This window comes from Lactuca sativa, chromosome 5, assembly GCF_002870075.4.
Source record: "Lactuca sativa cultivar Salinas chromosome 5, Lsat_Salinas_v11, whole genome shotgun sequence".
NCBI classification, from domain to species: domain Eukaryota; kingdom Viridiplantae; phylum Streptophyta; class Magnoliopsida; order Asterales; family Asteraceae; genus Lactuca; species Lactuca sativa.
In genome coordinates, this window is record NC_056627.2 from 362,182,182 (window position 1) to 362,254,270 (window position 72,089).

At 37.7% G+C, this 72,089-nt stretch overlaps 2 protein-coding genes across 3 annotated transcripts in view; one reads left to right on the plus strand and one right to left on the minus strand.

Annotated features, from left to right (window-relative positions):
* Positions 1 to 26,660: 26,660 nt before the first annotated feature.
* Positions 26,661 to 32,665, minus strand: LOC111915112 (protein ENHANCED DOWNY MILDEW 2). The gene is made up of 17 exons (XM_023910800.3): positions 32,512 to 32,665; positions 31,399 to 31,858; positions 31,216 to 31,312; positions 31,098 to 31,145; positions 30,858 to 31,012; positions 30,671 to 30,773; positions 30,492 to 30,590; positions 30,165 to 30,412; positions 29,511 to 30,089; positions 29,190 to 29,439; positions 29,016 to 29,108; positions 28,883 to 28,924; positions 28,663 to 28,776; positions 28,514 to 28,585; positions 28,329 to 28,447; positions 28,131 to 28,200; positions 26,661 to 28,043 (listed from the first exon to the last, which is right to left on the minus strand). The coding sequence occupies exons 2-17, from the start codon at positions 31,809 to 31,811 to the stop codon at positions 26,814 to 26,816; spliced, it is 3,732 nt and encodes a 1,243-aa protein (XP_023766568.1). The 5' UTR covers positions 31,812 to 31,858; positions 32,512 to 32,665; the 3' UTR covers positions 26,661 to 26,813.
* A 39,338-nt stretch (positions 32,666 to 72,003) lies between these two features.
* Positions 72,004 to 72,089, plus strand: part of LOC111915113 (probable histone H2A variant 3) — a 1,456-nt gene continuing 1,370 nt past the window's right edge. Inside the window, exon 1 of one of the 2 annotated variants that reach the window (XM_023910802.3) lies at positions 72,004 to 72,089. This exon is cut by the window's right edge and continues 108 nt beyond it. The gene's annotated coding sequence lies outside the window, so the exon portion shown is untranslated. The other variant, XM_023910801.3, reaches the window with a different exon arrangement.

Sequence of the window (72,089 nt, forward strand, 5' to 3'; positions counted from 1 at the left end):
TTCAGGAAGGTATGGGACCATCCTGGGAAACCTTGTACATAACCAGGTCTAACAAAATACATCTTTCACATCGAAAACCAACATACAAGAAAGCATGGGGCATTCCTGGGTAACGTATACATAACCAGAAAAGTGTAACCAACTGAATAACATTACATCTTTTACAATAACTAACATTCAGGAAAGTATGGGACTTTCCTGGGAATACACTGGTACATAAATGGAATAGAACAACGAATTGGATAATCAAACTATACTTTACTTTTGTGAAACAACCAACTTCTAAGAAAATGTGGGATTTTCTTGGCATGTGTTACATTTTCAGAAACAGAAAGGAAACATAAACATTTTCACAAAACAAAACTACTTATGAACTCACCAGCGTTATGCTGATTTTCAAACCGCTTGTGTTCTCAGGTCAACGATAGTACAGGTACCCGAAGACTTACTTGATCCAGGACGGTGTGCGTGAAAGGCTCGTTCGTTTTGTTCATATCTATACTATGTATCACAATTGTATAAACAATGTCTTTTGAAACAAATTGTAAAACTTTTAATATGTAATGTAATGTTTGTTTTACTTTACTTACTATGTACATTGGATTTGATACTCAACATGGAGTCAACCCCTGAAATGTTTCCGCCTTCGGTTTTCGGGGTGTGACAATTATAGCATTTGCAATCGATCCTATACCCGAAACATATGGGACACGATGCATAATATCTTACATAAAGATATGATACTTTACCAATCTTTTGCCATAATATTTTTTGTGTCATGTTCTCATAATTCGAACTATGAAGAGGGATGCCGTAATCATAATCCAAATTTGAGAACACACAATGTATCCTTTGACTAAAAAATATCAAAAATTCTCAATCTAAGCTTTACATTTTGAAACGAAGTATAATATTCTCTCCCTTAATTATAGCAAACAACTTTTCAACCCATGCAACTTTGCAAATTGAATCTTTGTTTTTCTATAATTAATATTGCTAACTTGTAATACTTGCCATAATAATCATACAAGCATAACACTTATGCTCTCACTATCATGATGATTATTATCATATAAGCATAACACTTATGCTCCCACTAGCTTTGACATGTATTTAGGAAACAAATGAACTTTCAGAAAACAATGCCTATTGAATTTCTAAAACTCATATTTCTAATACCAGATGCTTCGATAAGCCTTTATCTAAGCTTCTTAACCTTATACACATTTGCCTTAGATATCTCATATGTGTGTTTAAACAATTCAGAACTTATGTTACTAAGTTCCAAATGTTGAAACTAATTGCCAAATCTCATAATTCGAACTATGGAAAGGGATGCCGTAACCATAATCGAATTTGATAATACAATTTTCACAATCGCTATCTTCTTAAAATCTCTCTTAGTGAAGGCATTTCCTCACAGTCATTTTCATGAAGGAGGGAATCTTATGACACTTAGATTTTATGGTGTATGAGTTCCTATCCATGTGAATTTTCCAAAACCAAAGTATGTGACAAATCCAAACTCATATGGACTGAACTTTCTTAATCTTGATTTCTTGCCTTATGGTAACACGAGTGCCCACCATGTCTTCCAAGTAGTTTAGCAACTTATCCTTACAAATCAATGTACTTTCCATTGATCAAGGTGCTTTGTCTTTATGCATTCAAACGAGAACTCATAGAACTCACATGCATAATTAACTCAATTGGAATGACACAGAAACAAAATAATGTCAACACGATAGGTTGCAAACCTTTTCAAAAACATTAAAACTCCCACTGACTCCTTGACATATTAGATTCTCTTATCAAGAAACATTTCTTGATAAACAAATATGCAAGAGTTAGTGTAGCATTTATCAAGACAAAACACTTCACAAATTGGTCCTAGTTGGTCTTTTTCTTATCCAAGACATCACAACTTACCAATTTCTAATGTGCAAGAATAAGAAAACTTTTTCAAATTCCACATTTGTTAAGTGTTATAAACCTACTAAAGACTTTTTCACTCAAGTCACAATCTTGACTCTAAGACTTGATATTAGAACGAAGTATGATTGACTTCTTGATTTAACCATTTATACAATTCTTGTTCCTCTTCTTAGACATGCAAATGCACTAAGACTCACTTAGAGGATCAATTGAGACATGGTTCTTAATCATTAAGACCTATCATAAACACAATAAAAGGTACTCTCCCTTCTTCTTAGAATAGAGAAACTTTTATCTTTCTGCCTACTTGATTGTTCTTATTCGTTCTGCTATTCATTGAAACATTTTTCAATCAACTCAGAATTACACTAAATCTTATAAGTACAATCATATTTACTAAACTTTAGTAAATCATGACGAATATCTTTGTCACTCTTGTGGTGGACTTGATCAACGCACAACCTAGTGTACTTGATCTCCTAGTCCTTCAATTGACACTTTGTCAAAGAATTAGTCTAAATTTCCCAAATGTGAAAGTTTTTCATTCACCATACAATACACGTTGCATGATTCCAAGTTTCTGTCCAATTGAAACTTGGGCGATGAGAAATTCTCCCTATTTGGTAAACTTTTGATATTTTCACAAATAATACAATTAAGAATCAAATCGATTATTGCTAATAATAGAAACCTTCAAACATCAATTTTTCATACATACCATTGCAAGGATAAATAAATAAGATAGAATCAAATTTCATTTTATTGCGGAAAAATTTTGTCCTTACAATGCAATTCAATTGAAAAACTATGTTATTACATATTTCATAACAATCTATTCTAACTCCAATTAGTAGCTCAAGAATCCAATCTTCAAGTAATGCGATCAAAATCCATTTCTTCACGATCAGATTTAGCTCACTTGTTCCCTTAAGCTTCCTCTCTTTTCTTCGATTCTACAATACATCAAAATGTAATCTTATCACATCATGTATTAAGAATCTAGAATAGGAACTTAAAAGAGTTAGATAATGGATTTTACCTGAAGTAGAGCCATACGTCTTGACTCTCCCATCTCTTAGATCTCTCAGGTAAATAGGGCGCTTCATCTCCAATGCCCCTTCTCTTGGCAATAAAAGCAAATGGACTCCTTTGGCACAGCACATCGGACAATCACAGACTTAGTTCTTTATGGACTTCCAATGTTGCTAGTGTCCATTGAAGTTTGGGAGCTTGATTCACCAGACAAATTTGCTTGACTAGCACGCCAAATCATTGCTGATTCAGCAGCTATAAGCAAATAGGTGAGATCAATAAGGGTCACGTCGTGGTCCATCATATAGTACTCTCTAACGAACTCACTATATGATTCAGGAAGTGACTGAAGAACCCAGTCAACAGCCAACTCACTTGAAATCTTCACACCCAACATCTTTAACCTATCAATGCGTGACTTCATCTCTAAGACGTGTGCACACATAGGATTCCCATCTTCATGTTTACTTGCCAAAAGGGCTTGAGTGAGCTTGAACTTTTCAAGCCTTTGAACTTGTGGGTCAGGGATAACAATTGGAGGAGGTGGAGGAAGTGAAGCATGACTCTCATTTCCTTGATTGTATTTCGAAACGTCATCTTCATTCGGAAAGCTTGTTCCAAAGGATTTGGGAAGACCATTTGTAAGATTCAAACATCTACAAAACGGGAGAAAATTCAAGTTAAGTTGATTGAGTCCTTAATAAAATACCCAAATGAGTTATTAAGGCTAGGATCCAACACAATATTCTACAACCTAGAAGAGGGATGTCGTAATCTAGTTGCAGAATATTTGAAGGTAGGTAAATGACGATTTACCAATTTCCACCATGAAAAACGAAAATGAAGTTTAAGTTTTAAATGAATTGAAACTCCTAGATCTTTTGAGACTCATTGAACTTTTCAATGGCATGTTTAATCTCGATTATGCCCTTCTATTTGTGACTGGGATGCCGAGGATCACAAATGAGGTGTGAATAACCATATGAATCACGTGGTGCACCCAATGCTACAATCACCTAATAAATGTGCCGGTTAGCCACACACGCTCCATTGATCTATGATAAACATTGAGTCACCCTTCGTTACCAATGTCATCGCCAAATTAGTGTGTCGGTTAACCACACACGTTCCACTAACGTTTAACAAGGGTACGAAGTGTAATTCTATGGATTAGCATACAATTTCACATTTTTCCTAAAGTAACTATGATTTGGGAATTTGAAAAAGCATTTAGTTACTTTGTACTTCATTATACTTATAATGGAAGGTTTATGTCCTATCCTACCCGTTCGGCTAACGACCCTCCACTAGTCAAGAGTGCGGTGGGTAAGAGTGGATACCCATTTAATCGCCATTTTATAGGCAATTTCCTTAAACACCCCTTATAGACCAGCTTCGTGAATAAGGCCTACTAACGGTAAGACTGACTGTTTACTCATACATATATAATATTAGACTTTTAATGTTATATATAGTATAGGGTGTATTTTACACTTTTAAAATACTAGGTGGTTTAACTTAGTAAATTATACTTTTAATTTAATTAAATGTAAACCAAAACTTTATGGATTTATTAAATCACTTTTAATTATACACTTTAATTAATTAATAAAACCATAAGGGTGTGATTTGAACTTTTCAAATTACTAGGGTTTTAGAATTCAACATTTAAAAATTAAACTTTTAATCAACTTTTAAATTCTAAAACTTGAGGGCAAGTTTTGAAACATTTCAAAAACATTAGGGTTCAGAATTTAAATGTTTCAAAATTAAACCTTTTAATCAAAATTTAAATTCCAAAACTTGAGGGCAAGTTTTGAAACTTTTCAAAACATAAGGGATCAAATAACAAATAATTCAAATTAACCAATTAATTTCATAATTATCTATATTTGACCTAATCTTATTTTAGTCACTAGATAATTACCAAATAATTTAAAATAATCCATATTTATCATATAAACAACCAATATTCAAAATATTTGAAATTATCTATTGTTTTGGCAAGGATAATCATTAATTTAAGATAAAAATCGGATTTTAACTTCAAAAAACAAATTAGGCATTAAATCCAAGTCAAAACAGCAGCTAAATCCCGAAATACCCTCTGTCTGACGCTCGAACTCGCCGAGTCAGCTCTGAACTCGCCGAGTAGGGGCCAACTCGCCGAGTCCAGATACTGACTCGCCGAGTTGAGTCGGGCAAAGGCCAAAAAATTGATTTTTAGCAAACAAAATAGTTAAGCATCACATACAACTGAAACCAATCAAGGCTCTGATACCACTGATGGGTTTTATGCATAAGAACAATCATATGTGCTCATACAAACCCTAATGCTTGGATCTAGGTTTCTCTATTGTACATGCAATGAATCCAAGACTAATAAACCCTAGATCTAACATATAATAAACTGAATTAGGGTTTAGAGAATTAACTTTGATTGTTATATAGCAATAACAGTCAATTCCTTGCTTGAATTGGCTTCAAAAGCTTAGTGCCTCAAGTGTTGCACCTCTAATGGAGTCACAAACACCATATACAACTTGGATGATGAGGAGAAGAAAGGAGGCTGCCCAAAACGACTAGAAACCCTAGAGAATCAGTTGTCCACGTTTGGGGCCTAAGGGGTCCTTTATATACTTGTGTGGGTTGCTAGGGTTTCAGTCAAAACCCTAATGGACAGCTTAAACTCTAAGCAGCCCATGGAACCTTCTGGATAAGGCCATGGACGAAAATATGATGGGTTCCCATCATAATTTCGTTCACCCCTTGTTCCTTTAGCATTCCTTAGCCCAATAACTCAATTATCCAATAATTGCAGTCCAGTCCCCTAAATTTAATTAATCTCTTTTAGCCACAAAATTAATTCTTAATTAACTCTTGACTAATATTAATTAAACAATATGATTTCTCCTTTAATATATTATTCTCATAATATATTAATAAATCATATTTAAACCTTTCTCTCCTTAATTCATCCTACATATTGCCACGGTGAAGGCAACCCAAAAGGACCATGCTCATAATTGGGGCAAGTACATACCAAAATAGTTATGGACTTAGACACTAATCCAACAATTTTGACGTTATGCATGGGGTTTTGACCCTATTTCTTCCCCTTTTTACCTAGTTTTTTGGGAAGGACATGTACCGGGCATGCATGTCCATCAAGAAAGGATTTTTATGTTGCATTTTGGTGTAAGGAAGCCTTTTGAAAAGTATGAATGAGTAGCTTGAAGGATTAAGAGCTTAATGCATTAAGCTGTCCTGAGTAGTTTCCACGACATTGTGGGTTAGTCACCATGATGTGGTGTCGAGTAGTCTTTATGACTGTTTTGTTGTGAAGTTGCCACGACGTCGCTAATGGGTGGCTATGACGTGGGGGTCAGATGGGGCTAACTTTGACCATTGTCTTTTAACTAGTTTGACTTTTGATCAAACTTTGGTAGAATTTAGTATTTAGCTAAGGGATAGTCATGGTTTGGATTTAGGTAGCCTATGTAGGTTGTAGTTGAGGTTGTTGTTGAGCTGATAGTGTTTAGTTCAGGTGAGTCTTTCTTACTATATTACCTATGACATAGTGGTGTGCATGCTAGACTAGCTGAGTCTTATATGTTGATTGTTGTTATGTGTATTATTGGGTTGTTGATAACCCATAGGATTGTTTTGAGCCCATATGACTAGTGATAGTCCTTAGGACTGTTGATAGTCCCAGGGTTGCTTATAACCCTTAGTCGTTTATATTGTTGTGTTGTGTGTGATATTTATGACGGTTGATAGTCCTCAGGATTGAATATAGTCACAAGGTTGTTGATAACCTATAGTTGATTATTATGTTGTGTTGTATATGATATTTTAGGGAACTCACTAAGCTTTTTGTTTACAGTTGTGGATTAAATTTTTTAGGTACTTATCAGATTGTGAAGGCGATATTGTACATATGATTCGAGATTCTCTAATCTCATCTTTATAACTCTAATTTTGAATTATGGTTTATGAACAATTGGTTTGACTTGAATTTAACTTTAATAAAAATGAGTGTTTGTTCTATTTTAAAAGTGAAAATTATATTCTAGAATTTGGGACGTTACAAGTTGGTATTAGATCCCTAATTTGAGGGATTTGGATTAACACTTGTGTGATTCCAAACTCAAACTAAGGATCTGAGGATTTTCACAAGTCTTTTGAAAAGAATAATTTAAAAAGAAGAAAAGAAGATGCAATGTGTACAATCAGTCGGAGCTCGATTAAGTGACTCCTAAAATATACGTACATGTTGGATATGATACTGATGTTATAAGTATGAATTGCATGCCAGAAGTAGCCAAAGGATCTGCTTAGGGTTGCATGCTAGAGTGTCTGCTTAAGAGAGATGCGTTTTTGTGTGTGATATGTGAACTGTTAAAGATGTTTGATAGTGTGTATGCCAAGCATCATTAGGAATTGTGTGTTAGGATTGCCTGATCTTTATGATGCCATATTGCATGTGATGAGTTATTAATTAACTCTTTGATCGATTAGATCTTTGTAACAAGTATGCGATGAACGTAAAAACAGTAAACAAAACACAAGTATGAATCAAGATGTGTCGAATGATTAGATTACTCGATCCTCAGCAGAGCTCGAATAAGAACTTCCGTTGTAGAGGATTCTAGGGTTACAAAACAAGAACGATAAATTTGCTGAACAATAAATCTCTAATCGTTACTTATCGTCTTTTTTTAAGATGCATGCAAGCACCTATTTATACTAAACCCTACAAAACTCATGGATGGACAGGCCCATACCGGAGATACATATTGGACTAGCTAACGAGCCCAATAGACGCAACACAAAATACGACCCAACAATATCCCCCTTTGCGTCCAATTGGAGCGAGACTATCGTTTCTTCTTGCTTGGACCAGCAGCGGGAGCCTTCTTTACTGTATCGAACAGACGTATGATAAGTGCAAGGATTGTCTGTCTGAAGCGAATATACCATTGAATCATATCATCAAAGTACTTGATATCATCCGCTGTGTTCTGCTTGCATCGATGGATGATCCCTAAAACGTGTTCCAAACATGCAGTGGTGTAGAGATGTTTGTCTGCCAAGGCGAAAAGACATTTCTGTCCTTCGTTCCTAGTAAACATGACAGAGTTTCTCTTTGGGTCAATTTTTCCCATCTGCATCATATTGAGATCACTGGAAGAGCCAACAGGAGATATGGTAGGTTTCTTCTTGAACACGCTCGCAATCTCCTGATCCATCAAAGCAACTTCCATGATATAGCATACAAGCATCCTCTTAAAATGGTCGATGATCGGACCATATTCAACTTCGTTTGTAAGAAGGATGTTGTGTAAGATAATCCAATCATGGGGATTAAGGTTGGGAAGATCTGCAAGTGAGATGGCATGTTCGGTCTTGGCAGATCCCCGTAGTACCTTGAACCGAACGTTGGTGAAGTTGCCTTCCCTGTACGGCTTCAGGACCCGAACATTGACGATTTTCTAAGCGCTCCAAGTCTGGTATTGGGGTTGAGCTGCCTTCAGATAAAATTCAATTAAGTCCCGATCAACCTTTGGATGAGGATGAGGGAACTCTGCAATGTTGGAAAAGGCATGAAAAATAAACGCCTTTCGGGTCAGTGGCATATCGAACTGAGAGTCAACAGTGTTAGAACAATCTAAAGAGATCACAAGTTCTAGCCACAAGATACTTGGTGTTTCGATGGCTTCTTTAATCAGCCTCTCAAGAGTCCACGGAGGAAAAAGAGTTTTCCTGCTCTCAAGAAGGTTGTGGGCTTCTTTCTGTCTTCTTTCGGCTTCTTCAACCTCTCTAGCCACACGAGCACTGATGTCGGCCTCTTTATCTCGACCCTGTCGCTTCAAAAGGTCGACAATTATCTCCTTATCATCATCGTCACTCTCCTCAGCAATATTCTTGCCATTGTCTTTCAAACCGGAACCTGAGGCTTGGCCTACTAGAGGAGGTTCGGTTGTGTGAGTTGCTGAAGTAGGAGGTGGTTGAGACACTTGTTCTTTTTCTCCCCCTTGTTTCGGAATGGACACGAAATCAAGTAGCCCCTCAATTTTGCTGAGTAGAGAAAGGGCAGGAGCGAGCTTCTCTGCAAGGTCACGCCTGACAGAATAGTTAAGGATTGGATCATGTGCTTCAAGGATGTTTGAGATAGCAGAGTGGACATCCGCAACACACGATTTAACCACCTATCTTTCATATCGAAGAGACTCAATCTCCTATTGAGACTTGGAGAGTTGAATACTTTTAACCTTCAGAGCGGTAGTTTTCCTTGTGAGAGCATCCATTAGAGTGTTCTCGGCAGCTAAGTCTTCTTGAAGCTTGGAGAGACGTTCCTCAATGGTTGTTCTGAAAGCTGAGTTGTCGTCAGAGATGGTTTGACGAAGCGAAGCGAACGACTTCAGCTCTGATGTGACTGAGTTAGCCAGCTGGTTAACAATTGGTTCCAGCTTTGTCGAGGTGGCTTCAGTGGTTTCCTGTAAAGATTTCAACAAGGAAGAAGCATCAGTGAATAGTTTATCGACTTTTTCGGTCGCTGCCTCACAAGCTTTGGTTGAGGCGTCTATAGCTGCAGTGGCGGAATCGATAGAAGCTTGATGAGCTTTGGAGAAAGCCTCAACAATTTTCTGAATGGCAGCTTCATATATGGAGAACTGAGATGTGGAAGACGAAGCGATGAGCGAATCGATTTTTTCATGTAGCTCATTGAGATGCCTCTTTGTGACAGGAGCATCATCATCGTCATCACTTTGAACTTGAAACGGACTGTAATAGATCGAATCAAAAGTCATATTCTCCCCGCCAAGGAGTGGTTCTTCTTCCTCTGAAGCATGAGCAGGAGAAGATGGTGGTGGTGAAACTGGAGACTCGGTAGTAGTAGTAGTTTCGGGTTGGGTGGTGTGTTCGGTTGTTGGTGTGGGTTCGGGTGCTGAGGTGGATTTTGGTGCATCAGTATGAACCCCCGTATCAGATACGTTGGTTCTAACATCTGCAGTGGTGGTGGTTGTTGCTTCGGTAAAGATAGGTGGTGGTACTGGGATGGAGGTGGATGGTATTTGAGTGGTGGAGGTTATGGGGGGAATGGAAAATGGAATTGTAACTGGTGGAGAGGAAATTGGAGAAGTAAAGATGTGAATCTCCGGTGTAGGCGAACGTGGTGGAGTGTTACCACGTTGAGATCCATCTGAATCAGAACCCTCGTCCTCAAAATTGCTTGAGGAGGAAGCGATAACCAGTTTACGTCTCGGTTGGGTTTTTCTCCTCTTCTGCGGTGGAGACTGAGCAGCCTTAGTGGTTTTCTGTTTCTTGGGAGATGGGCCTTTTTCTCCCTTTGCCACCTGTTTTCCCTTATCAGCCTTTTTTCCTCTAGGAGCAGGCTGGTCAGCGTCATGAATCGATTTCAGCATCTCTGGAGTAAGATCCCTCGGACCAAAACGTTTGAACTCCTTGTACGTTCTGATAATCCGGCTGTCAGCAGGAACATCTCCATACATCGTTTCAGGGATAGACCCGTTGAAGGGAAATTTTGAAGCATCCGACACAATAATCTTCGTGGTATGGAAAGTACCAATCAAAGACATTGGAGCACCAGCGACAATGGGGACGTGGTACTTGTCCATCACCCATTTAGTGACAATAGACCAGAACCTGGCATAAGAAATCTCTGAGTGTCGAGAAGTAGAAGAGAGACTCTGAATGAGTTGTTGCCATAGGACCGACCCGTAGTCCATGTTGATGCCATTGTAGATCCCGTACATGATTGAGAGAAACAAACGACTTGCCCCATCGGATCCATCACTTCGTTCAGATAAGCCCTTGAAAAGAACAGTGAACATCCCATTCCACTAAGGGGGCAGGCACGACTTTTTGAATTTCGTGACTGTAGTGAGCACCTCAATGTACCCCATGTTGTAGAACATGTTGAACAGATCACCCATTGGAATGGTTTCAGGATTAACCCTCGAAGAATCAGGTTCAAACCCTAACAGCGTACAAAACCTTTGCTTAGAAATCGACGCCTTGTGCTCAAAGACATCAAAGAAAATCCTGCCGACGACCTTGTCGTAGTGAGCTGTAGCAAAAATTTGTGACAGGAACTCCAATGGAACAGCTTCAGCCCTGGTAAGAGCAGGAGCGATTGGCGAGAACTTCAGGCATTCAATGATGGGAAACATAAAAGCGTCATATGCCTGAGGAGTAAGATCAATGATCAAACTCTGTTGGGGACGAATGGGCAAGATGTGAGAAGTTACGTGAATAGATGAAGAATCCGCCATTGTTGAGATGAAAGTGGGAGAGATGATGAACAGTAGAGGTTTAGAGGATTTTCTTGCTCTCTGGGAATATAGGTGCAGTAAAGAGGTAAACGGTGGATCACATTGCCTTTTATACTGTGGGTAAAGGAGAGAGAAAAATCTTTCCCAAATCTTCGATTGAAAAACGAAGGGTTTTTGGAAGGTGACTGACGCGTGACAGTTGGGTGTGCCGATGATCACGCAGGAGAGAGAGTGTCAGTCCCTAATCACACGCCTTCCCATCAGGCGCCGTTTGGAGATGAAACGGTTCCTATTCGCACGCTTTTCCCTGTTGTGCCGTTTGAAATCAAATCGATTGGACTCCCGCCTGAGTCATCATTTCGTCATCTTATCCCTTTAGAGATTAACGGCATCTTTAAAGTAAAATTCCCACGTGGATCAATATTAACCACAACCTTTTATAACAACCAATCCAATTAAAATTCCTTGGAATTAATGAAACCAGAATTTTGGAAAATCAAAAAGATTTTCGTGCTGAGTGTGTAAAAGAAAAAGAAATAAAGCAACACTTTTGAGGGATTATGTGATGTCAATAAAGACACGAAACAATGGATCCCGGGCACGAATCTCTTCCTTCAAAGTCAAGAGAGACTTTAAAGTGTTTGTGTGGTTTCCCGTTGAATAACGATCAGACACTTATTAAGAAGTGTTGAAAGGCTTCTTTTATTTAGTCTATGGGGTGGCTTTCGCTTTGATTCATAATTCCTGATCTTGATATAAGATAGAAATCGAACGAAGTACTTGTGAGACCAGTGTAGTCTGTTGAACAAGTAGGTTGGAGATAATTTAAGTAGCAAGTTAAACTAATATATGTGAAATCTCAAAAAAATTAAAACTGGATCCCAAGGAAAGAAATGTTATTGGATTTAACAATTTCATAGGAATCACACAAAAGAAAAATAGAGATTTCATGTTGTACCCCCATGGATAAGTTCGTCAATTCATTAGTGAAAGCTAGAGCAAGTTGATTGTTCACCGTCAATGCATAGTAGGTATTGAATTTTGGGTTTCACTAAGCACGTAGTGACACGAAGCTAAGATCATGAACACAGAAATTGTGTAACCATAAACCTCAGTGGTAATGTCTGAGAGTCTCAAGGGTTACGTTTGTGAAGCGAATGTGATGGAGAAAAGTAATGTAGGTGGTGTAAAGAAACCAAAGTACCTCTACTATAAAAATAAGGACTAAGCAGAAAACTCTTATTTCATGTGAGAAGAGAGTTAGGTAGCTCATGATTAGAATAAATATGAGAGCCTAATTGGGAAGACAAGGTTTGTTTGTACCAAGTCAGTAAGGCTTTTATTCAGAATCAGATGAGGCTTTGGTCACATACAGCAGCATGCTTCTAGGGACACTTAGCTAGTGAAATAAGTTACCCACAATGAAATAAAAAATAAAAGCCAATATAAAATAAATAAAAAAATATATTTTTGGAGTTTTTGAATTTACGAAAAAAAAATTGGAATTTTTGATCGAAACAAATAAGACATAAAAAAATTTATACAAAAAAAATGTTGGAACCAAACCCGAGCGTTCGGTTTATTTCGGTTGAGAAAACTTTGGAACCGAACCCGAGCGTTTGGTCTATTTCGGGTGAGAAAAATTTTGTAACCGAACCCGAGCGTTCGGTCTATTTCGGTTGCCAAAAAAAATAAGATTGAAAAAGAAAAGAACTTTGACAATAAGAAAAATGAATTTGGAAAAAATAATACAAAAGATTTACAACCAAGGAAACTACCTTTGAGTGATAAACGAAGATCAGATGATGCAACCGAACCCGAGCGTTCGGTCTATTTCAGTACACTAGAGCAAGACCCGAACCCGAGCGTTTGGTCCATTTCGGCATACAAGAGACCCGAACCCAAACGTTCGGTCTATTTCGCTTCTTACTTTTGATCTTGAGAGGTAACTTTTGGTGCTGACTCCGATTCCATCATTCCAAGCCCTTGTAGAATTTTGTTGAAAGAAGCTTCAGGAAGAGCTTTGGTGAAGATGTCAGCCAGTTGATCAGTGGTTCGAACAAAATGAATTTCGACGTTCCCATCTTCCACATGATCCTTAATAAAGTGATACCTCAGTGTTATGTGCTTAGTCTTGGAGTGTTGCACTGGGTTATGACAGATCCTAATTGCACTCTTGGAGTCGCAATATAGTGGGATCTTTTTCATATTGAGTCCATAGTCCCGGAGCTGGCTTTGGATCCAAATCACTTGAGATGTACAGGAGGCAGTTGCGATGTATTCTGCTTCAGCTGTAGACAGAGATACACAAGTCTGTTTCTTTGATTGCCAGCTAACCAACTTCCCGTCAAGGAATTGGCAGCCTCTAGTGGTGCTTTTCCTATCTAGTCCACAACCTCCAAGGTCTGCATCTGAGTAGGCTTGAACGAAGAAACCTGAGTTTGATGGATACCATAAGCCGAGAGAGGTAGTTCGTTTTAGATACCGGAGTATGTTCTTCACAGCAAGCATATGAGGTTCACGAGGATTTGCCTGAAATCTAGCACAGTAACCTTTGAGTTATTAATTAACTCTTTGATCGATTAGATCTTTGTAACATGTATGCGATGAACGTAAAAACAGTAAACAAAACACAAGTATGAATCAAGATGTGTCGAATGATTAGATTACTCGATCCTCAGCAGAGCTCGACTAAGAACTTCCGCTGTAGAGGATTCTAGGGTTACAAAACAAGAACGATAAATTTGCTGAACAATAAATCTCTAATCGTTACTTATCGTCTTTTTTTTAAAGATGCATGCAAGCACCTATTTATACTAAACCCTACAAAACTCACGGATGGACAAGCCCATACCGGAGATACATATTGGACTAGCTAACGAGCCCAATAGACGCAACACAAAATACGACCCAACAGCATGTTTTTTTTTCTACTCGAATGTTGCTTGCTTTGTGCTATGTGAAACTTATTTAGATGTTAGCTAACTATTAAGCGAATATGTTAAGTTTCATGCCACAAATATTAAATAGTTTTAGAATGTTTGATTTGTCCCTATTTCACAGCTCTTGTCTAAGTCCAACCGTTGTAGTACAGGATCTTTCAGTTAAAGGACTGGTTAATCCTCCACTACTAGAAAACGGTCCTTTAATGATACGCAAACAATGAAACACACTAATTTACGATACGTATTTTTCGTGTGTCCTAAAAATAATGTCATTTTTGCAAAATTTGAAGGATAGAGAGCACGCATTTTTGCGTGACCTAATATTAGTGTCAAAAAAAAGAAAAAAAAATGCGGAGGGCGCCTATCTTAAAATGTGTGTCATTTAAGTGTGTCGCTTTATAATTTTTTAATGAAATGCGCGTTGTAATGGGCAGGAGGGAAATGAAATCCCAAAAAATTAAACTCTCACTTTTTCGATCACATAAATTAAAACCCTAATTAGTGTCCACATAAGACGCTTTATCTTCATCTCTCTTCTATTGATGCACAAACCCTTATTCTCCAGCAATTTTAGGTAATCCCCCCTTTTTCTTTCTCAATCTTATTCCTTCCGTTTCTTCTCCCTTTCTACTTACTGTAATATATGTTTCTTCTCCTCCCGCAAGTAGGTGTTTGGACATTTTTTAAAGTCGGTGTGACTTCCACGGTTCCCCATTACACCGTTTCCTCATTTTCATGCCTGAGATACCACAAAATAGCAACAAAATTTTCTTTCTTTTCTTCTACATCGAGATGGATAGAAAAATCCACCACCTCATATGTGGATTGAATCACCCACCACCAAAGGTATGCAAGAGTCCCACATACAACTTTTCTTATCCTCGCTAAAGAACGATTAGCATGTTGGATTTTGTTTACATTACCAGTTAGTTTTTTGAACGAAAAAGGTTGATTTTTGTTGATAAGTGTGACTCGATAGAGCAATGTTGACATTAACAGTTAGGTTTGTGATGTAATATGGCATTGACAAAAATAACCTTACATGGAATGGCGTGCGACTCCAGATTTCTCGCTATCTACATTGTCAAGTTGTGAGCATATTCATCAAAATTATCCAATAGTGCTTCGTATACTTCCATGGCTACCATATTTATGCTAGGGACAAGAAGATTGACAGCCTAAAGTATGTTTCAATTTGATTTTTGTATAACCATCTGTATTTTGAATTTTCTAATATTATGACTTTTTTTCATTTCGTTACATAGAAGAAAAAATCTGAATTTATGGGAGCATATACATAGCAGGTCTTATTAATTTTGACAATGTTAAAGGCACATGCAAAATGTTCGATGAAATGTCTTAACAGATAAAAACACTTGTCACAAATTTCTTTATGTTGTTATTTTTCTAATCTATCCACCATGTCATGAAAATTCACTATAACATGATAAAAGGGTGGGATAGACTTTTATGTAACTGAAAGCTTTTATAATTTGTCTACACTCTTATATTTTTGTAGTTGGTGTTCCTCAGGTTCTAGGCCTGGTGAAGGGGGTATTACTCTGAATTATGACTCCTATTCAGCATATGGATAGGTTTTAGGTGTGATGTTAGCATCACGTGCCTCAAAACTTGTTTTCATTACTAACTTTCATGCTTCTCATACCTCCTATCCCTTTGCACACCAAAAAACATCTTTACTAGTTAAAATTGTAACTAATCTCACTTGTTGCAACGCTTGATATATGAGATAAGGTTGATGACAAGTTGCTTAAGTTTCTCTATGGGACACGTTGTGTTGAAGCCTCAACACGGAATTCCGAGAGGCTTTTGGCCGCAGATTTTAATGAACCAACACGGCATGTCGAGGTGCCTCAACTTGGCATGTTGGCAGCTGGGAAGAAAACCCTAATTTTTAGGGTGTTGCATCCTATTTAAAGGCCTTAAGTCCCTTTGGTTGACCTCCTTATCAGCCTCCATTGTTGTCAAAACCGTAAATCGTGTTGTAGCCTCCATTGTCAATAATTTGAGCCTTGGAAGAAATTTTGGTGTTTATTTTGTGCATTGTGAAGGAGCTAGAAGATCTTGAAGTTTCTAAGCTTGGAGAAGGAAGTCTTGGATCTAGAACCACTACCCATTTTGCAAGGATTTTGAAGTATCAAGTTCTTATCTTGATTGCTAAATGCTTAGATCTCTCTTTTGGGTTAAATTGTTATGTTTTTGCCATGGGTTAGAAGGATGTTGAGATTAGGACGCTCCAAAGCCTTATTCTTTCAGATATGGGGTTTTCATGGACTCTTTTGGCATAAAGGAGCCAACTTTATGGATTTAAGGGCTTCATGCATTCATTAAGTCCCATATTAAGCCCTTCTTGAGCATTTAAGCTTCTCCTAGGCATGCATGAATGTAAAGTTGGCTACTTTACATGGTTTTCTAGCTCTAGGGTGTCAGGTTTGCATTTTGGGGTTTTGTCTTTGAAGATTAAGTGCTTAATGGTTAATCCCTCACTCTTTTTAAGTCTAGGGTTTGGGTTTGGACCCATTTCAGTGGTTCCTAGGAGTAAAGTTGGAAACTTTATCTGTTCTGACATGTTCGCAGATGTTATGGATGTTGAAGGATGGATCTGACTTGGGTGCTTGCCTGAGAACACAATCACAGAAGAACCGTTAGAGGGCGACCGGGTGTTCTCCAGGTACGTCGCTCCAACGATCAAGTTAGTCTAGGGTGAGAGAGAAATCTTAGGGTAATCTTCGTGAGAAAGAATATGGATCCCTCCCTTGAGATGGAAGAGATCCTTTTATACCTGTTACTCACGGACCGTAGGAATGTATTTCATTAAAAAGACTCGCGATGTCATGTTCGATACAGATCAAATGCATAAACAGTACAATATAAGTCTTACTACATTATTTCATATCTACAGGCCTATATCCGTAATCCCTCATCCAAAACATCACATCTATGCTCGAGCGCCACTACCTGTAATACATGAAACTGGAGTGGATCAGGCTTGGGAGCCTGGTGAGCATATAAGGTTTTCAACCCACAAATAATAATAAATTTATTAATTTCATCGACCAACAATAAATTTATTAATTTCATCAACCAACGTAACCCTGATTACCCATTCCCCTTATCCTCACTTTACGTCCCTAAACACCTATACAAGGGACCTAATATCGGGATGGACTTTACTGCTAAGGGGATTCCTCAGCCATATATGTCCGTAAGGCAACCATGAGGGGGATGGAGTACACCGGTGAACATCAAGCCCACAAACACCTACAGGTTGCGAGTCTGCTAGCGTTCCACATGACTCTCTAGAAAAGTTTGTGGTCATCATCCATACTCCGCTAAATGACTGGAACAACAACATCGAGACCTCTCATCATTTTAACACACATCAACTATTTCATCTATCCACGTTTTACACAACATATTTATAGATAAAAAATATATATATATACAGTTTAAAACTTGTATAAAACATCTATCTCAAATAAACAAACAAACAAACAATATATATATATATATATATATATATATATATATATATATATATATATATATATATATATATCACGTATTTTATAGAAAATAATTCATATTTATGTGTAAGATGAAAATGACTATACACTCACCTCTAGATCGTTCGAAATTTTAATCGTAGACTTGTAACACTTTAAGCTATCTATAATTGATTCCACGTTAATTTTTTTCTAATGTTACAAAAGTGTATGCTTTAAAAACTCAAAAATAGTCTCTATTTATACTACTCCATAAAAGAATGGATTCGAAGAAAACGTGTCATTTCGTTCATTGCACAATCTGCGTATGCTCTTCTTTTGGTTGGCACGCACTATTCTAATTTATATGGCCACGTATGGTTGTTAGTTAACACATATCCACATATCCATACCAAGTAATTGTTTTATAAATCACAAATATCTTTCCTTTAAAGTTTACCCCTTTACGTTCATTGCCTCAATTTTATATTATATACATATAATATATATCTTGGGTTTAGAATGGAATCATAATATCTATATATATTATTTGTAGTCACGTTTTATTATTATTATTATTATTATTATTATTATTATTATTATTATTTTAATTCAATCATATAATTACTAAATTAATATTATATATAGTATATGTTTAGTATCCAAAGTATAATTAAATAATTCAATCGAATTAATAAAATTGTTAGCTTACAACATATCAAAATTTATAACCGTTGGGTTAATATTTACGAGAACATCAATTCTTGTTTATATTGTTTTGACTAACAAGTCATAATCACAATTTCATAATTTTATCGTACTTAATAGATTTAGGCGTACTTTATATCACAGGCTCGTGATTACAATTACTACAACTTTCATTTATAGATATCGGCTTTATTTAATATTTATTTTCGATGTTTATTTTTATTCTTAATTAATTAATTCCTAATAATTAAGCATAAAACACATAATTCACATAATAATCACATAATTCATTTTCATTTCTTCAAAACGAGTTACAAAGGGTGACATAGACTATTATACCATTATTAATGTTTTAGTACAGAAACACGGGCGTTACACTATTTGCAGCAACAGACTCAAGGACGAAGTCTAATTCTATAACATCCTGTTTCGAGAAGTTTCTTATATCGGGATTGTAGACAATATATGGATCAATTAAAGGCCTTAGGGTTCAAGGGAATGAGATTTATGCCTTATTGGATGATGACAATGTTGGATAAGTGGTTAAACCCTTGGTTCGTGTTTTGGAGTCAAAGGGCAAAATGGAAAACATGATGTTTTAGACTTCTTTCATGAATTAGTGTAACGTCCGTGTTTTTAGTCTAAGCATTGATGTGATTATGTAATAGACTAGGTCAACCGTTATAACCTATTTTAAAGTAATAAAGATGAATTACTTGAATATTATGTGGATTATGTGCTTTCATGTGATTATATAATTGTTCGAAAGATATAATAAAAATAAGCGTAAAAAATAAAATGTTAGATAAGTTCGATATCTATGAATAAAGTTGTAGTGGTCGTGACAAGGATTCCGGACATATAAAGAACGTTGAAATCCGAGTTATAACGAAGAAGTTATGGCATGTCGAAGTTTCGCGACAGAACCGGCACGACACTACATGATGTAAATAGTGGATTTACGATAGAATGCTTATTAGCCTTAGCGATCTAAACGAAAGTCGTAGTGTTCGTTAAACCGAGAGCGTGCATAAAAAGAACGCCCAAATCTGACTTCGTATGAGGAAGTTATGATTTTTCCAAGTTTCAGATTAACAGTACACAACCCAGAGTTCGAATAGAGATCGAACGGTTTTCGACCAACACAACCTAAACAAGAATCAAAGGTCTCGTTAATAGTAGTTCAACGGTAAAAGGACAGACGAAAACGGACGTCGGATGAAGAAGTTATGAATTTTTAACGGACTTTTCCTGTCCCGGCCTGTTAAAAATATAACTTTAAAAATAAATTCAAAATTATCCGACAGAGTCTAAACGAAAGTTGTATAGTGCGGTCCCGCCTACACGTGGATATAAAGAACGTCGAAAACGGAGCCCGTGTGAAAGTTATGAATTTTAGAAGTCGGGATGCGAATCTGCGAGAGTGATGACGTGGCATGATCTCGACCCTCCCTTGCTCCCCACGGTCTCACACTCGGATGCCGACACCTGTCACTTTGGACGCCCAACGTAGCTAAGGAATGTCTCGCGTCTAAGTACGCCCTACGTACGAAGGAAGGACGTTGCGCGGTCTCGTATACTCGGTCCAGGAGAAGCCACGTCGCACCAAGCCGCTTCAGACACGTGTTATACGAACTTTGCATTACGCCCCGTGTAGATCAGCAGTACGCCCAGCGTACCGAGGCCTCTCACGGTTATAAAAGGGCTGCGAGGGCAGCTCGTTTCCTTTGCCATTTTTCAACTCTCTTTCACTCTCTACTCTCTCTCTCTCTCTAGCCAGTCTAAACCCCCCGAAGCCTAGAGAACCTCCCTAGCACTAGAAGAAAGCCCCGGAGCACCCGAAGGCTCCAAGAAAAATATTTTTTCGGTTTGAAACTCTACCCGCGTAGAGCCCGGTTTTCAAGTAAACCTCCCGGTTTCATCAAAGAAGATTGTTTTAAGGAACGAAGTGTTGTCCGAATCACCACCTTATCAAGTGAGTGTATAGTCACTTTCATCTTACACATAGATATGAAGTATTTTATATAAATTACGTGTTATGTGTATATATATTATCTTTTTACTTGATATCTATGTTGGATAAAAGATCTAAACCTCTTTCTTTTCAGATCTGAACTTTTTCTTTCATATCTAAACTTCTCTTCCAAATTTCAACCTTTTCCTTCAGATCTAGACTTTCTCACTTCAGATCTAAACCTTTCAGATCTAAACTTTATATATGTATAATTTATACTTGAGATCTATGGTGTATGAAAGATTTAAACTTCGTTTTCATATCTGAACTGTATATGTATTTTATATCTACAAATATGTTGGGTAAAACATGGGTAGATGAAATAGTTGGCGTGTGATGAAATAAAACGATGAGAGGCCTCAGTGTTGACGATGATCCATTCATCTAGCGGAGTATGGATGACGACCACAGACTTTTCTAGGAAGTCCAGTGGAACGCTAGCAAGTTCGCAACCTATAGGTGTTTGTGAACGATGTGATCACCGGTGTACTCCATCCCCCCCCCTGGTTGCCTTACGGACCTATATATTTAAGGAATCCCCTTAGTAGTAGTGTCCATCCCGATGAAATTCCTTAGGATAGGTCCCTTATAATAGATGTTTTAAGGACGTAAAGTGAGGATAACGGGAATGGGTAATCAGGTTGATTAATTGTTGAAGACAATAAACTTATTTATTGTGGGTTGAAAACCCTATATGCTCACCAGGCTCTCCAGTCTAACCCACTCAGTTTCTTGTATTACAGGTAGTGGCAAAAGCATAGTTGGATGATCTGACGAAAGATTATGGATTTTAGGCCAATAGAAAATAAATAGATTGTTGTAAGGCCTATGTTGTTTTAAGGCCAAATTTTGTTTTGTGGCCTATGATGTTTTTGGTTTATGCTTATCATCTGTATGAATGTTTACATCCCGAGTTTGTAATATAATGAAAATACATTTCTTTAAGGAAATGTTTTGATAAATCTCTATCATATTTTGTCTTGGGAACAAATTTCGCAACACTTTTCTTTAAAAAGTTACTCTAATTTTATTAAAAAAAAACATAAACGAAATCGGTCTTTTCTTGACGTAAAAATGGGGATGTCACAATTATGATTTTTAGTTCAATATGCTTTAATCCAAAATTAACCATATAGAATTATGGGGCTCGTCAATACCTTTCTGTGGATATAAAGATCGTCGAAAACGGAGTTGAAACGAACAAGTTATGATTGTTTGAAGTTTGAGTGAAATTGGGTGAAAACTCGTTCTCGCGAGGTGATAATATATTCTCATGACATGAGAACTGTAGAGCCCAAAGCCCACAAAATACTTAGGGTTTTCAAGGTATTTAAATGTAAGGATTCATGTTTTAGGGTATTTTCTTAGCCTCCTTCATATCTAGAATCTCTTGGGAGAAACCCTAGCCTCCATTTTCAAGATTTAAGCCTCCCCTCTCCTCTCTCATCCATTTTTGGAGTTTTTGGTGGTTTTGGAGCAATGTCTTCATGCAATATTCGCCCAAACCTAATAATCCAATAGGCCTAAATACCAAAACCACTCAAGGCCCAATTCATGGCTTAATTTTCTAAATTGGGCCCAAACCCATTGAAGGCCTTTCCAACATAATTATCAACCCAAAATCGGATGGCCCAACAAGGCCCAAGACAAATAAGCCCAAAAGATGGCCCACACCGAAGTCCAACAAGCCAAACCCTTCCTGACTGAGTACGCGGGGCGTACTAAACTGTACGTTAAGCGTACATGCAAACTGGCTTGTATATTGTGCGCAAAGACTTGTACGCTAAGCGTACTCCTCCCTTAAGCCCAAATACGACATTAATCACTCAATGCCCTAGATCAGGAGTCCAAACCATAGATCTACTTCTTAAAGAACGTCTAGACCCATAAAGTCATTGACTTAATGACTTTGCATGCCTCAAAAGAACCCAACATCAATAGCTTAAAGCATTAAATTTTCACCAAATGGACACCAACTCAAAAATGGGGAATTCTAAACCCCAAAGGAGACAAATTTAAGCATTTAGAACCTCAGAAACACCAAGAGTGGCAACTCATAGCTCATGGAGTGGTACCAAACCACTAAACCTCATTTTAGGGACCAAGAGTGGCAACTCATAGCCCCTGAAGTTTTAATTAATTCTTTTAATCTCAAAATTAATTCCAAATTAATTTCTGATTAAATGTTAATTAAAAAATATGATTTCTAATTAATATAGTACTTTCATAACATATTAATAAATCATTTTATGTACTAATTTATTATTCCAACTAATAATTCAACCTGTTCCTCAATTAATCATCATGTGTAGTTGCTAGTGTGAAGGCAACCCAAAAAGATTATGCTACAATCAATTCAAGTATATACCAAATATAGTTATGGACTTAGACACCTAATCCAACACATCATACACCTCCAAATGAACCCAAAACTAACTTCTTCGAGAATCCTAAGCATGCTAATACCATCCTTGATCACCACCCCGAAATGGAAATGATCTAAACAGGGTGTTACATGTTCACTGAGGAGTCGTTTAATTGGGTGGTCCCCAAAAATCATCTTTCATAAAATTAAGTTAATTTAAGTGAAACGATTAAACATTTATAGTAGGTTATTTCTATTTTCTATTTTTTTGGTCCGACCAAAAAATAGTTGTTTTTGCCAAAACCTTGTTTTTTTGGCAAAGATTTTATCGTTCATTGGTATTAAATTAGAACTTAAAAATACTTAAGACACTTTTTACACAACATATAAAAAACACCAAACAAACATATATGCCACGTCCGGACGATAAATAACAAAAAAAATGCATTTTTTTTCAATTGCACACTATGTATATACATATGTGAATATAATTAATAACTTTTATAGTTGAGTTGTTTAAGTTGTAATAACTTTTGAAGATGACTTCGATTCCCCGAGGTATATATTTTTATTACTTTCTCATCTTTTACTTCCTGTTTTTGAGTGTTTTTGAATGAAATAAATAGAAGGAATTAAGAGGAATTAAGAGAAAATGGACATTCTTGAGCTTTTTATAAAGAGGGAAAGTGAAGAAAAAGATTGTAATATCCATAAATTTTACACCAAATTTAAACTTTTCGGTCATAAATAAAAATCAAATAGTATTGTTTACAAAAATGTTTTCAAATCAATATTCATCAGAGTGTCCCAAAATCATAACATAAGGATGAGGAGCGGTACGGTCACGCCTTCGTCTTGCCATGATCTCATGAAGTACCTGAAACGATAAACTGAAACTGTAAGCCCGAGGGCTTAGTGAGCTACCCCCAAAATACCAATACCACACTGACAATGCCATATCAGTAACAATCAATCAATCAACATGCATATTGGCCATTGGCCTGACTGGACCGCCCTACTGGGCCTACAGTCTATCTGAATCTATCCCGAGCCTTCGGCATGACTGGTCCGCCTCGTGGGCGTGCAGTCTCCCCGGATCGCTCATATGGTATGTTGGCCTTCAGCACAAAGCAGGACCGCCTCAACCCGACTAACAAGCAAATAACCATGTGCGCATAACTATCATATACTGGCATATACAAACACCAAACATATCTATCACACTGATCATCAATCATAGAATTCTCTCGTAACTAGAGTACCGACCTAGCAGGTCACTAACATATCAATCCTTACGGATCATAAGAGCATAACATATTGTCTACCCTGATTCCGATCTAACAGATCATAACCACATGTAGCATACCATAACATTAACAACTAAAGGGTCGGCCTTGGTGTCGTAGACCCTATCGATATAGTGAGGATAACTAACCTTGTAAATGTCGACTCGGAAGATAAACTCCAACCCTCGGATCACTTGACACATGCTCCACCACCTATGATCATAGTACAATATACTCATAAGTCCTTAACCTTATAAGGTACTCCATAACCCACCAGTCAACCCCTAGTCAAAGTCAAAGTCCTCAGTCAAGGTCAACAGTCCATGTTGACCCCAACTCGCCGAGTACCCTCGGCTACTCACCGATTTCCTTGAAGTACAATCCAACTCGCCGAGTCATCGGGTGACTCGTCGAGTTCCTTCGATTCTCTATCAAACTTTAAGGCCACCCGTCGAGTTCCCTCCTTGCAACTCGACAGATACACCCGCATACATATTCTAGGGAAAACTCATCCGACTCGCCGAGTTGTTCTTCAACTCGTCGAGTCTTATGGTAATCTTCATCGGACTCGCCGAGTTGTTCATCCAACTCTTCGAGTTCACGGCCATCTTCATGTGACTCGCCGAGTCAACCTTGCGACTCGCCGAGTCTATTCGGTCCTCTTTCCATACATACTTGTTTTGAGCCATGCAGCGGCTCCAAATCACAGATCCAAGCTTCTAGGGCATGCTTATCACGTAAAGTTGCAAACTTTACGTGCATGCATGGATTTAAAGGCTCTAAATGCCTATTTTAAGTTCTTAATGGAACTTCATGCACAATAGGGACCTTAATCATGACCAAAACTGAAACTTTATGCTTCAAGAATCCAAGGAGGGTCCAGATCTGAAGTTACAACCTCAGATCTAGCCCATAGCTCATCTTTCCAACTTATTAACTCACCAAAAACCCTAAAACTCAACCAATAGAAGAGATTCACAAGGAAAATGTGATGTGGTTACCTCCAAAAGATGATAACTGAGATAAAAGTTGATTCCTACACTCTACTTGCTCCAATCTCCTTCTCCTCCAAGCCTTCTCCCTCCAAAGATCCTCTTTTCAAGCTTCAAACACACAATGGGCACACACACACGTATTAGGGTTTTAAGGGGCTCTCAAACACTGCAAAGACGCCAAAGGAGGCTGAGGCTCCTTTAAATAGAGGTGCAAACCCCGGGATTTAGGGTTTCATCTGCCAACTCCTACTCGCCGAGTCCCAATCATGGACTCGTCGAGTAGGTCACTTAACACGCGATCTCACCCCGCTGCTACTCGACGAGTAGGTCAACCAACTCGTCCAGTAGAGCTTAACCCAATAAATCTTATTTAAACAATACCTGAGAATTTGGGCGTTACAAAGATGTTCTTGAGTTTTTCTTAAAGGAAGAGAATAGAAGAAAATGTGTTCTCGAGTTTCATCTAAAGAGGGAAATGAGAAGAAAATGGAAGGATTGGAAAGAAAAAGCTTAACATGCATTTGGTTATGTTAAATTTTCTAGTGTTCCATGAAAATAAAAATTTTGAAAACATGTTCAATTGATTCAGTTTTTAAATTTTTTCCAAGAAAATGGAATTTTTTTTATCAAACCGTATATAAATTAGAAATTTGATTTTTATAGTTTTAAAGTCTTTTAAATTTATAAAATGAAAAATGAAAACTCCATTCGGTTTCAACCAAACGCATTTTTTAAATTTTTTATTAAAAATAATATAAAAACTCAACCCTGTTTTCTGAAAACATTTTCTAAAAAAATGAAAACAATTTTTCATAATAAAAACACCCTATTTTTTTCATGAAATCTTTCCGCCTACTTTTGAAATGAATAAGAGTAAAGGGAAAGAAATGAAATGATAGGAAAAGAGGGGGAGAGAATGAAGTGAAAGGAAAGGGAAGTCCATTTTTCTTCCCTTCCCCTTCCTTTCTTTTCCCTCCGTTTCCTTTCTTTAAAAACAAGACGTCGGGATGGAAAGAGAGGAGCGGGAGGAATGAAGAGAGGGTTGATCGGGTTTGACTAGGGAGAGAGAGAAAAAAAAATAGATAAGATTGAGCGTCTTAAAGATTTTGAGAAATGAGATGGACGAGTTGTGTAACCCAAAGAAAGAAACAAAGAAAAGAAGAAAAAATGGAAAAACGAATGGTTGACAACTTGGCCGGTAACAAGATGAACTTGAACTGGAACACCATTTCCTTTGTCGTGAGACCGGTTACTAGTAACTCCTTCCACCCTCATATTAATATTAGTCTATAGATGCTATTTAATTTTAATAGAATTACACATCATATGAGCTGGTGTAAGCAGCGCCACTCTGTAAATGCTAGGATCCATGTTAGAAAATTTCTTTTAGCAAATTATTTTCTTTGGACGATGTTTTAGTTTACTTGATTTCTAAAATTCTAATAGTGGAATTCAAATCTTATTATTCCAATATATATACATTTTTATTTAACTATATTTATAACTTTTTTGGAATCTTAATATCATATGATATACATGTAATTTTGAGGGATTTTTTTTTTTGATAATACTAATGAAAAACCATAAGCTGTCGTTCTCCATACATACATACCTGTTATGTTGTATTCAAAAACATTATGAAAATAATACAGAAGTAGAGTTGAATATGTGAGCCAACAAACAAACAGGTGATGCAAATGCAAAAGTGAAGGTATTGAATGACTAGACTACTCGTTGAGCCAACCACCTGAGGAATTATGGTGTGAATAGGGGTTGTATGGACCAGGGGCAAACCCCATGGGCTCCGCACCGAAGCCAGGTCCATGCATGGGTGGACCATAACCCCCGAAGCCCCTATTATTATTATTATTATTCCCCATACCCATACCCATAGGCATAGGTGGTGGTTCAGGGCGTCTGGAGTTTCCCATTCTGGAGTGATTCATGTCGTCCATTGGCCCCATCCTTGTATGGTTGAGCTCGTCCAGCCTGGGCGCATACCGTTGCATTGTAGATGTGCCGGCCCTGTTGCTGTTATTATATGATGCCATATCATGACCACCATATCTCCTTGAACCCCCTGCCCTCATCTCATCAACATAAGATCCCCCCCTACTATCATACCCCCCTGGACCCGGATTATGATGATACTGAACAGAAGCCTCAGCGGGTCTCATCGAATAGCCGCTGCTAGGAGTAGGAAGATTATTGTTATTATTAGCAGAATCGGGTCGCCTATATGTTGTACCACTACCACTACCACCCATGTAAGGTGGTGCTTCTTCAGTGGTGGCGGGGATGGGGATGGGGGTGGGGGTATTGTAGCGATGTTGGTTGACCGATTGACTTAGTATATCAGTCCGAGAGCGAGAGGCAGAGCTATTATAATCCATCACCTCAGAGGTAGGTGGCGGTGGGTTATACCTCCTCTCCAAATGTCGGTGACTTGCTTCATCTTCAACAATGAGAGTGGGAGTGGGACCCGGGGAAGGATGCTTAATGTCAAGTTTCTGGGGTGGTTCAGGAACTGGCTTATCGTCTTCATCTTGACCTTGACCACGAGAATATTTATCCTCAAGTTTAAGTTTCTTCTGAGATTGTTTATCCTTTTGTTTCCGTCTTCTCTTTTTTGAAAATGAAGTCTGATTGGACTGGATCTGCTGCTTCTTTTTAGGGGTTTCCCTTTCCTTTTTTGTTTTATCTGTTGGAAGATCATCAAGGATAAGGGGAACAGGAAGAGGAAGAGGAAGATCCACCACTTGTATGTCATTCTTCTCGTTTTGAAGCAGATTTTCATCAGCTCGGGGTTGTGTATGTATATGGCCATGCTGTTGGGCGATACTTTTATGCTTGTTTGTCCAATCTGGACGACTCCACAGGTACAGGACTGGTGTAGTATTGTTCCATTGATCCATTTGCTTTGCATTCACATCAATCGATCCAGGAAGATAAAATGACTGAATAAAATTAAATATCTAAATCAGCAATCAACATATCAAACATAAAATGACTGAAAAAAAAAGCAAAGGAAAGGATGTACGTACCTTCCCAGCTAACAATTCAGCATCCTCCCAGACTAGATCATATGGACATTTCTGCTTTTCACTATCTAACCTGCTCACACACATACATAACATGTGTAAATATTTATAGACAACGTTGCTCATCTTATAGATTATGGGCAACAGGTCTATTTGTCTTTGTAACTATTAGTATTTACACAAGCATATATATTATGATACCTTTCAGTTTCAGGGGGAACAATAAGAATGATAAGCTTAGGCATAAATTTAACTGCCTGTTGTATAAACTGATTTGCAAGAGCAGCATTTTTCCCAAATGGAGGGTTTAGTCCCATGATCTGCTCAAAGAATATATTTTATAAGAAACACAAACTAAAAAGAAAAGGAATCAACATGATCTTTACCAATTTAAAGCTTTTTGGCAATTCGTTTGGACGAACAGACATCCAATCCCTCCTCTCAAAGTAGAAATCATTCTGCAAACAAAACAGCAATAGCAAAATACTAATGAATCAACAAATCCAAAAATATATTAACAGAGGGAAGCATATACCTTTGGTCTGGTAATATCGTAATTTTTGAAAGAGCACTTGTTTTTTCCCATCTCATCAAGGTGTTTCTTCATAAGGAAACTGAAGTCATTTGCCCCACAGCAAAAATCAACCACCTGCATATGCATAAGGATAGAAATAGAATAATACGTACCACAACAGACAAATAAAATAGCAAATTCAATTCTCATCAGGTAAGGTAACTAGGTAAGGTAAACTTACTGTGTCACCATCTTCAACATAATATTTGAGCTTCTCAACAATCTGTCATGTCACAGAGGTGCCAACACAAACTACATTAGCCTCTCTCTCCCTTAATAAATAAATAAAAGAAAAAGTAAATGACAACAATGACCTTCTCCAGCTTTTCCACTTTTGTAAAATGACGACCAAAAGATGTATAACGCATGCCATGCAGAAATGGTGCAAGGTAGACTTTGAGCTTATCCTGCATGCATGAAAGAAAATGATGATGAAAACAGAAAGAACATGATGAAACAGATTTTGAAGATTAAAATATCATATGTACCTTCCACCTCATTAACTGGTCAAGAACACCAGGCTCACAGACAGCCATTGCATCTTCAAGACTGCATCCTTCTTCAAGCTTCTTCAAAGCTACATGAAGAGCCTCCACAGCACCTTCCACTCTGCCCAAGATGATGGATTTGTCCACTCTTGATGAAATTGCATGTGTTGATGGTACTTTCTCTGTGTGGTGCCTCTTCACCTCCTCCAGTGTAATAGAGGAAGCAGCATCTTTCATCAGATCCAATATTCTGTAATTAATGCATAAAAAATTAAAATATATGACATGATATGATATGATGGTTTACAATGAAGTACACACCTCTGTTTTGATTCTTCATCTATAGGAGATGAAATTTGCTTGCTCTCATCAACTGACATGTCATCCTTCTCCAAATTGTTTGGTTCCATTCCTTTATTCATATATTCAAACAATCTACACCCCAAGCTAGGTTGACCATCATTTGAGCTAGGGCTAGGCATCTTGATTTTTGCTGACAAAGACCTCCTTAGAGATAGAGAGGTGTCTGCTAGTTTCTTCTTCTTCTTCAAGGGCACCGACCCAACTGCTGCTCTCTTCTTGGAAGAAGAATCTTCCATTTTAGTGGCTGAAGATTTTTCGCCACCTTTCTGTGACTTGATAACAGTAACAGGCTTCTTGCTTGTGTATTCTGAATCTGTATCTAATGTTTCCTTCTTCTTCAATGGCAGTTTTGATGGTTGATCCATCTTGCTAATGCTATGGCGATTAATTCGAAATATTAAGGTTCTTGCAGGGGTCCCGAGCTTCTTATCAATATCATGATTTAAGCAATATATCAATGCACGGGATTTACCCAAAAGATCATCCCAAGCTCGGACTATGTCATCATCACCAGCTTGAGACTCAAACATAATACCCCTGTAAAACCACAAGTATCATCAGAAGATATGAAACAAGAAACAGAGACAGACACAGAAACAGAAACAAGACTACCTTGGTAAGCATTTCCTGTGGTATGATTTTGGACATCGCCTGCAAATAGCAAACTGCAAGTCTTTCACTTTTTCATTTTCTGTTTGCTTACAGACATCGCATTTGTGGGCAGGGCATATGAATGGTTCCCCTGCACCGATTTTTTCTAGAAGATTCTTCTGTTCAGCTTCAACATTCGGCTGTAGAATCTTTGCTACACATTTTGGGTGATAAAAGTGGCCACAAGTTGCAGAACTACAACGAAAAACCTGAACAACATGGCCATACAGAAGTTTTTAAATTAAAATATAATACTATGAAAAATGGGTTGACTCAAGTATTACACACCTCAGCACCAGAAGATTTATCAGAAGACCCTAGTTTACCACAAACAGAGCATTGGTGTTGGCTATACAAACAATTATCACACAGGAATTGTTGTGTTCTCTGCAAAAGGAAACATAAAAAGAAATTAACTGAGAAAAAGGAAAGAAAAAAACATTTATGAATATAAAGAGTTGGAACACCTTCACTTGGTCAGGAGTTAGGCCAAGAGATTTACAATTGGATTCTTCTGCCTCCTCAGTATCTGGGGTTGCATGAAATGACCTAAAACATTTCCCGTCACAACTGCAGTGGATGGTGAAATACATCAGAAGACTATCAAATGAAAAAGAAAAAAAAAAAAAAACACATGCAAGTAGCAGGTAGTACCAGGTAAGTGTACCACCATTATCACATATAGCACAAACTGAATCAAAAGGATCCTCCTCTTCATCCGACTCACTATCTTCATTGGCCTCTGTGACAAAGTCATCATCATTTGCATCATCAACTATAAAGCTCGGCTTTGTAGCAGTTTCAGCCTCCTGTAAGCCAGTCGGTTATTTCCAGAATATTAAAACAGCATGATGGATCAATAAGGAACAACCAGAAAGCAAAGATTATACATACCTCAGAAACTTTCCTCTTTCTGGGATTCTCCAAAAATGCAGCCAAAAACTGTTGGATTCAGCAATTTTGTTAATCGTCAAAAAGATCTCAAAGAATACAAAACATAAACAAGACAAACCTTGGATTTCGCCAATGTTTCATCCCTGTCTACGGCATCTCTAATGAAGCTCATATGACCTCTCAAATCATTCTCTGAAGGCCTGGCATCATGCAAACTGCAAAATGAAAAAAAGAGATGGTCCTAACAAACTGATACCAATAAAGACTACAAAACAACAACAACAACAACAAATGCAGATACCTGAAAACTTTAGAGAGGTGGTCCCACAGAGATTTCCCTGATGCTTCTGGTTTTCTTTTCAAGTAGGATAGGCAATGCACAGTAATCAGAATTGTCTTAATCTCATTTTCAAAACTCTTTCTAGGCTTTTGAAGCTTAATCCAATGGTTATCTTTGGAAAGCACTGAAATCTCGGGATTAGATTTTGATAAATCATACTTCCATGCCTTCACTGCTTTGTATAGCTTTTGAAGACCATTATCTGCAGTGCCCCTCAAAAAGATTCCTGTAGTAGGGCTTGAACTCTCACTCTCACTCTCATTCCATTGCAGAGGTAATATTGAAAATGAAAGGGGTTCATCATCCCCATCACAGAAATAGTATTCCGAGATAGTATCTGCAAATGTCTCTTCCTCATCATCTGATGAGGCCATGTTCTAAGCTTCTCCCACTCACAATGAGACAACACTATATTTAATACCTACAAAAAAAATACACATGCACACACCTCAGTGAAAGAGTACATGGTAGATACATACAAGTTTTAACAAGAGAAGATTGCCAGGTTTTCACAAGTCATGCAAAATATCCAGTCAGTAAAGGGAACAGACTTGTGGGTTGCTATAATAACACAACTGCAAAACTAGGGTTCATAAGAAAAGCTGTTGACAGCCCCAGGAGGGTAACCAGCCATCAGATGCTCTGGGGGTGCATACGGTGTTGACAGTATCCCTTGTTATTGTCCATGGATTGAAGAAACCCCCAGAAAATATTTGGTTTTCACTGGCAATTTACAAACAGAAGACGATAACAGGCTGTGTATAGTTTAGGACTAGATTAGGGTTTTAGCGTTTATTCTGTCTTATGCGATTCATGAATCAACAAAAAAGATATATTAACCAAACAAATTCACAAAAAACAGAGATAAACTAAGTTTGTATTACTAAGATAACCAAGAATTATAGGTTATAAGATAGAAATCTAGAGCAAATGATTAACCAATTCAATATGATAACATACATAACAACGCAGATGCTTAGTGTGTAAAGGTCAAAGACAACAATTAACTCAAAACGAAAGAAAATGCATCTAAAATCAAATTGAACTGTGTGCAGAAGATTAGGTGGGAATCACCTGCTCGTCAGACGACCCCTATGACGAAGTGGAGAAGACGCAGTGCACGGCTGAACAAGAATATGATGAATACGATGTATAGGTTTACCCGATGAAGCGTATGGTAATGTTCAGCGAGGGCAAGATCGTAATCTGCTACACATTTTACGTTAGGAAGGAATTAATTCCATAAAAACAAAATGCAAGATTAGTCCTGTGCCATAAAAACAAATCTGTAAGGTTGGTTAAAAAAATGGGATAATGATTTAGGATTAAAAAAATAGGATAATGACTTAGGAGGGTAATAACGTTTTTTGTTTGTCCAAGCATATTTTTTTTTTTTTTGTATATTACACCATTAAGGTTACTATAACCGTCTACAAATAGTTTTTTTGTGTTTTTTGTTTGCATATAAGGTCTAAAATCAATGTTTTTCTGTGTTTTTGATCCAAAAAAACTTGAAAATACGGTCATACCATTTTACTTTCTTTTTTATATGTAATCTTTAATTTTTTAAATACTATTTTAATTTAAAAATAAAAAGAAAAGAAAATAACTCTCTCTCTCTCTCTCTCTCTCTCTCTCTCTCTCTCTCTCTCTCTCTCTCTCTCTCTCTCTCTCTCTCTCTCTCTCTCTCTCTCATATGATCATCTTCTTCATAAAAAAAACCATGAGGAAACAGTTATCAAGATCTCATGTTCAATTATCCACTTAATCGACGAGCAACAGAACATCGAGCTTGCTTCCGGGGAAGTAGAAATAATTCATCTCCGCCAAGGGACGACCGTTAGAGGAATTTGATTGGGTTTTGGAGAAGTATAGTGTGTTTTTGGTGAGAGGGGTCAAGAGTAGTGTGTCGTCAACAGTGGTCGTAGATAATGGTGGTTTTGCGGAGGCTAAAGCGGTGGCGTATAGGACGACGTTGGCACAAAATGTTGAGGATTACAATGGGTTTGTTGCAGGGATGATTGTTGTAGGAACAGGTCAGTTAATGAAGGGGATTTTGTGGGGTGGGGATGTGACTATAGATCAATTAAAATGGGGAAACGAGTTCTTGAAGAAGGGGATGAAGATACAAGAGGGCGTAGCAACCGAGATTCTTTCTAGTGTTGTGAAGGATCTTGATTCATCACAAGTTCTCTCGTGAACTCCAAACCCAATAATAAATTCTTCAATTTATTCCTGGTGAAATAATTCTTGCGTATATGAGATCCAAACCATAAAGAAAAATGAGAGGATATCGGACATGGATGTGGTGAGGATGGAATCGTGATCAGAGCACAAGGTCGAGGAGATCCAAATTAGAACACCAGATACGGTAGGTGTCTTGCAATTCGATGAGAGGTATAGAGTGCTTGGGTTTGGTAAATTTTGTGTTCGTGTGTGTGTGTTTTGAGATCCCTGAATTGGGGTGAATTTGAGGGTTGTTGATTGGTTTAGTTTTAATGTGTTGAGAGAGAGAGAGAAAAAAAAAGAGAGAGGGAGAGAGAGAGAGGGGGTGAGAGAGAGAGAGGATAATTATTTAATTGTAACATCCCGAGTCCAGGTATACCTCGTAACCCTTGGTCTTTGAGTACTTGTCCATTTTAGCCCCTTATTGAGAAAAGGTAGTGAATGAGTACGTGGGGCGTACGCGAGTGTACGCTCAGCGTACTCATGTGCGTGCTTTTGACGCAGAAGCCCCCTAGTACGTTGGGCGTACCAGAGGGTACGCTGGGCGTACTAGGCCCAAAATGAAAACCCTAATTTAGGGTGAGTCCCTTATATAAAGGATATGATGGCCTCATTCCTGGCCACCATTCTCAGACAACAAACCCTCCTAAACCCTAGCTTTCGTTCTTAGAGCTTGTGAGTGCATTTGAGAGCCTTGAGAGTCTTTGTGTGTTCTTGAAGTGAATGAGAAGCTTTGGAGAAGAAGAAGTGAGAGTCCAGACCCTTGGATATGAGCATACCTGTGTTGGGAGCTTCACATAGAGGTATAAAGCTTAAAGCTTTCTCACTCTTTCGTTTTGTGCATTATGGTAGAGTATTTTAGGGTTTTGTCCCAAAAGTTGGAGACTTCATGAGATGTTGTACTCCAGAGACTATGATCAACCCCCTTTGAGTGTATTTAGTGGTGAAGTGTCATAAAAATCCATTATTGGACGTTGGAATGAAGCCATGCATGAGATATGAGCTTTTTGAGATAAGAGATTGGATGTTTTGTGTGTTTGTGACCATATCAGCCATGCAAAGGCTTAAAGTCACTGACTTTATGGAGTAAGAGCTATTAGGGAGTCCAGATTTGTGATATGAGCCAAGGTCTTAATTGATTAAGACCAAATGAGTAGAAAGAGTGAAACCGGGACGTACGCTGGGCAGAATCCCAGTACGCGCAACGTAGGGGGCGAGCATTCCCGATGCATGCATGACTGGAGAGTACGCCCAACGTAGAGAGCTGGTACACGCAGCGTACTCTCTGTCATTGACTTTTGGTTAACTTTTAGGGTTTAGTCAATTTGTGGACTATTAAGTCCATCGAGGGGTAAAATGGTATTTTACCCTTATGTGGGTTTGTAGAAGGGTTAGTGTAGCTTCTTAAGAGACATGATTAATTAGGGATAATTTTCGTATGTGTTAGTCGGAGGCTAGACTGGTGATTTGAGTTCGAGATTACCCGATTTCTTGCGAAGTGAGTCCTTTCACTGTACTTACGATGAGTGGTATCTTTGTGTGACCGAGATGTATTATGTTCTTATATATGTATTGTGATATTCTGTATTTTGTCTTTGTGGTTTATGTTAAGTATTATTATTATGAGCTTATTGAGTTAGGACCGGAGGGTCTACCCGAGTTGTGGGACCGGAGGGTCTCCGCTGGAACACATTGACCGGTGGGTCGTATTGAGTTAGCCTCGAGTGACTAATGTGATGTGTGTGGTATTTTGAGAAAATCACTAAGCTTCGTGTTTACTGTGTTATGTGTTATGTGTTTCAGGTACTTCCGAGAATCGCGAAAATGCACCGGCTTGATTGTACACACACTCGCATTGGAGATGTGTTTTTGGAGGATCCTAGATTTATGATAAACAATTTTTGAAATATGTGTTGATGTTTGAAACTTGAGATTTTTCAGAAATGTGACATGTGTTTGAAAATGAAAAATTTTGGTTTGAAAATTTATGTCGTTACATTTATTTTCTTTTTATTTTTAAATTAAAATATTATTTGAAGATTTTATATATATATATATATATATATATATATATATATATATATATATATATATATATATAAAAGAAAGTAAAAGGGTATGACTGTCTTTTCAAGTTTATTTGGACCGAAAACACAGAAAAACCTTGATTTTGGACATTCTATGCAGGTAAAAAATATTTTGGATCTTATCCAAAGTTTTTTGAATACCACATGGACTAATTTTGCAGTTTTGTTTTCCATAAAAGATGATCCAAACACAGTAATAAATTAGAATCTTTTTCCTTGGAATTTCATTATATTTTTGCCAAAAAAAACACCTCCTTAGCGTTGTATTAATAGAGTGTATTCAATATCATCAACATCTCCGTTACTACTCATCAATATCTCCGTTACTACTAAATATGTTGAACCACATTAAGACTATCCCCATCGGAGGGTTTCACCGAGCCGCTCACCAATTGTTTATGTAAAAAAAATTAAAATACTTGTAACGATCCGCTCACCTCTACAACCTAGCCCGTCCATGATGACCCATTTTTCTAATCACGTGCTCATCATCAAAGATGATATTACATTACTACCTCTGTCCCAAATTGATAGTCCACTTTTGACTTTTGAAGTCTTTTTTCTTTAACTTTGACCTTAAATATTTTTATATTTGATAGATAATACTTGATGCAAAATATATGAATGGATTGTATTTTAAATGTTTTTTTCATTGTCATAAGTTTTATCAAGTAATATATAACATAATTAAAAATATTTAAGGTCAAAGTTGAAGAGAAAAAGACTTCAAAAGTCAAAAGTGGGCTATCAATTTGGGACGGAGGAAGTAATATTTATAACCAAAAACTATTTTCATAAATAATCACATTTTATCCTTATTAAAAATAAAATAAATTATACATAAACAAATGGTTTTTTTATCTACAAGATAAGATCAACATTGATATAAATTTATTATTTATTATTTTTTTTATTAAAAATTAGGTTGGATTTGATTGCTGATGGGGTGGAAGTTTTGTTTGGATTGGGTTTTATAGGTGTAAGATAGAAAATTTATTTTTTTAATAGAAAAATTAGGTTGTGTTAGGTTGCTAATGATGATAGTGTAAGCATTTTTAAGTTATTGTAACATGTACAAAGAAGGAATACTATAAGGTCTATTTCTCATATATAACACATAAGGGAAATCTCCGAAAAAGTCTCAATATTTTACCATAATTTACGAAAATGTCCCAAATTAAAATATGTTTACGAAAAAGTCTCAATTACCTGTAAAAATGACGATTTGGCCCTATTTTCTGGGTTTACCGGTTTCATTACTTACTCAGTTTTAATAAAGTCTCATTATTTTACCATAATTTACGAATAAGTCCCAAATTATTGTAAAATAATGGGACTAATGAAAATTATCGTAAAATAATGAGACTTTAATGAAACCGAGTAAGTATTGAAACCAATAAACCGGAAAAAAAAATGGTCAAATCGTCATTTTTCCGGTAATCGGGACTTTTTCATAAACAAATTTTACTTTGAGATTTTTTCGTAAATTATGGTGAAATATTAGGACTTTTCCGAAGATTTCCCTAACACATAATATAGCAAGTAACTATAGCATCTTAGAAATATTGTTGATCAACTTGGAGGAAATTAAAATACAAATAATTGAAGTTTATTCATTTGATCATACAAAAACGGAAAAAAATAAGATGATGAAAAAATAGCCACCGAGCTTTCACAAGTTCCTATTTAAACAAGGAACCACACAATTCATTCGATAAAGAATTGTGAATTCATGTAGACAAATCGTGGTAGGACACTATATAGTGATGCGTCGGTAACAAGGTGAGTCACGAGGGCTTAGGTTTTTATGGATCTTTGTACGTATTCATTGTTGAATATACGGTTCGTAGAAAACTTCATAAAATTAACTGTGTAAGATGTATCTATTAGACGTCATAATCATATTCTTACCAAAATAAATAATTATTTTCTAAATGTAAATACATGGACGATTAAAATTGTGATTTATATCGCTTACTTTATTTCTAATAAAGTTTGAGGAAATAAAATATACCTTTTCATTGTTTTTAATAAACTTAATAAAATAAAATATAATTATATAATATAGTAATTTGGTAGCACCTTTGTGAACAATAATTGTTTTCTATTGGACAACTTCTATATTTTATTTTTCTTCAGCAACCAAGGATACTGCAAGGGTACTGTTCATCGTGTACACGGGTTGTATTATCCTTTATCACCGCTACTTTGATTAGTTTAGTCCCTCCACATAACTATCCATCGCCTCAAATCCCTCACCTTGCACCTTCCCATATTTCACATTCACTCTTCGTCTTCTCTCATATGCATCCCCACCTACCACCGCCTCAATTTCCACACGTATCACCCTTCCATTACAATCCATTCAGATGCGTTATCTTCCTCTCAATGCTTCCCACCGACTCTCGAAAACCATCCATCTCTCTCTAAACTCATCAGCAACTCGTACTTTGAATGTATAGTTGTGGCTTCACCTGTTTCAATGTCATGGATTTCCAACGATACGTCTTCTATTTCCTTTCTTGCTCCTCGATTAAGTGAGGTTTTGATGCCGATAGTTTCTCGAAGATGCACAAATCCAAATGTTGAAAGGTGACTTCAATTCTTCTTCATCTGTATGGACTTTCTTAGGCTAGTCGGCGGCTTCTATGGACCCTGTTTCGTTTGTTTTGTCTTCTTCCAATGGTATCATTTCTACTTTATTTCTCACGTTATCTCTATCGTCTTTCAAATCCATTCACCCCAATGCTTCCTCGAGATTTGGATTACAGTGTAACACAAAAGTCGTTGAGACGATGTGTATAGGGTTTGCCGATGTCGAGGCAACGCAGGGGAGGTCAGTCGACTGATCCTCTGATATAAGGGGAATTTTCTTACTGACAAGTTTTCCCTCCCCTGGTCAAAAATCAACAAGAACAACACCTATTACATTCACTTCTTTCAGTCGGTATGGAACATTCACAAACCACCGCACACGACACATGCCGCCTAAGGTTAGTTGATTTCGTTTTTCTGCTTCAGGTAACTGTCGCCCCTCTGGCACAACCAACACTGTCAAATTAGGGGTTGGGAGGCTATGGATGATTTGGAGAATTTACTTAACGATTCAATGCTTTCTCTCTTAATACTACCGTAGAAGTGAGTGTAAAATCATAAATTATTTCAATTAGTTGGGTTTAATCAGTTGAAACCACAAAGAATTCCTGGAACAGAAAAATTCAATAAGGATGGATGCAATGCTGGTGAGATTCATGAAAAAATATCTTTATTTCAACTCAAATTAAATATTTAGATTGATTTTCGTTGCAAACTGAAGTGGTGAATAATTAATTGTAACGACCTAATTTTCAAAAGAAAATTTTCATTTTTAAATAGCCAAAACATTTCCAATAAACCACAAATCTCATGAACAATAGTTTTCATATTCATAACATCCACAGTTTTTATTTCAAATATCAGAGTGTCCCAACAAATCAAATACCGGAGAGTGCATGTCGTGCCATCAAGCCTTTCCATTGCCCTCAGGCTCAAAAGTACCTGGAACAAATCAAAAAACTGTAAGCTACTGCTTAGTGAGTTCCACGGAACATACCCCACACAATCCATATATCTCATAATCCATATTAGCTATAAAAGCTACATAAACCATATAAGTCATGCATACAAGCATATAAGGATGTCGTGGGCTCCTCCAAAGGTCTTACTCTAGGATGCCATGGGCTCCCCCACATGGTCTTACACCTAAGTGTCATGGACTCCCCCATGGTCTTTAGCTAGAAAGCCATGGGCTCCCCCGCATGGTCTTACATCCAAGTATCATGGGCTCCCCTCATAGTACTTACTTGAAAAGCCATGGGCTCCCCCACATGGTCTTACATCCAAGTGTCATGGGCTCCCCCATGGTCTTCCCTGCAAGTATCACATATATAACTAGCATACCACTTAGCATAACTAACACGAGTGTACCACATATCACAAAATAGGTCGAACTTGGTCTCTTTGACCCATTGGTATGGTGAGGAGACTCACCTCTCAAGAATGTTGAACTGCTAAGATCAAATAAGTCCCAACGCGCAACTCCAACTCAACTGCCTGTAACCAACATGCGATTAACTTGTCATATCCCAGAATACCATAAATTCCCTCACAATCAAACTTGGTCAACCCTGGTCAAACTTAAGGTCAACAGTTCATGTTGACCCAAATCGTCGAGTGCATATAGCAACTCGTCGAGTTCCTTCATGGTCCATAAAACTGAAATCTCGAGTCAACTCGTCGAGTTCTTCAGTGTCCAAGGACCAAAAACTCTAAGTCGAAATCTCTAGTCTGAAACCCCTAATCAGCTCACCGAGATCACTCAGGATCCCAAAAATGGGTGAACCTTGCCCGACTCGTCGAGTTGGCTAAGCAACTCGTCGAGTCCCTTAAGTCATTTTCATGTTTAGTCCTTTCCAGTCGAATTCAAGACGCCAAACTATAAATCCAGCCCACTAGGGTGTAGTTTCCATGTAAAGTTGCCAAATTTGATGGGTTTTGGTCATAAGACATCCTATGTGCTCATACAAACCCTAATGCTTGGATCTAGGTTTCTCTATTGTACATGCAAGTTATCTAAGGCTATAAACCCTAATTCTAGCATATGGGAATCAATATTAACATATAATTAGGTTTAAGATATTACCTTGATTGTTATGTAGCAATAACAATCCCAAATCTCCTTGAATTGACTTCGGAAGGCTTAGAGTCACAAGTGTCACTCCTTTAATGGCTCACAAACACCATAAGCAAGAGGATGAACAGGAGAGAGGATGTAGGCTGCCCAAAACATGTTCTAACCCTAGAAAAGAAGTTCCCCACGTTTTTGAGCCTTTAGGGTTCTATATATAGTGAGGCTATTAGGGTTATCTAACAAGGAAACCCTAATTTGGTTGCTTAAGCCCCAAGCAACCCATAGACTCCTTTAATCAAGCCCTTGGACGATTTCCTTATGGGCTTCCCATAAGAATTCGTCCACATCTTGATTTAAGACAATCCATGGCCCAAATTGCGGTTATCTTATAATTACAATTCCAGTCCCTTAAGTTTAATTAATCTCTTTTAGTCACAAAACTAATTACCAATCAATTATTGACTAATATTAATTAAACAATATGATTTCTCCTTTAATATATTATTCTCATAATATATTAATAAATTATATTTAATCCTTTCTCTCCATAATTCATCCTATCAAGTTGCTTTGGTGAAGGCAACCCAAAAGGACCATGCACCATCGGGTCAAGTACGTACCAAAATAGTTATGGACTTAGACAATAATCCAACAGTCTTCCACTTGGATAAGTCTAATAACTATTCTGTGTATGACTTCAGATCCTGATCTGCAATCGTAGCTTTCCAAAGCCGTTGTCAACTCTGATCCTATCAGATACGTGTGTCCTTAGATAAGGGATCATATATTCCTCCATTCTAGATATCATATGAGACATGATTTCAAATCATTCTCTTTGTACTATATCTCGATTCCCGATTTATGACGACTGACTAATTGAACAAATCAAATTAGCCCTAGCTCGGCCGAGAATTTACGTTTGTCATCACTAAATCATCGAGGGGCCCAAAGATATCGCTTTTATTCTACTTTGAATAAAAGGAACGGATAAACTTTGATACAATGCTTGCTTGTACTCACTCACCGAATTACACACAACAATATGTTTTATAATACCAAGTTACTAGTGCCTTTACATAATATCAATGTGCAACCGATTTGCAAGATACAACTCACACATCTCGGTTTCAAGAATATAAGATGTTATCGTCTCACCAATCACTCGTGATACAATCCATGGAGTGATCCAAGTGAGCGTGGGTTTAATCAAATGCTCAAATCATATTCATAAGCACTCATGAATGTTGCAGCACACATTTGCTTATGTCTAATACTCTTTTAGACAATCCACACACCAATTCACGACAGTCTTCATTCATATCTACTTCTAACATATGAACGACCGTGGCCCGTTCGAATAGTTCAATTATTCTTAATAAATTCAATTATTCTGGAAGTCAAAACATGAAAATGTGAAACACAAGAATAATACTAATCCCATATGGCTTCAAACCTTTGAGTATAAATAATACTCCTTTTATTTATCACCAAACTGATTACTCATTATTTGTCGTTTCGGGTAATCAACTTCTTACTTGAATCATTACACTTGTCCCATGCTCCTAGCATGCACACAATGTTTACCTATGGTTCTTACTTTGTGAAATAGATCAAATTGAACACATTTCCAATCTTTCTCATTTCACAACTCCAAATCCTTTTTCATAAGTGTAAGAATATCAAATTCTTGCTACTGTTAGATTCTAACATTATATGCAATGATCCTTTCGTAATGTCACTGCACCAAAGTCACAAAGACTATTGCCAATGATATTACAAAGTCCTCTATCGGAGATTGTTACAAGACAATTTCATAGACGTGATGTCTCTCATTCAAAGTACATTCTTTGAACATCCTTTTGCATAAAAGTTTCTAATCTAGTCATAGATTTTCAATATTCAATTCCCAATATGGACACGCTTCCATATTTTCCATATGACAACTCATTAGAATCTTATCTATTCGTAATGATGTCGATATGGTCCATCCAGTATGGAAACATTTCCATAATTTCCATATGACAACTCGTTCTTAATAGAATCTTATCTATTCGTAATGATGTCGATATGGTCCATCCAATACCATGCTTCCAACTACTCACAAGCAACCAATCTTCGTCGAACTTTGGATTGTCCTTTGATAGTTGTTTAATTATTTTAGTCAAAACCGATTCTAGTCCCTTTTCCCTCTAAATGAGCTAGACATTTGGAAAATTTTAGAATGGTCAAACATTTAAGCATTTGCAATCGATCCTATACCCGAAGCGTATGGGACACGACGCATAATGTTTTATTTGCTATGTTCTCAAAAATCGAATTGTGAAGAGGAATGCCATAATCATAATCGAAATTTTAAGAACACACTATGTACCTTTGACTAAATTTATTAACATTTCTCAACCTAAGCCTTTAGATTTGAAATGAATCATAATATTCTCTCCCTTAATTATAGCAAAACAAATTTACAACCCTTACGACTTTGCAAGGTATAACTCGTGTTTTCTATAATTAATATTGCCAACTTGCAATACGTGCCTTAATAATCATACAATCATAACATTTATGCCCCCACTATCATGATGATTATTATAAAACATAACACTTATGCTCCCACTAGCTTTGACATGTATTCAGAAACAACTTAACTTTCAGAAAAACAATGCTTATTGAATTTCTTAATTTCATGTTTCTAATACTTAGTGCTTTGATAATCTTTTATCAAGGCTTCTTGAACTTATACACCTTTGCCTTTAGATAGTTCATATGTGTGTCTAAACAATTAAGACTAATTGCCAAACCTCAGAATTCAAATTATGGAAATGGATACCGTAACCATAATCAAATTCGAGAATGCAATTTTACAATCACTATCTTAAAATCTCTCTTAGTGAAAGCATTTCCTCACAATCATTTTCATGAAGGAGAAAATCTTATGACACTTAGATTTAAATGGTGTATTTGTTCCTATCCATGTGAATTTGTCAAAACCAAAGTTTACGACAAATTCAAACTCATATGGATCGAACTTTCTTGATCTCGATTTCTTGCCTTTATGGTAGCACAGCTGCCCACCATGTCTTCCAAGTAGTTAAGCAACTCACCTTTTCTTATCAATGTATTTTCCATTGATCAAGAACCTTGCCTTTTATGCATTCAAATGAGAACTCATAGAACTCATATGCATAATTAACTCAATTGGAACGGCATAGAAACAAAATGATGTCAACACGATAGGTTGTAAACCTCAACTTGTGTGCTAGGTCTATTTGATTTGTTCTTGAAACTTTTCAAGACCATTAAGACTCCCACTGACTCCTTGACATATAAGACTCTCTTGTCAATAACCATTTCTTGACAAACAGATATTAAAGAGTTAGTGTAGCTTTTATCAAAACTCTTCATAAATGGGTCTTAGTTGGTCTTTGTCTTATCCAAGACATCACAACTTTCCGCATTGATGAAAGTTATAAACCTTCTTAATACTTTTCACTCATTGTCACAATCTTAACTCTAAGACTCGTTATTGGAACAAAGTATGATTGACTTATTGATTTAACCATTTCTTCAATTCTTGAATCCTCTTCTTAGACATGCAAATGTACTAAGAATCACTTAGAGGATCAATTGAGATATGGTTCTTAAACATTAAGACCTATCATAAAGCATAAAAGTTACTCTCCCTTCTTTTTAGAATGGAGAAACTTTTATCTTTCTGCCTACTTGATTCTTCTTATTCGTTCCGCTATTGATTTAAACCTTTTCAATCAATTCAGAATTACACTTAATCATATTTACTAAACCTTTAGTAAATCATGACGAATATTTTTGTTATTCTTATGGTGGACTTGATCAACACGCAACTTTGTGTGCTCGATCTCCTAATCCTTCACTTGACACTTTGTCAATGAATTAGTCTAATTTCCAAATATGAAATATCTCATTCATCGTGCAACCAAGTTGCGTGATTCCAAATTTCTGTCCAATTGAAACTTTGGGCGATGAGAAACTCTCCCTATTTGGTAAATTCTTGTGACATCCCCAAAATCTCGGTCAGAAAAGACCGATTTCATTTATGCTTTTTAAACATTTTCAGAGTAATCCTTTTAATTTTAAAAGAGATGCGGAATTTGTTCCCAAAAACAAAACATGATAACATAGATATTTATCAAAACATTTCATATAGAAATATGATTTTATTTCATAATCAAAATTCGGGATGTCATGTTTCGATATAGATCATAAAGCATAAACGATAACATTACAAGTCATTCAACAAATATATACATATACAGACTTGTAAACAAAACAACTTGATGATTCGCCCATCTTAAGCTTTTGCGCCACTTCCTGTAATACAAATAAACTGAGTGGGTCAGGCTTGGGAGCCTGGTGAGCATATAGGGTTTTCAACCTACAATAATTATATTTAATTTCAACAATCCACAATAAAACCCGATTACCCATTCCCGTTATCCTCACTTTACGTTCCTAAAATAACTTATATTATAAGGAGCCTATTTCAGGATTTTCATCGGGACGGACATTACTGCAGAGGGGCTTCCTCAGCAATAAGTGCCCTAAAGGCAACCGTGTGGGGGATAGAGTACATCGGTGAACAGGTCGTTCACAACACCTACATGTAATGAGCCTGCTAGTGTTCCACAGGACAGTCTAGAATAGTCCGTGGTCGTCATCCACACTCTGCTGAATGACTAGAATAACACCAATAACACCGAGGCCTATCATCTGTTTATTTCACACCAGTTATCTACCCATGTTCTACCCAACATATTAGTAGATAAAAATATACATTTTTATACATTGTTTAAAAACCTGTATAACATGCTTTAATCAATACATATTCCACATAACAGAAGAGGCATACACACATAACACATATTTCATAGAGAATATATCAGATCTATGAGATAGAAGAGAGTGAATATACATTCACACATATAACAACAAAATATATACACATAGCACATATTTTATATAGAATACTTCATAATATTGCGTATTGAAAGGGACTATACACTCACACCCCGTATTCTTAAATACATTTAACGATTACTTGCATAATATCGCGTATTGAAAGGGACTATACACTCACATCCCGTATTCTTAAATACATTTAACGATTACTTGCATAATATCGCGTATTGAAAGGGACTATACACTCACACCCTGTATTCTTAAATACATTTAACGATTACTTGCATAATATTGCGTATTGAAAGGGACTATACACTCACTTGATCGGAAGACGATCGGGCAGCACTACGGCTTGCAGAAGTAGTGTCTCTCTGTAGATCTGGAAGATCTTCACAAAAACCGGGCTCCTCGCGGGCAGAGCTTCGGCTCAGGAATCGCACTTCTCGGGATCTTCGGGATCTCGGGACTTGCTTCGGGGTTCGAGAATATTACCGGGGCTTCGGGGTACAAACGGCACGCAAAACGAGGCAAAGGCTAGTGAGAGAAGGAAGAAATTGTAAAAAGAAAAGAGCTTCCTTCGGATCCCCTTTTATAGGAGCTGAACCCTCGCACGTACGCGGGGCGTACGCCTCGGATCGTAAGCGCTTGCGTCATCGGAGGTACTCGAGTGCTGGCTTCGTCATCCTTCGTTGTACGTGGGGCATACATCAGTACGCGGGGCGTACTTCGGATAGGTCGGCGGACTCCCCTTCGAATAATATCGGAGGTTTTAATTAAAAATAAATATTAAATATTTAATAAATTTCAAAAATTCATATCTCCTTCATACGAACTCCGTTTTCGACGTTCTCTATATCCACGCGAAGGTGAGACTACGCTCTACAACTTTCGTTTAGACTCCGTCGGCTAATTTTGAATTTATTTTTATTAATTATTTTTAGGAGGCCAGGACAGAAAAACTTCGTTATAAATTCATAACTTCTTCGTCCGACGTCCGTTCTCGCCTATATTTTCATCGTTTCACTACTAACAACGAGATCTTCGATTCACGTTTAGATTGTTTCGGCTAAAAACCGCTCGATCTCAAATCGAGTATTCGGGCTGCATACTGCCCAGTCGAAACTTCAGAAAATCATAACTTCCTCATACGAAGTCAGATTTGGGCGTTCTATATATATTCGGAAACCTCGTTTCGGCCACTACAACTTTATGCAAAGATATCGAGCATATCTAATACTTTAATTTTGACGCTTATTTTACTCTTAATTCATTAAATTATAATAATTAAGAAAATAAACACGTAAATCACATAATTCACATAATTCACAAATAATACATTTTTATTATTTCAAATTGGGGTTACAAATGTTAACCTAGACTATTACATTGCTAAAAATGGCAAGCCCAGAAACACGGGCGTTACAATTCTCGACTTTCCATAAATAACATAATAAGAACCAAATCCATTATTGTTAATAATAGAAACATTTTAACATCAATTTTTCATACACGCCATTGCAAGGATAAATAAATAAAATTTAAAATCAAAATTTATTTTATTGCGGAAAAAATTTGTCCGTACAATGCAATTCATTGAAAAACTTATGCTAATACATCTTTCTTAGCAATGTAACTCTAACTCTAAGTAGTAGCTTAAGAATCTAATCTTCGAGAAATGCGATCGAAATCCATTCCTTCACGGTTAGATTCTACTCACTTCTTCCCTTAAGCTTTCTATCAATTGTAATTTTATCACATTATGTAGAATAGAAGCTTAAAAGAGTTAGTTAATGGATTTTACCTATATTAGAGGCATACGTTTTGACTCTCCCATCTCTTAGATCTCTTAGGTAAATGGGGTAGCTTCGTCTCCAATGCCCTTTCTCTTGGCAATAAAAGCAAATTGACTCTTTTGACTACTTCAGACATTGCCTTTCTCTTATGATCAAACTTTTCGATCATAGCATGTCTTTCGTTGCCATTGTCTATATCCATAGAGGTCCTAAAGGCAGATTCACCAATCAACTTTGCTTTTCCATTGCGCCAAACCATTGCTGATTCAGCAGCAATAAGCATATAGGTGAGATCTATAAGGGTCATGTCGCGCCAATCAACAACCATTTCCTCACAGACAACGGATCCCAACATTCTTATCCTATCAATGTGTGACTTCATCCCTAGGACGTGTGCACACACCGACTTTCCTTCTTTATGTTTACTTGCCAAGAGGGCTTGAGTGATCTTGAACTTTTCAAGCCTTCGAACTTGTGGGTTAGGGAGAATAATTGGAGGAGGAGGAGGAATTGAAGTATGATCTCTTGTTCCTCGATCGAATCATGGAATATCATCTTCATGTGGAATGCTTGTTGCACGGGATTTGAGAAGACCATAGTTGTCAAACCTTGACATCTACAAAACGGGAGAAAACAAATTCAAGTTAGTTGATTGATTGAGTCCTTAGTAAATCACCCAAATGAGATACTAAGGCTAGGACCCAACACAATACTCTACAACTCGGGAGAGGGATGCCGTAACCCTAATTGCAGAATATTTGAAGGTAAGTGAATGACGATTCACTAATTTCCACCACAAAAAACGAAAAAGAATTTAAGTTTTAAATCTATGAAAACTCCTAGATCCTTTGAGATTCATTGAACTTTCAATGGCATGTTTAAATCTCGATATGCCCCTATTGTTTGTGACTGGGATGCCGAGGATCACAAAGCGGGTGTGAATAACAATGCAAACTTACATGGTGCCCTCACATGTTACAGTCACCTATTCGATGTGTCGGTAAACCACACACGCTCCACCGAACTATGACAAACATTGAGTCACCCTTTGCTACCTTTGCTTAGAACCATTTAGTGTGCCGGTAAACCACACACGCTCCACTAACGTCTTTGCAAGGGCACAAAGTGTAATTTCATGGAATTGCATCAATTCACTTTTGCCTAAGTAACTAAGATTGGGAATTTTATGAAAAACATTTAGTTACTTTAATAATTCATTATACTTATAATGGAAGGTTTCGTCCTATCCTACCCGTTCGGCTAACGACCCTCCACTAGTCAAGAGTGCGGTGGGTAAGAGTGGATACCCATTCAATCACGATTTTATAAGCAATTTCCTTAAACACCCCTTATAGACCAGCTTCGTGGATGAGGCCTACTAACAGTAAGACTGGCTTTTACTCATACATATATATAATGTTAGACTTTTAATGTTATATATAGTATAGGGTGTATTTTACACTTTTAAAATACTAGGTGGTTTAATTTAACAATTATACTTTTAATTCAATTAAATTGTTAACCTAAGCTTTTATGGATTTATTAAACCTCTTTTAATTATACACCTTAATTAATTAATAAAACCACAAGGGTGTGATTTGAACTTTTTCAAAACTATACTAGAATTTTAGAATTTAACATTCCTAATTAAACTTTTAATCAACTTTTAAATTCCAAAACTTGAGGGCAAGTTTTGAAACATTTCAACACATTAGGGTTTAGAATTTAAATATACATCAAAATTAAACCATTTAATCAAAATTTAAATTCCAAAACTTGAGGGCAAGTTTTGAAACCTTTTTCAAAACATCACGGTTTCAACTATTTAAATTTCAAAAACAACAAAACTTTTGGGTTCAAATTTAAACTCTAAAACCTAAGGGGAAAATATGAAACTTTTCATAACATAAGGATCAAATAACAAATAATCTAAATTAACATTTAATTACATAATTATCCATATTTGATTTATTTAATGATTTCTTGCAGAACAATTTACCAATTAAGTCAAAATAATTAAACAATTATCACATAAGGAAACAATTATCTTATTAATTGATAAATATCTTCAATTAGATCAAGAATATAGTCAAGTATATCATAAAATCGGATTTATATTGATCTAACATGATAAGGTAACTATCCATAAGCAAAAACAGCAATAAATCGCGAAATTATCCCCATCTGACGAGTTGACTCGTCGAGTCAGGCTTGGACTCGTCGAGTCTGCATGGACTCGGCGAGTTCAGCTATGGACTCGGCGAGTCCAGCCTCCAGAAACCCAAAAAACGAATTTTTCAGATATACAATGCATCAATACAATTGAAACCAGTCTAGGCTCTGATACCACTGATGGGTTTTGGTCATAAGACATCCTATGTGCTCATACAAACCCTAATGCTTGGATATAGGTTTCTCTATTGTACATGCAAGTTATCCAAGGCTATAAACCCTAATTCTAGCATATGGGAATCAATATTAACATATAATTAGGTTTAAGATATTACCTTGATTGTTATGTAGCAATAACAATCCCAAATCTCCTTGAATTGACTTTGGAAGGCTTAGAGTCACAAGTGTCACTCCTCTAATGGCTCACAAACACCATAAGCAAGAGGATGAAGAGGAAAGAGGATGGAGGCTGCCCAAAACGTGTTCTAACCCTAGAAAAGAAGTTTCCCACGTTTTTGAGCCTTAATGGTTCTATATATAGTGAGGCTATTAGGGTTATCTAACAAGGAAACCCTAATTTGGTTGCTTAAGCCCTAAGCAACCCATAGACTCCTTTAATCAAGCCCTTGGACGATTTCCTTATGGGCTTGCCATAAGAATTCGTCCACCTCTTGATTTAAGACAATCCATGGCCCAAATTGCAATTATCTTATAATTACAATTCCAGTCCCTTAAGTTTAATTAATCTCTTTTAGTCACAAAACTAATTACCAATTAATTATTGACTAATATTAATTAAACAATATGATTTCTCCTTTAATATATTATTCTCATAATATATTAATAAATCATATTTAATCCTTTGTCTCCATAATTCATCCTATCAAGTTGCTTTGGTGAAGGCAACCCAAAAGGACCATGCATCATCGGGTCAAGTACGTACCAAAATAGTTATGGACTTAGACACTAATCCAAAAAAATTTACATGCATGCAAAGGCATTAAGAGGCTAAAACACTCAGAAACTAAGGTTCATACAAAGTTTAGGGCATGAAGAAAGGCTAAGGATAAATAAAGTGAGCAACTTTATGTCCATAGAGGTCTAGGGATGTCCAGATCTGAAATCTTATCCTCATAACAAGATCCAACCCAAAAATGAAATCATTATGCACCAAAAGTGACCATTTACTTCCATAAAATGCGATCTAAGCAACTAAAGGTCAAGATAGCGACTTTATACCTCAATATGGTCGCCAATACATGGTAGATGTCAGATCTACTACTTCTCTCTTTACTACTCCTTCTTCAAGATTCAAAATCCTTCACAACCACACCAAAGTCACTCTCAAAAGCTCTCTCTAACACTCAAGGGGGGTATAAGGCTCGAACTAGGTTTTTTTGGGCTATAAGAACGATGAAAGATGCTACAAATAAGCCATAAGTTCTTTAAATAGGGTATAAATCGCTGAAAATTAGGGTTTATCTTTACAACGTCTACTTGGAGAGTTGGGACTTCCAACTCGTCGAGTAGATCCTAAGTCCCGCGTCCAAAAACGATTTCTACTCGACGAATCAGAGCTCCCCAACTCGTCAAGTTCTGGTCTAAAACCCTAAATTACTTAGAAAATCAAATGATACATGGAACAGGCGTTACAAATCTCCCTCACTTGAACTAGACTACGTCCTCGAAGTCTACGGACGCAAATAATTCTGGGTAGTGATCTCGCATCTCCTCTTATGACTCCTACGTCCATTTAAAGCCTCTTCGGTGTTGCCATTGCACCTTCACTACTTCACCTCCTTGTTCCGAAGAACCTTAGTCTTCCTATTCAGAATCGCAACGGGCCTCTCAATGTAGATCAGACTCTCATCCACCTGAATATCGTCTGGAGAAACAATCGCGACCTCATCTGTGACACATTTCCGAAGCCAGGACACGTAAAAGGTGTTGTGTATCTGGCTAAGCTTGTCCGACAGATACAAACAGTAAGCCACCTACCTGCTTGGGTCGAAATCCTAAACGGACCAATATACCGGGGCCCTAACTTGCCCCTCTTCCGGAACCAAATAACACCCTTCCATAATGACACTTTTAGCAATACGAAGTCCCCCACATGGAACTCGAGATTCGATCGGCGCCGGTCAGCATAGCTTTTCTGACGGCTCTATGCAACTCGCAGCCTGTCACGCACCTGTTGAATCAAATCGGTAGTCTTGAGCACCACTTTGGTGCTCCCCATGACTCGGTGCCTTGCCTCACCCCAACAAACAGGGGTCCTACACCTCCGTCCATACAACATCTCGAATAGTGGTCAGATGATACTATCATGATAACTATTGTTATATGGAAACTCTGCTAGTGGGAGGTATGTATCCTAACTCCCTCAAAAATCCAACACGCATGCCCGAAGCATATCCTCAATTTTCTAGATCGTCCTCTCACTTTGGCCATCTGTTTGGGGGTGGTAGTTCGTGCTGAAATGTAACTGATTGCCCAGTTCCTCATGGAACTTCTTCCAGAATCTCGATGTAAATCGGACATCTCTATCAGAGACCACTGACACTGGCACCCCGTGTATAGCCACCACCTCTCACACATAAATATCCGCCAATTTCTCGGCGGAGATGCTCTCGGAGATTGGAATAAAGTGGGCACTCTTCGTTAACCTGTCCACAATCACCCATATGGCATCCACACTCCTCGTTGTCCTTGGCAACTTCGTGATAAAGTCCATGTTGATCTCTTCCTACTTCCACATAGGAATGGGTAACAGATGAACCTTGCCATATGGTTGTTGATGTTCGACCTTGACCTTCATGTAGGTCAAGCACCGCTCCACATACCAATCTATCTCCCACTTCATGCAGGGCCACCAATAGATCAGTCTCAGATCTCTATACATTTTTGTAGCTCCCGAATGTATAGAGAACTTGGTCTTGTGTGCCTCCTCCAATATCTTCTGTCTCACTCCCTCGATGACCGGTACCTACACCCGACCACACTGGGTCAAGAGCCCCCGACTATCCCTTACAAATAAGGGAAACTGCCCCGGATCCACTCTATCTTCCAGTTCTCTTTCTTTAAACCCACCACTCGAGCCTTCTTGATCATATCTAGTAGTGGAGAGACCACCGTCATCCTCAGACAAACGTTTCGATTGGGGAACATACCGTCTTGCAGATCAAGGCATCGGCCACCATGTTGGCCTTCCTTGGATGATATAAGATCTCATAGTCATAATCTTTCAGCTCATCCATCCACCTCCTTTGTCACATGTTGAGGTTCTGCTGATCCATCAAATACTTCAAACTCTTATGATCAGTATAAATAGTGCACCATACTCCATACAAGCAATGCCTCCAGATCTTGAGGGCAAACATCACTGCCCCCAATTCCAGGTCATGAGTGGGGTAATTCGCCTCATGAGGCTTCAACTTCCTCGAGGCGTAAGCAATCACAAGCCATCTTTGCATCAGTACAACGCCTAACCCGGAGATCGATGCATCACAATACACTACCAAATCATCCAGCCCCTCATGTAGCACTATAATCGGAGCCTCACATAACTTCTGTCTCAAGGTCTCAAAAGCCAACTGTTGATCCGAGCCCCATAGAAATATCACATTCTTCTTGGTCAAGCGGGTCAATGGCACGACGATCTTGGAGAAATCCTGGATAAATCTCCGATAATTGCCCACTAAACCCAAGAAGCTACGGATCTCAAATGTGTTCTTCGGTACTTCCCACCGTATGACTGCCTCAAACTTGGCTGGATCCACTAAAACACCCTCCTGGTTGAGGATGTACCCCAAAAATTGCACCTCATGCAGCCATAAATCACACTTTGAGAACTTGGCATAAAGCCTTTTCCATTCTCAGTGTCTTCAATACCTCCCTTAGATGTTGCTCATGCTGCTTCTTGGTCTTAGAATAGACCAGTATATCATCAATAAAAAACAATCACTGACCGATTTTAAGTGTCAATATGTTTTTTCACATATATATATATATATATATATATATATATATATATATATATATATATATATAATTTTTATGTGTTTTTATACTTCCAGAAACATATTTATACATCTAAATTGTGACATCCCCATTTTCACGGCTAGAAAAGACCGATTTTGTTTATGCTTTATAAAAATCAAAGTACCTCTTTTAATAAAAATGTTGCGGAGTTTGTTCCCAGTAAAATATGATAAATCCGTTATTAAAGCATTTCCGAAGAAAAATATTTGTATTCATTTTAAAACATTTGGGATGTCATCGTCAATACATAAACATAAGCATAAACATAACTTACATTCATTATCACTAGTGATTTATATCTCCTTTAATCTCTCAGTGTAATGTGACTTCATATCAACACCTGTGATATAAATAAACTGAGTGGGTCAGGTTGGGAAACCTGGTGAGTACATAGGGTTTTCAACCCACAATAATATAATTATGTTTAATCTTCAAACAATTAATCAACCCAATTATCCATCCCCATTATCTTCTTTACTCTTAACGATCTATCCTAAGAATCAGCTATTCCTCGTTCATTTATTCCTAAGGATTATCCTAAGGAATAGGTACAAAGTCCATCGTTACCAAGGTTTATATATTACAATAGGTGAACACGTAGTCTGAAACATCTGGTAAACACTTAGTTCAAAAATAACTAGTGAACACACTTAGTTCAAAAATACCTAGTGAACACACTCAATTCAAAATACCTAGTGAACACACTCAGTTCAAATACCTAGTGAACACACTTAGTTCACAAATATATAGTGAACACACTTAGTTCAAAAATACATAGTGAACACACTCAGTTCAAAAATACCAAATGAGCACCTAGTTCAAAAACACCTACAGATTACGAGTCTGCTAGCGTTCCACTGGACTGTCTAGTATCGTCCGTGGTCGTCATCTATACTCCACTAGATGACTGGATCACTGTCAACATTGATGTCTTTCATCGTGTTATCACACAACAACTATTTTATCTACCCATGTTTTACCCAACACATTTTGTAGATATAAACTACATATACAGTTTAAATCATTTAAAACATGTATAAAAATCTTTCACCCATCATAGACAGCAAGTATTCAGACAATATGCACACATAGCACGTAATTTATATTAATATACTTCATATCTATATGTAATATGAAAGGGAATATGCACTCACTTGAAAAGGTGGTGAATCTGAACTCAGGCAGCGCTTCGCTTCTTAAAAATAATTTCTTTCGACGAAACCTAGTATTATTACCCTAGAGTTTAGTCTATTATTTGCCGACTAATTAATAGTTTAGCTATTATTACTATTATATAAGAGTTAAAAAATACTTATATAACCCATAATAATAGCACAAGTACTTATTATAAGTTTCTAATAACGTTACTATAATTAAATAAACGATATATTAAAAATAGCGTAGGCGTAGCTCACTTACAGCGGGTTTTATAGAAAATCGGGCTTTGCTTGGAGCAACGTTCCCGAGCCGAAAAGCTCTTCTTCTCGGATCCGTTGAGCACTCTGGGGATTCCACCTCGTGCAAGGGAGGTTCCCTAGGCTTTTCGGGGGTTTCTAATGGGTTTTGAGCAAAACATTATTCCTATGGTGTACATGCAAACCCTAATAACTTTTGGATCTAGTTTGTCTAATGAACATGCAATTGAATATCCAAAGCTATAAACCCTAGTTCTAGCATATAATTAATCATATTAAAATAAGAATGGGGTTTAGATCTTACCTTGATTGTTATGTAGCAATAACAATCTCAAATCCTCCTTGTAATGGCTTTAGAAAGCTTAGAGTCACAAGTGTCACTCCTCTAATGGCTCACAAACACCAAGAGCAAGAGGATGAAGAATGAGAAGAGAGGAGACACCCAAAAACGTGTAGAAACCCTAAGGAATTAGTTGTCCACGTTTTTGGTGCCCTAGGGGTCCTTAAATAGTGAGGCTATTAGGGTTATCTAACAATGAAACCCTAATTTGATTGCTTAGGCCCTAAGCAACCCATGGACTCCCTCCTTAGATGTCTTGGATGATTTCTAATGGGTTTCCCCATAGAATTCGTCCACTCCATCCTCTATGGAGTCCATTAGCCCAATATTCAACTACCACACAATTGACAGTTCTAGTCCCTTTTATTTAATTAATGTCTTTTAGCCACAAAATTAATTCTTACTAATTATTGACTAATATTAATTAAACAATATGATTTCACCTTTAATATATTATTCTCATAATATATTAATAAATCATAATTAATCATCTCTTTCTCTCTCTCTCTCTCTCTCCATAATTCATCCTATCAAGTTGCTTTGGTGAAGGCAACCCAGAAGGCCATGCACCATCGGGTCAAGTACATACCAAAATAGTTATGGAATTAGACACTAACCCAACAGTCTCCCACTTGGATAAGTCTAATGACCATTATGCATATGACTTCAGATCCTGATCCGCAATCGTAGCTTTCAAAAGTCGCTGTCAACTCTGATCTTATCAAATACGCGTCCTTTAGATAAGGGATCATATATTCCTCCATTCTAGATATTGTATAGACTGAGACATGGATTGAAATCATTCTCTCTATACTGTTTTCCCGATTTCCGATATATGACGACTGACAACAGACTACAATTGAACACATCAAATTAGTCCCGGCTTGGCCAAGCGCTTATGTGTCATCACTAAATCATCGAGGGGCCCAAAGATATCGCTTTTATCCTATTTTGGATAAAAGGAACGGATAAACTTTGATTCAATGCTTGCTTGTACTCACTCACCGAATCACACACAACAATATGTTTTATGACACCAAGTTACTGGTGCGTTTACATATTATCAATGTGTAACCGACTCGCAAGATACAACTCACACATCTCGGTTTCAAAAATATAAGATATTATCGTCTCACCAATCACTTGTGATAAAATCCATGAAGTGATCCAAGTGAGCGTGGGTTTAATCCAATGCTCAAATCATATTCATAAGCACTCATGGGCGTTGCAACAAACATTTGCTTATGTCTAATACATTTTAGACAATCCACACACCAATTCACGACAATCTTCATTCATACCTACTTCCAACATATGAACGACTGTGGCCCGTTCGAATAATTTGATTGTTCTGAACCAATTTAATTATTCAGGAAGTCAAAACATGCAAAGTGAAACACAAGAATAATACTAATCCCATATGACCCCAAACTTTGGGTATAAATAAAACATTTTATTTAATCACCATATTGATTACTCATTATTTGTTGTTTCGGGTAATCAACTTCCTACTTGAATTATTACTACACTTGTCTTATGCTCTCAGCATGCACACAATGTTTACATACGGGCCTTACTTTGTGAAATAGATCAAATGAACACATTTCCAATCATACTCATTTCACAACTCCCAATCCTTATCATAAGTATAAGAATATCAAATTCTTGTTACTTATGATAGATTCTAACATTTTATGCAATTATTCTTTCGTAAAGTCATAGCTCAAAATCATCAAGACTTGGCCAATCTCTATCAGAAACAATTCTATAGATATGATGTCTCTCACTCAAAGTACATTCCTTTAAACATCCTTCTTGCATAAAAGTTTCTAATCTAGACATAGATTCTCAATATCAAATCCTAATATCAAAACATTTCCATATTTGCCATATGACAATTCATTCTTAATAGAATCTTATCTATTCATAATAATGTCATCCAATACCATACTTCCAACTACTCACAAGCGACCAATCCTCAGCGAGCTTTGGATCGTCCTTTGATAGTTGTTTAATTATTTTTTTCAAAACCGATTCTAGTCCTTTTTCCCTCTAAATGTGCTAGACATTTGGAAAATTTTAGAATGGTCAAATATAATAGCACTAGCAATCAATCCTATACCCGAAGCGTATGGGACATGATGCATAATGTCTTACATAAAGATATGATACTTTATCAATCTTCTGCCATAATATTTTATGTGTCTCGTTCTTACAATTCGAACTATGAAGAGGGATACCGTAATCATAATCGAAATTTAAGAACACACTATGTATCCTTTGACTAAATTTATTAAAATTTCTCAATCTAAGCTTTGGATTTTGAAACAAAGTACAATATTCTCTCCCTTAATTATAGCAAAACAACTTTTCAACCCTTACGACTTTGCAAAGTATAACTCTTGTTTTCTATAATTAATATTGTTAACTTTCAATACTTGCCATAATAATCATACAAGCATAACACTTATGCTCCCACTATCATGATGATTATTATCATATAAGCATAACACTTATGCTCCCACTAGCTTTGACATGTATTCAGAAAACAACTTAACTTCCAGAAACCAATACCTATTGAAATTTTTAAGTTCATATTTCTAATACATAATGCTTTGATAATCCTTTATCAAGGCTTCTTAAACTTATACACGTTTGCCTTAGATAGCTCATATGTGTGTCTAAACAATTCAGACTAATTGCCAAATCTCACAATTTGAATTATGGAAAGGGATACTGTAACCATAATCGAATTCGAGAATACAATTTCACCATCACTATCTTCTTAAAATCTCTTTTAGTGAAAGCATTTCCTCACGGTCATTTTCATAAAGGAGGGAATCTTATGACACTTAGATTTTAATGGTGTATGTGTTCCTATCCATGTGAATTTGTCAAAACCAAAGTTTGCGACAAATCCAAACTCATATGGACTGAACTTTCTCAATCTTTATTTCTTGCCTTATGGTAACACGAGTGCCCACCATGTCTTCCAAGTAGTTAAGTTGCTCACCCTTTCCTATCAATGTACTTTTCATTGATCAAGGTGCTTGCCTTTTATGCGTTTAAATGAGAACTCATAGAACTCACATGCATAATTAACTCAATTCGAATGGCACAGAAACAAAATAATGTCAATACGATAGGTTGTAAACCCAAGTCGTGTGCTAGTGATGATCGATAAGGTTTATTCTTGATCAGTTCTTGAAACTTTTCAAGACCATTAAGACTCCCACTGACTCCTTGACATATAAGATTCTTTTGTCAATAAACATTTCTCGACAAACAAATATTCAAGAGTTAGTGTAGCTTTTATTAAGACAAAACACTTCTCAAAATTGGTCCTAGTTGGTCTTTGTCTTATCCAAGACATCACAACTTTCCAATTTTGAATGTGCAAGAATAAGAAAACCTTTTTCAAATTCCACATTTGATGAATGTTATAAACCTTCTTAAGGCTTGTCACTCAATTCACAATTTTAACTCTAAGACTTGATATAGGAACGAAGTATGATTGACTTCTTGATTTAACCATTTCTTCAATTCTTGATTCCTCTTCTCAAACATACAATTGCACTAAGACTCACTTAGAGGATCAATTGAGATATGGTTCTTAATCATTAAGACCTATCATAAAACATAATAAAAAGTACTCTCCCTTCTTCTTATAATAGAGAAACTTTTATCTTTCTGACTACTTGATTCTTCTTATTCGTTATGCTATTGATTTAAACTCTTTCAATCAACTCGGAATTACACTTAATCTTATAAGTATAATCATATTTACTAAACCTTTAGTAAATCATGACGAATATCTTTGTCACTCTTGTTGTGGACTTGATCAACACACAACCTTGTGTACTCGGTCTCGTAGTCCTTCACTTGACACTTTGTCAATGAATTAGTCTAATTTTCAAATATGAAATTTCTCATTCATCATGCAACCAAGTTGTATGATTCCAAGTTTATGTCCAATTGAAACTTGGGCGATGAGAAACTTTCCCTATTTAGTAAATTCTTGACCTTTCCACAAATAACATAATTAAGAATCAAATCTATTATTGCTAATAATAGAAACTTACAAACGCCATTGCAAGGATAAATAAATAATATAAAATCAAAATTTATTTTATTGCGGAAAAATTTGTCCTTACAATGCAATTCAGCTGAAAAACTATGTTGTTACATATTCTTAAGCAATCTATTCTAACTCCAAGTAGTAGCTTAAGAATCTAATATTCAAGCAATGCGATCGAAATCCATTTCTTCACGATTAGATTCAGCTCACTTCTTCCCTTAAATTTCCTTTCTTTTCTTCGATCCTACAAAACATTAAAATGTAATCTTATCACATCATGTATTAAGAATCTAGAATAAGAACTTAAAAGAGTTAGTTAATGGATTTTACCTAAAGTAGATCCATACGTTTTGACTCTCCCATCTCTTAGATCTCTTAGGTAAATAGGGCAGCTTCGTCTCCAATGCCCCTTTTCTTGGAAATAGAAGCAAATGGACTCTTTTGGAATGGCACAAGGAACTATCTCAGAATTTACCTTTTATGGATCTCCAATGTCCATTGAAGTTTGGGAGTTTGATTCACCAGACAAATTTGCTCGACCAACTCGCCAAATCATTGCTGATTCAGCAACTATAAGCAAATATGTCAAATAAATGAGGGTCACGTCATGATCCATCATATAGTACTCTCTAACGAACTCACTATATGATTCAGGAAGCGACTGAAGAACCCATTCAATAGCCAACTTACTTGAAATCTCGACACCCAACATCCTTAACCTATCAATGTGTGACTTCATCTCTAAGATGTGCACACACAGGTTTCCCATGTTTACTTGCCAAAAGGGCTTGAGTGAGCTTGAACTTTTCAAGCCTTCAAACTTGTGGGTTAGGGAGAATAATTGGAGGAGGCGGAGGAAGTGAAGCATGATCTCTTGTTCCCCGATCAAATCGTGGAATATCATCTTCATGTGGAAAACTTGTTCCACGGGATTTGGGAGTACCATAGTTGTCCTACTTTGACATCTACAAAACAGGAGAAAATTCAAGTTAAGTTGATTAGGATCCTCGATGTGACACCCAAATGAAACATCGAGGCTAGGATCCAACACAATACTCTACAACCTAGAGGAGGGATGCCGTAATCCAGTTGTAGAATATTTGAAGGTAGGTAAATGACGATTTACCAATTTCCACCATGAAAAACGAAAAAGAAATTTAAGTTTTAAATCTATTGAAAATTCCTAGATCTTTTGAGATTCATTGAACATTTCAATGGTATGTTTAAATCTCGATATGCCCCTCGATCTGTGACTGGGATACCGAGGATCACAAAACATGGTGTGAATAACCATGCAAACTTACATGGTGCCCCCAATGTTACAGTCACCTATTCGATGTGCCGGTTAACCACACACGCTCCACCGAACTATGACAAACAATGAGTCACCCTTAGCTACCTTTGCTTGGAACCATTTAGTGTGCCGGTTAACCACACACGCTCCACTAATGTCTTCGCAAGGGCACAAAGTGTAATTTCATGGAATTGCATCAATTCACTTTTGCCTAAAGTAACTGAGATTGGGAATTTTGTAAAAGCATTTAGTTACTTTTGTACTTCATTGTACTTATAATGGAAGGTTTCTGTCCTATCATACCCGTTCAGCTAACGACCCTCCACTAGTCAAAAGTGCGGTGGGTAAGAGTGGATACCCATTCAATCGCCATTTTATAGGCAATTTCCTTAAATACCCCTTATAGACTAGCTTCGTGAATGAGGCCTATTAACGGTAAGACTGATTGTTTACTCATACATATATAATACTAGACTTTTAATGTTATATATAGTATATGGTGTATTTTACACTTTTAAAATACTAGGTGTTCTAATTTAATAAATTATACTTTTAATCTAATTAAATGTAAATCAAAACTTTATGGGTTTATTAAATCTCCTTTAATTATACACCTTAATTAATTAATAAAACCATAAGGGTGTGATTTGAACTTTTCAAAACAATACTAGGGTTTTAGAATTTAACATTTCTAAATTAAACTTTTAATCAACTTTTAAATTCCAAAACTTGAGGGCAAGTTTTGAAACATTTCAAAACATTAGGGTTTAACTTATTTAAATTTTAAAAACAAAACTTTTAAGTTCAAATTTAAACTATAAAACCTAAAGGGATTAATTTGAAACTTTTCCAAACTTTGTCAAGAATATTCTAGATCACAAAATTCAAATAAGACAATTAACAATTAATTGGTGATTATCTAATTTGACCTAGTCCAAATTCTTGCAAAATAATTCACCAAATAATTCAAATAATTAAATCTAATCATATAAGGAAATAATTATCTAACTAATATGAATTTATCTTTAATTTCGGCAAAGATAATCACCCAATATCATAAAAGTCTGATTTATATCAATAAAAAACGTTTTGGTAACTATCTCACAGCCAAACGAGCACAAAATCCCGATTTGCCCTCTTTCTGACCAACTAACTCGTCGATTCAGGCATGGACTCGGTGAGTTCACCATGGACTCGGCGAGTTCATCTATGGACTCGGCGAGTTCAGCCCCCAGAAACCCTAAATTCCGATCTTTAAGCAAGTATAATCCATAATAGCATCAAATACATCAAACAAACAGCCATGTCTCTGATACCACTAATGGGTTTTGAGCAAAACATCATTCTTATGGTGTACATGCAAACCCTAATAACTTTTGGATCTAGTTTGTCTAATGAACATGCAATTGAATATCCAAAGCTATAAACCCTAGTTCTAGCATAAAATTAATCATATTAACATAAGAATGAGGTTTAGATCTTACCTTGATTGTTATGTAGCAATAACAATCTCAAATCCTCCTTGTAATGGCTTTAGAAAGCTTAGAGTCACAAGTGTCACTCCTATAATGGCTCACAAACACCAAGAGCAAGAGGATGAAGAATGAGAAGAGAGGAGACACCCAAAAACATGTAGAAACCCTAAGGAATTAGCTGACCACGTTTTTGGTGCCCTATGGGTCCTTAAATAGTGAGGCTATTAGGGTTATCTAACAAGGAAACCCTAATTTGATTGCTTAGGCCCTAAGCAACCCATGGACTCCCTCCTTAGATGCCTTGGATGATTTCTAATGGGTTTCCCCATAGAATTCGTCCACTCCATCCTCTATGGAGTCAATTAGCCCAATATTCAACTATCACACAATTGACAGTTCTAGTCCATTTTATTTAATTAATGTCTTTTAGCCACAAAATTAATTCTTATTAATTCTTGACTAATATTAATTAAAAAATATGATTTCTCCTTTTATATATTATTCTCATAATATATTAATAAATCATAATTAATCATCTCTCTCTCTCTCCATAATTCATCCTATCAAGTTGCTTTGGTGAAGGCAACCCAAAAGGACCATGCACCATCGGGTCAAGTACATACCAAAATAGTTATGGACTTAGACACTAATCCAACAGTTTCGGGGCTAGAGAGATACTAGAGAGAGTAAAGAGAAGAAAGAATGGGAAACGTGTGAAGAAAATGAGTGTGGGAGATGTTCTATTTGTAGGGTGATTGTTTGATGATTGAATAATAAATGTATTATTGTGGGGATGAGTATTTGGGTTGATTGTTTGATGATTGATTAATAAATGTATTATTGTGGGTTGAAAACCTTATATGCTCACCAGGCTCCCAAGTCTGACCCACTCAGTTTTCTTTGCATTACACGTAATGGCACAAGAGTATAAGTTGGTGGACTTGATGATAGATTTTGGATTATAGATCAGTAGTTTTAAATAACTGTTGTAATATCTATTTTATATTGCTTATGATTTTGGTCTGTATTGGAACATGACATCCCAAGATTTTGTTATTTAACGAAAATACATTTCTTTAAAGAAATACTTTGATAAATTTTATCATATTCTGTTTTGGGAACAAATTCCGCAACTCTTTTAATCAAAGGATTTACTCTGAAACTATTTTAAAAGCATAAATGAAACCGGTCTTTTCTGGTCGTGATTTTGGGGATGTCATATATATATATATATATATATATATATATATATATATATATATATATATATATATATATATATATATATATATATATATATATAACTGCATATTAGGGATGTTCTCAATTGACGAGATATGCCCAGTTTGCCGCAAGACATGTTTGAATACCTTTGGGGAACATCAAACATGCGGTTAATTGTAGAGAGCTCCCTAGTTTCAAGTACATACATGATGTTGTTAGGGATGTTCTCTTTGATGCTTGTCGACGTGCTGGTATTTATGCGAAGAAAGAAGCGTCACTGAACTTTTTGACGGGCCCGTAGGATGGAATATCCACACTTAAACCGAATGACATTTTGTTCTTTGGATGGGTAAGAGGGAAGCACACGTGTGTGATCTTATTGGGGTCTCTCCTCTCATCGGTTTGAGGAGCGGGGGTTTCACAACAGGGCATGCTGTTTTGAAAGTCGTTGCGTGCAAAGTGGCCAAGCACGAGAATGCATGTATAGAAAACCAACATGTGTTTGTACCTTTCGCATTTGATACATTTGGTTTTCTCGCACCAGAGAAGGTGGAGCTCCTCAACAGAGTCCAACGAGTCGTGCATTCTAATGTCATATCTCCTAGATCAACATATGTTGTTTTCAAAAGAATTAGTTTTGCCATCCAGAAAAAGCTAGCGGCGCAGCTTGTTGCTCGTTTGCCTTCCATCGATATATATTGAATTATATTACTCCATTTATGTGAATTATATGTATTTGTAGCACCTGGTTCCTGGTATGAAAAAATTATCTAAGTATTTTGCATTTTTAGCCTTGGACTCGGCGAGTTGTAGGCCCGACTCGCCGAGTAGAGGCGGGATATGAGCACGTTTAAGTTGGCGACTCAGCAAGTCCCTGTTGTCTGATTAAACCCTAATTTCAAGGGTTTGCACCCTATTTAAACCATCATATGTGCCCCCAAGCTCACCCCCTTCACCCTCAGAGCTCCCTATATCGTCCTAACCTCGTTCCTTGTGAGATTGAAGTGTTTTGGTTTGATTTCTTAAAGATTTTGAGAGAAAAAGGAGAGTAGATCAAGAGGAGAAGAAGGAGGCCAAGCATCTTGGTGTTATTTCAGAGATTCCTTGAGGTATAACTCAGTTTCCTTCTGTTTTCATGCTAAGGGTCCCTTAGAGCTCCACTAAAGTCCTTCTTGAGCCATTTCCAATCTTGATTATGAATTAGGGTTTGTGATAAGTTGATTAACCTTTAGATCTAAGCATGATTGAGCTCCGGGAGGTCGGATCTACTGCCTTTATGGAGCCATATTTCATGAAAGCCCTAGATCTACTATTTTAGTGCATTTTGAGCCCTAAAACCTTCATTGGTGTTTATTTACACGTAAAGTTGGAAACTTTATGTGTTAATCAAGCCCTAAGAACTCAAATCTATGTATGGCATGAGCTGGATTTAAGCAAAATCGAGTATATAGTAATTGCATGTGAAAGACTCGGCGAGTCGTTCATCGGACCTGGCGAGTCGAGTCGCGAGTCCTCGAGTTTTCCCTTTTTCGTGTTGGCTGAGTGGGGTCGTGAGTCATGGGGGTGACTCAGTGAGTCGGAAGCCAGACTCACTCATGGAGGAACTCGGCGAGTCAATGCCCTGACTCGGCGAGTCCAAGGCAATCTTCTTGCCTCAATAACAGACTTGGCGAGTTGTTCATACAACTCGGCGAGTCTCAACATAGAATGTTCTTCGGATGAAGATGAACTCGACGAGTTGTTCATACAACTTGGCGAGTAGGATGAAGGACTATTGGACATCAGTTTAGAAGGAAAAATCGTCGAGTCAATGCCTAGATCGACGAGTAGAGACGGGATTATGGTCAATCGAATGGATAGGGACTCGACGAGTTGGCGAGCCAACTCGGCGAGTCGGGTCAACTGGAAGTTGACTTTGACTTTGACTCTTGGCTTGGTTAAGGGTAGATGGTCATTTTACCATGAGGTCGGTTAGCCGTATTTGACTAAGTGTTTTGTGGGAATTATAGCCGGAGGATTTCCGGGACAGCAGTAGCAGAAGGCAGTCAGTTCCCAAGCAGATTATCAGCTATCTTGAAGTGAGTTACCTTCCAGTAGCGGTGGGTCTACGACCCAATGTCGGCCCACCAGTAGGGGCTGTATGATAGATGATTGTCTCTGTGATATTCATCTAGGGTTGCTACTACCTGTGATGTGATTATGTGCTAGTATGATTGATGCTATGTGCTAGTGACAATAGGGGGAGATAGTCCCCAGATTACCGGTCGATAGGGCCGAAGGGGCGGTCATGCCCAGCCATGGTAGATAGATTATGTGATATGCGTTATGTGGTAGTAGTAGGGGGTGAAATAGTCCCCAAAATCCGGTTGAGAGGACCGAAGGGGAGACCAGCACCCAGATATGCTAGTCAGTATCCGGTCGAGAGGACCGAAGGGGAGGCCAGCACCCAGATATGCTAGTCAGTATTCGGTCGAGAGGACCGAAGGGGTAGGTTGGTCTGTGATAGTTTTCATTGATGAACCGCGTTCATGGACCTCATGAACCGCGTGTGTAGACCGATGCTGGATCGGTCTGTGATACTTTTCATTGATGACATCTTGGTTTATTCCAAGACGCAGGAGGAGCATGAGGAGCACCTGAGAGAGGTTTTGGGGACCTTGAGGATGGAGAGATTGTATGCTAAGTTCTCCAAATGTGAGTTTTGGTTGTGCGAGGTGCAGTTTCTTGGGCACCTCGTCAACCAGAACAGGATTTCAGTAGACCCGGCCAAGGTGGAGGCCGTGATGAGATGGGAGGTTCCGAAGTTTCTATCCGAGATTCGGAGTTTCCTAGGATTAGCAGGCTATAATCGGAGATTCATTCAGGATTTCTCCAAGATAGCCGTACCCCTGACCCGATTGACTAGGAAAGCCGTGGTCTTTCGATGGGGGCCTGAGCAGCAGGAAACGTTCGAGATTTTGAGGCGGAGATTGTGCGAGGCGCCAATCTTAGCCCTGCCCGAGGGCGTAGAGGATTTTGTGGTATACTATGATGCGTCTATCTCAGGCTTAGGCGCAATATTGATGCAGAGGGGGCATGTCATTGCTTATGCCTCGAGGCAGCTGAAGCCTCACGAGGCGAACTACCCGACGCATGATTTAGAGTTGGGGGCGGTGGTCTTCGCCCTCAAGATTTGGTGGCATTACCTCTACGGGGTTCGATGTACCATTTACATGGACCACAAGAGTTTGAGGTACCTCATGGATCAGCCGAATCTAAACATGAGACAGCGTCGATGATTGGACGTGGTGAAGGATTATGATTGCGAGATCATTTATCACTCGGGGAAGGCCAATGTGGTGGCCGATGCGCTTAGGCGTAAGGCGGCACCGATTAGGGATGTGTGTATGAGGATGGCGGTGGTGAGTCCACTGTTAGAGCAAATTTGGGAAGCTCAACAGGAGGCTATGAAGGAGGAACATCGGAAGAGCGGGCGGATAGTGGGTCAAGTCACCTCCTTCGATTATGATAGCCGAGGATTATTGACACTACACCGTAGGGTGTGGGTGTCGTATCATGGATGCGTGCGCCAGATCTTGATGGAGGAAGCGCACAAATCCTGATTCTCTATTCATCCAGGGGCGACGAAGATGTATAGGGATCTTCATCTAGACTATTGGTGGCCCTGCATGAAGCGGGATGTGGCTTGGTACGTCGAGCGATGTTTGACCTGCAGGAAGGTCAAGGCCGAGCATCAAAGACCGCACGACAAGATTCATCCGTTGGATATCCCGTTGTGGAAATGGGAAGATATTACGATGGATTTTATCACAAAGCTTCCCAGGACTGCGCGTGGAGTAGATTCGATTTGGGTCATCGTGGATCGATTGAACAAGAGCGCCCATTTTATTCCGATCCAGGAGAGCATCTCGGCCGAAAAGTTGGCCGATATCTATATCAGGGAGATAGTAGCGCGACACGGGGTGCCGGTGTCAGTGATTTTCAGATAGGGATGTGCGTTTCACTTCCAGGTTTTGGAAGAAGTTTCATGATGAGTTGGGCACTGGTCTGCATTTTAGCACCGCCTTTCACCCGCAAACGGATGGTCAGAGCGAGCGGACCATCCAGACTTTGGAGGATATGCTGCGGGTGTGCATGCTAGACTTCGGTGGTAGCTGGGATACCTATCTTCCCTTGACTGAGTTCTCGTACAACAACAACTACCACGCGAGTATTGACCGTCCTCCATTCGAAATGTTGTACGGACGAAGGTGCAGGACCCCGATATGTTGGGGTGAAGTTGGCCAGAGGGTCATGGGGAGCACAAAGGTGGTGCTCAAGATGACCGAGAGAATCCAGCAGGTTCGAAGCAGGCTTCAGACTGCGCAGAGTCGGCATAAAAGTTATGCCGACAAGCGCAGATCAAACCTGGAGTTCCAGGTCGGGGATATGGTTCTCCTGAAAGTGTCGCCTTGGAAGGGCGTTATTCGATTCAGGAAGCGGGGCAAGTTGGGTCCGAGATACATTGGTCCGATCAGGGTTGCAGCCTGGGTGGGCAAGGTGGCATATAGGCTGGATCTGCCAGCCGAACTTAGTCAGGTCCACAACACCTTCCATGTCTCCCAGCTGTGGAAGTGCCTAGTGGATGATTTAGCGGTGGTGCCATTAGAGGATATATAGGTTGATGACAGCCTGAATTACATTGAGCGCCCAGTCGCAATCCTCGACCGGAAGTCGAAGGATCTGAGGAACAAGAGGGTGGAATTAGTGAAGGTGCAATGGCAACAGCGGAAGGGTTCGGAGTGGACTTGGGAGCCGGTGAAAGAAATGATGGAGCATTACCCCGAGCTGTTTCAGGATCGAGCAGCAGACTTCGAGGGCGAAGTCTAAAATAAGTGGGGGAGATTTGTAGCACCTGGTTCCTAGTATGAAAAATTTATCTAAGTATTTTGCATTTTTAGCCTTGGACTCGGCGAGTTGTAGGCCCGACTCGCCGAGTAGAGGCGGGATATGAGCACGTTTAAGTTGGCGACTCAGCGAGTCCATATTCTGGACTCGGCGAGTCCCCGTTGTCTGATGAAACCCTAATTTCAAGGGTTTGCACCCTATTTAAACCATCATATGCGCCCCCAAGCTCGCCCCCTTCACCCCCAGAGCTCCCTATATCGTCCTAACCTCGTTCCTTGTGAGATTGAAGTGTTTTGGTGTGATTTCTTGAAGATTTTGAGAGAAAAAGGAGAGTAGATCAAGAGGAGAAGAAGGAGGCCAAGCATCTTGGTGTTATTTCAGAGATTCCTTGAGGTATAACTCAGTTTCCTTCGTTTTTCATGCTAAGGGTCCCTTAGAGCTCCACTAAATTCCTTCTTGAGCAATTTCCAAGCTTGATTATGAATTAGGGTTTGTGATAAGTTGATTAACCTTTAGATCTAGGCATGGTTGAGCTCCAGGAGGTTGGATCTACTGCCTTTATGGAGCCATATTGCATGAAAGCCCTAGATCTACTATTTTAGTGCATTTTGAGCCCTAAAACCTTCATTGGTGTTTATTTACACGTAAAGTTAGAAACTTTACGTGTTAATCAAGCCCTAAGAACTCAGATCTATGTATGGCATGAGCTGGATTCAAGCAAAATCGAGTATATATTAATTGCATATGAAAGACTTGGCGAGTCGTTAATCGGACCTGGCGAGTCGAGTCGCGAGTCCTCGAGTTTTCCCTTTTTCGTGTTGGCTGAGTGGGGTCGTGAGTCATGGGGGTGACTCAGTGAGTCGGAAGCCAGACTCACTCATGGAAGAACTCGGCGAGTCAATGCCTTGACTCGGCGAGTCCAAGGCAATCTTCTTGCCTCAAGAACATACTTGGCGAGTTGTTCATACAACTCGGCGAGTCTCAGCATAGAATGTTCATCGGATGAAGATGAACTCGACGAGTTGTTCATACAACTCGGCGAGTAGGATGAAGGACTATTGGACATCAGTTTAGAAGGAAAACTCGTCGAGTCAATGCCTAACTCGACGAGTAGAGACGGGATTATGGTCAATCGAATGGATAGGGACTCGACGAGTTGGCGAGCCAACTCGGTGAGTCGGGTCAACTGGAAGTTGACTTTGACTGTGACTCTTGGCTTGGTTAGGGGTAGATGGTCATTTTACCCTGAGGTCGGTTAGCAGTATTTGACTATGTGTTTTGCAGGAATTATAGCCGGAGGATTTCTGGGGCAGCAGTAGCAGAAGGCAGTCAGTTCCCACGCAGATCAACAGCTATCTTGAGGTGAGTTACCTTCCAGTAGCGGTGGGTCTACGGCCACAATGTCGACCCACCAGTAGGGGTTGTATGATAGATTATTGTCTCTGTGATATTCATCTAGGGTTGCTACTAGCTGTGATGTGATTATGTGCTAGTATGATTGATGCTATGTGCTAGTGACAATAGGGGAGATAGTCCCTAGATTACCGGTCGATAGGGCCGAAGGGGCGGTCATGCCCAGCCATGCTAGATAGATTATGTGATATACGTTATGTAGTAGTAGTAGGGGGTGAAATAGTCCCCAACATCCGGTCGAGAGGACCGAAGGGGAGACCAGCACCCAGATATGCTAGTCAGCATCCGGTCGAGAGGATCGAAGGGGAGGCCAGCACCCAGATATGCTAGTCAGTATCCGGTCGAGAGGACCGAAGGGGCAGTCAGTTCCCACGCATATCAACAACTATCTTGAAGTGAGTTACCTTCCAGTAGCGGTGGGTCTACAACCACAATGCCGACCCACCAGTATGGGTTGTATGATAGATGATTGTCTCTGTGATATTCATCTAGGGTTGCTACTACCTGTGATGTGATTATGTGCTAGTATGATTGATGCTATGTGCTAGTGACAATAGGGGGAGATAGTCCCCAGATTACCGGTCGATAGGGCCGAAGGGGCGGTCATGCCCAGCCATGCTAGATAGATTATGTGATATGCGTTATGTGGTAGTAGTAGGGGGTGAAATAGTCCCCAACATCCGGTCGAGAGGACCGAAGGGGAGACCAGCACCCAGATATGCTAGCCAGTATCCGGTCGAGAGGACCGAAGGGGAGGCCAGCACCCAGATATGCTAGTCAGTATTCGGTCGAGAGGACCGAAGGGGTATGTCGGGCACCCAGTTATGCCCGACAACATATGTATGTTATGTGGTTATATGGTATGTGATACAGTGGGGGGACTCACTAAGCTTCGTGTTTACAGTTTACAGTTTTGGTTTCAGGTAAAGGGGAAAGAGCTGGCGCGGTAGCGGGACATCACATACATGCTTTGTATTCCGCACTATGAGATCTTCATGGGGATTTGTACTCTGACATTATTATGTTTTATAAAATGGTTTTCAGACACGCGACATCTTTTATGAAATGATATGATCGATGAATGTTTATTTCTATTGTTTTGCAAAGTATATGTTTTAAAAATGAAATATTTGGCTCGTATTTTTGGGACGTTACAGTATCTATACACAAAAAATTAATATGTACTTTTTCATATGAATGTATGTAAATATGAATATATATATGTTAAGAAATATGCAAAAACACATTTAAATACAAAATACTTTAGTTATACACAACCTTAATAAATACATGTGCAACAAGATATACACTAAATGACTAAAAGCTAGTAGTTTAGGTGTTCTTGTTTTGATAAGGTGACGAGTTCAAATCTTGTAACCCTCATATTCTTCATTTTGCCTATTTTTATCTAAACCGTTAACAAGCATAGTCAAGCATGTTGCCTATCACGTGGCATGGTAACGAGTTAAGGGGAAGAAAACCCGATAAATGTCAAATATTAAGAAAAACCTTTTTAACTTAAGTTTTTTCATACAAAAAAAAAGATATCGGAGCAAAACCGTTAAAAAGATATGTAAAAAGTTGTATTAAAAAAAAGTTGTAAAAATCATAAAAAGTAAATTTCCGAAGAAAAGATTATTTTTGGGATGAATTTGAAAAAATAAGTCCAACCCATATATGAAACAAAATTTATTTTTTGCATTAAATTCGTAACAAAATTTAAAACTTGATTTAAAAATATAAATACGAAAGTATGACAAATTATGCATGGTATAAAAAGACAAAGCTGGTTATCTTTCTATGTAATAATTTAGCTTCGTTTGCAATTTAAAGATTTTTTTATTATTTTTTTAAATAGTTGTTATTTCAAAAACAACCAATTTCAGTATGTGATTCGTTTCTCGAAACATAAATCAATTTTGGGATGTGAAGTATATTGTTATTTTAAGTAAACAATTTTAAAAAAATTTAAAATCGATTTGATTTGAAATGTTGTGTATTTTAAATCATATATCTTTTGCATAGAGGTACGAGACCGATCTTAAAAAAGAATGCAAGCCAAAGTTTATAAATATATCATTTTTTTTAATTACATAATTTTGAATCATACACTATTTAACTTCATTTTTTTTTTCTTCTGTTAAATTAAGTGTATCTTTTTTTATAAAGTTTAATATATCACTTTGGTATTTTGGTGTTAATAACATATTTTTTAAGGGAAAAACTCGAAACTGAAACTAAAAAATCAACAAATACCGAAAACCGACCGAAAAACCCGAAAATTGAACTGAAAAAGGCGCACAAAAAGACCATGATTAGACCGGTCTGAAAAAGATTTAGACCGTTTCGAGACCAACCCGAGACGGATCCAGACCCGCAGATGTACACGTCTAAGAGGTCATATTTCATGTATCTTAATGGGCCGGATATAGTCTAATGGGCGGTTCGTCACCGGGCCGCATTGTGGCCTTGTTATTTGTATCATTCGTTGCATCGAACTTGAAGGCTTGAGCATCAAAGGTGAATTTTTTGATTAAAGAAGAGGGAAGGCGAAATTTTTTGAAAACCCTATTTCCCACCACTGGATCGACCCGCCAAATCTG

Coding starts and splice junctions, on each gene's coding strand:
- LOC111915112 (XM_023910800.3), bottom strand. CDS start 31,811: ATGGCCTCATCAGATGATGAGGAAGAGACATTTGCAGATACTATCTCG. Junction 29,440..29,510: donor GATGAAGAATCAAAACAGAG/GTGTGTACTTCA, acceptor CATTAATTACAG/AATATTGGATCTGATGAAAG. Junction 28,448..28,513: donor TGCCAAAAAGCTTTAAATTG/GTAAAGATCATG, acceptor TTCTTTGAGCAG/ATCATGGGACTAAACCCTCC.